Consider the following 72089-nt stretch of genomic DNA (forward strand, 5'->3'; position numbering starts at 1 on the left):
AGATGACAATTTTATCCCTTATCAGCTTTAACCCCTTCCCGATCATCTCAAAAATATGTTCACGCGTTCAACATTCATTGCCAAACACTTATTGTACTAAATTTCTGGTTACTAGTAATTTTTCTAAACTTCAGCTGTAAGATTCCACAATAATTCATTACCTTATTGTTGCACCTAAATAATAATACGATTCCAATGCGAATGGAGGACTATTGCTTGCAAAAAATTTGCTTCACGCTATATTGTTGGCTGTATAGCCGCTTTCATATAAGTGTCAATATGATTATTTAATAGCCATACCTCGTATTTAACATTTTAAGTACCTCATATAATTTTCCCATCATTACCACGATTACAGCGAATTTCCGTATCTTTCCCTTTTTTTTTTTGTTTTTGTGTTCAAGCGTTAATAAGTACTTTAGCCGGCTTTTCCAAATTCTCACATTCGCCTGGGGAATCACTCTCATTGACTGCTTGCACTGATATGTGAGATAAACACTGCATCATGCGTCATATTGTGCGCTAGTTGTTGGAGCACCTTGGCGATCAGGTTGCCACATACATACGTACGTATGCACGTCATAAGCCGGTTGGAGTCACTCACATATTCGCTTCGTTTGGAGCGCAATGATTTGAGAAAGCAATGTCAACCTTCCGAACCTGATTTGAGCGTAAACAAAAATAATCTCAGTTTCTTAGTTGGCTTATCAACAACAACAACAAACAGCAAGAACATCTTCCAATACACTCAAACCAGTTTTTGAACAGTCTTCTCGTACACGAATGACTGCTGGAGGTTATCTTTGCCGGCTTCCCATTCGAGTGCTTCTCTGTTTACGTTTTACTATGTATTTAAAAATGTTTGGCTACAGCTACAATACATACTGACATTAAACATCTGTTGTTTTGCACTTGTTTTAAGTTTTTTTATTATTTTTTTTTTTTTAATTTGATTTTTTTAGGTTTGATTTTTTATTTTTTTGTGATTTTTTGATTTTTTTTACTGGGTTCACTTTTTCATTTTTATTTGTCATCATTTGTCATAAAAAACGTTGGCTGTTGTTCGTTTAGGCTTTTTGTTATTTCTTTTGTTTTCTAAATTTTTCAATACTGGCCTGAGCTTAGCTCAAAGCAAAGATACGCTTGGATAGTCAGTCGCTGTGCAACACTTTTCGGTGAAGGTAGTCAAGTCAAAACGAAACGGCTGCTAGAGAGTAGGGTGACTTGGTCACTTCAAACGTTTTAAATAAAAAAATTCCATATTTAATTTAAATAAAAATTTAATAATTAAACTTGATTTTGGTGGTGCTTTATGCTTTAAAATCCATAGAATTGTTCGGGTTTTTACTTGCTTAGGAAAACTTTGTGTTCAACGAAATGAAACGTCTAATTTTCCTAACGCTGTGCACTGTGCTGCTGAACTTGAGTGCATTGGTGCGCGCCGAGGGCCAAGGGTAAGTTATTAGCAAAAAAAAAAAAACAAATTTTCAAACCAATTACAATGGATATCATAACAAATAATTTGAATTACAATATCAACGAAATCCTTGAAAGTTTTTATTTCCAAAAAAAAAAAAAAAATATGTATAAAAAAATAAGCGAATGTTGTGAAATTATGGCAAACATACATAGACACTTGCGCCTACATGATTCAGTCTCTTTATCTTTTCTCAACATACACAATATTTTTAATGATACATTTTTTCCTTAAAGTTTTTATAAAAATCTACTTCGTTATGTGATAAAAACCTAATAAATCAAGATTCGAGACTTTGTACAAGTTTCCCAAAAAAAAAATTTGAAACAATTACCATCAAAATTTTCAACTTTTGAATCAGAATCTTAAGAGGGCAAGGCTGTTTCATAATCCAATTGATTTGTGTGCAAAAAAGGTGAAGGCGTGCAGTCGCAAATAATAATTTTATTTATGATCAATCGATCCATAAGTCTTGGATACGCTCGGGAGTTTGTCATTGCCAGCCAATGGGCGACCACTATTAGAAAAAGCCTTTCGTACCCTTTGGTGTTTCATGTCCACTGTGGGTTTCGAAATTGGACCTGACCGAATGGTAGTCATGCCGCGCAACGGATTAGGAGAATAATATTTCCCAGATAAGAATTTACTTACGATCTGCACAGATAAACTCTCAGAAATTTTTTTAATTCGGTTTACCCTTCTAGGTGTTTCAACGAGAGTCTTAAATAGTATTTTTCACCACGCTCTTTGTCATTCACAATTCCTTTTTTGATAATATTTTCAATATAGTGCCCATATCTGTGCAAAAGTGGTCTAGCGAAGCTACGTGTAGTCGTCAGAAAAAAAATTAAATTCTTTCTGTCGAATTTCGTTGCCAACTAATCAAAAATAAAACGAAATTAAAAAACAATCTAACGAAATAAAAAAAAAATCTAATCACATATAAGAAATAATTAAATATATAAAAAACGATAAGTTAATGAAACTAAAATTCACTTAGAGATGAAAATAATTAAAAATATGTGTGCATTTAAAACTCAACAAAAGAAAATACTCGAGGATCAATCTCCGCCGTTTATTCCAGAAAGTCATACTTTTTTATGAGCACATAAATAAATTTGTACTGCTCTGACTTGCGTTGTTTAATTTAAAATCAATTTAAGAGGTTTTATGCACTTGTAAGGCTGAAAAATCACGTTTTTTGAGAACGATTTTATTAAACAAATACAAGTTTTAATTATTCAAATAACGTCTGCTTTAAAGTTAATTATAGCACGTAAAGTTAGTGAAAATATTGAAGTGTATGGCTCCTGCAGATGATGTCCCAAGCGTCCTCCAAAAAAAAGAGTTCTGCAATGGACAAAATATCTCCGGTTTGAATTATTTAAAATCGAAAAACCAATTAGATTCCTTTTGTGGATAGATAAAGCTAGATATTAATCGAAGGAATAGTCAAAATTTTAATTTTTGATAAAATGGCGGCTATAGGAAAAAAATCGAATTTTCTACACAAATTTTCGCGAAAAATTGCCTAAAAAAATAGAAAAAAATCATCAGATTTCGTATTCCTTCGATTAATAACTGGAGAATATATCTGAGAATGTTGTGTTAAAATTTCAAGCCGAGCGGTTCAGCCGATTGAGAAATCGTGTCGACCAACTTCGAAAACACGCGTTTAAAGTTCGAAAAGCACTTTGCATTGCGTAAAAATTCTCTGAGACGCCTTTTGAAATTTGCACGTAACTTTGCTGTGTGCATTCTTAAATATATGTAGATTAAGAAAATAAAATAAAGACAAAATCGATTTTTTTGAAAAATCTAACTGTATATAGCCCCTTAAGCGGCTGCCGAGAGATAAAACCTTCTGACTTAGGCCCGTAATTGGATCCTTTGTAATACCTTACGCATTACTCAAATAGATACCCGCTAGGCTGGGTGTATGTGTCTCACAATTAGCCCACATTTGGACGCGTGCGCAGGTGCTACCCAGTGAGGCATACCGATGGAAGTCTGTTAGTTGCTTGAGTTGCATACAAAAGAGTCGCTTCTGGTCCATACCGAGGGAAAGACGATCAAAAACTTTCCCCTCAAAAGTGGACTTTAGTACACAACCGCATTAGGTTTGATTATAATAAGAAACAAAGTAAAAAAAATTAGAAAAAAGTTGTATAAATACGAAATTTAGTCACTATAGGGAATTTTATTTTTTGGTATAGAGTCTGTCAGAATAAAATATCGTCGGTTAATTTAAAAATTTTTATATTATAAATTTTTTTTTTAGTTTTTTTTAGAACGAAATACACTTTTTAAAAGTTTTTTGGGAAAAAGTATGTTTGTTGAAATTAAAAAAAAATTTAATATAAAAAAAAATTAAATATTTTGTTGAAATATTTTGAACAAAAAAAAATTAAATATTTTGTTAAATTTATTTGAAAAAAATTAAATTTTTTGTTGAAATTAAAAAAAATTTTATTCTTTTGTTGAATTTTTTTGAAAAAAATTAAATTTTTTTGTGGAAATTTAAAAAAAAAATTGCATTCTTTTGTTGAGATTTTTTGGAAAAAATTTAAATTTTTTCTTAAAATTTTTTTAAAAATAATTTTTTTTTTCCATTTTTGAAAAACACTACTGCATATTTTTGTTATTTTTATTAGAGAAGATACTATGCTCAGAAAGCCCTACAAGTTACATAATGGGATCCCATAACTTTTCGAGTTATAGGTATTCAATTACGTAAGGTATGAATATTTTAAAAAGATTGCCACCTAACTTTTAACCAGAAAATATAAATTAATTTACCGATCAAAATTTAATATTCGAAAATAGGTATGAAAAGAAGTGTACTTGTATAACATTTTCAATAAAGACATATTTTTAGTGGCGTTGCCACCTAATTATTATCGAAATTAAAGGCAAAGTATCGGTATCAAACAAAAGGTATTTAAATATAATTTTATTCAGGGGGTATTTTTTAATGGGACAGCCACTTAGTTACGCAGTGCGACAAAATGGAACAAAAACAAAAAAGGCACTAAGCATTGTAAAAGAAAGAGCTATACCTGTAGAATATTGAACCACCTGCCGTTTTGTCCCTAAATTTCACATTTCTTTTTTTTGCACAAAGCATTGAGGTTTTCCAAATTTGGTCTCAAGTAAATTAAAATTATTTGGAAAATCATGTGGAAAACCCCATTTACCATTAATACTGCGTTTACGTGTTCATAGTAAAATTTAATAGCGGATATTTTTGGAAACGTGTCAATATTTTAAATTTATACTTATTTTTTTAATAATTTTGATACTTATTTTTAAAAATCTGAAAAATATGATGTTTGGAGGGTCGATGGAGGTTTAAACTATTCCACTAAAATATTTCCCAAAAAATTTCAGTAGGGGTCTTTCCAGAAAAAAACACTATTCAAATATTTTTAACACTATTAAACAAATCCTACTCATTTTCGAGCCTTTTTTGGGCTGCTGTACAGTGTTATTATTGAGAAAATATCAATTAATTGAAAAACGTAATTAAATATTAAGAACTCCAATGTGGAAAAACTGACAGCGCTCAGCGCAATTATTATAATAGAAGCGACATTCTATCAAGTCGTAACTACAAAAAAATACTATTGATCTTTAATATTTTCGACTAGTTGCTCCTGGCTTTTTACACTCGAACAACAAATATACCGTTGGCGTCACTGTATATCAGAACACAGAACTGGTCGCATTAAAAGTTGGTTTGGTAGGACCGGATTTCGAAAAATTCCAAACAGGCAAAGTAGAACAGTTCGAAGTACCAGTATTGCCAACGACAGCTTTTAGAAGTGCGTGGAGCTCAAAATATATAGCAGGTACTATTTTTTTCACGCCGTAATTACAAAAAAAGTATTATTGATGCAACCATTTTGACCGGTTACGCGAAATGAAAATCCGTTTTTGTTTCCAATTTAATTTGAACGAATTACAAATTCAAATTCAAAGATCACTTAATTCATGCTTCCCAATGCCAATTATTTGGCACAAGATCGAGCTCTCAAATAAAGAGGTATTTATCTAAAATGTCAACGCTTTATCGGCAAATAATACTATCATCATATTTTCAAACTTGGAAGGTGGAAGCTGCAAATGCATAAAAAAATAATAGCTTTGGAATTTCCCATATCCCCCATTACTCTGTGCACTGTTAATAAGCAAATAGGCATTGGCACTATTAGATTGATCAGATATAATAAAAAAGTCATAATTGCTAATTGCTGTACAATTTTTGTTTAGTTTGCCATTTCCGAGAGTTCAGATTTGAAAGATGTGATGTTTTGTTTGTCTACGATTTGTTTTGTTAAAACATTGTTGAACTATTTTGGGTATTCCCAAAGCATTAATGGGTGAACTCGCATTTTTTGCGTTTGTTTATTTTTTTATTTTTTCTACGATGCTTCACACAAAATCTCATCCCAGTCGTGTTTGATTTTTTAAGTGCCCATGAAAAAGCAATAATTATTGTTATTATTGAGCTGTTTATTTCGTGTTTTTCAATTTTTTCAATAGCGCGCTTTGTGCACGATTTTTTTTAATTCTTTGAAATACGGTATTTGTATGTAAATATCAACAGACTTATATGCACATATTTTAGCACATTTATATGTATGCTAATGATGACGTTTTCATTGATAGTTTCTTTTCAAAATACGCGTATGAAGGTTTACCCACAAAAACAAAAAAAAAAAACTGAAATTGAAATGCGTGAGAGTAACTTAGTTTGCGTTTGTAAAATTATGATTATGATTACCTTATGCCTTACTTTTGCTTTCGTAAATTTTAAAACGCTGAACGCAACGCTTTTTAAACTTATTTCTATTTTTGTATTTAATTTTTTAGTTGTTTCTTTTTTTTTTCAAGAGAAATACTTGAACAAAAAGTCGGCTTTTTTGCAGAATTTCAACAAACCAGTGGAAACATTTCAAACTTGTTTGCTAATGAATATTAATTAATTAACGGTACACTTTTTACGACTTTTTTCGCTTTTTCTTGCCTAAGGAACATAAGCGGGGGCATCTGCATGCATGACACGTGCTGTATTGCCTCTGCGCATAGTCGAAAAAAAGTTGTAATTTCGCTAATTAAAAGCATTTGAATTTTAATTTAGACATCTTAAATGAATAATAAAGATTATTTTATTTCATTTAAGCTTTGCACAAATTGCAGAGCTGTGTAAATTGGCAGTCTACAATCACTTCAGTTTGGTTAGAGCTGAACCGGGAGCAGAGACCCAGCCGTTTAACAGAAACGAGTTTTCAGACTTTTGATGATTACAATTTCGTGTTAGAGGATTTCGTTTCTTGAGAGACTAGCGTAGACTTCTTGAGTGATGTCAACCTTGAAATCCAGCGCAGCATCACTTTCGCTCACTGTTGCTACTTAGAACGGCCGACGTAGTGGAGAGCAAAAAGGACTCTCGGTGCCTAAAAAGCACTATTTTACTAGACAGAAGAAAGTTTTAGAGGCGGAAAGATTTTGAGGAAAATCTGCATACCTATACAGAAGTTGCGTACCTAGGCGCAAAATACTAGCGCCCCATTTTCTGAAGTATAATTAAGCTTCAATATCGAGTTTTTAAAAAACGCGTACACTTTTTACATTCTGCTAATGTCAGAACGTTACCTACCGTTTACATTTTTATTAATTACGAACTGACAACGTTTAGAAATTATCAAATTCTAAGTACCAACTAAGGCACAAATTCTAAGTACCAACGAAAAGACGAGGTCGAAGTGCAAAAATCCAATAAATGTAAGTCCCACCTTTAAGTCTTTAAGTCTTTAAGTCGGTCTTAATCACCAGGCAGGTACGTTTTATTGTGAATAAATTCGAATATCTGCATGAATTTGCATGGAGTACGCCCAGAAAAGAGGAGGTGCAAAATTAATCATTCTAATGGAAAATGTATGACTTTTTGAAACTTTTGTAAACGGCGTCGTATGCCAATCGAATTTGAAATATATATGCAAAAAGGCAAGCAATGGAGTGCGTAAAGGTTAAAATAAAGAGTTACATCATTTTTCTTTTTAGTAAAAAAGTTATTCAAAAACAAAATTGGATGATCACTTGCAAACATAAGAAGCGAAGGGGTTTGCTCATTTAAAGGTGGCGGAACTTCTCCGCTTGTTATCTGCTGAAGTAATATTAAATGCCTTTCAGAAACACCTAAAGTCCCACTATATTTTGAGAGCACATCCTTTTTAGGTCATTGGCCAAGATCTCTCAACGGCAGATGATTTCTATTTAAAAAAATTTAATGGGGAAAATGCACTCCGATATTTGGCATTATCTTTTTAGGGGCAACCGCCGTATAACAAATGCGTGACATTTTCTTACACAGAGAATTTCACTTAATTTTTTTCATTTTTAGTTTACATTGCGACCCGTTACAAAAAAAAATATTAATATAATAACTAACCAGCAATTTGTTTTGAATTTGTAAAATGAGTTACATACAACACTTACGTTGTGATTCTGCTTAGTCCATTAAGTCTTTGGGTTTTTTGCGTTTCAATTTTCTTCTCCAATTAGTTGGATTACCAAGAATAGAGGCCGCCGTATTGACTCGATTTTTTAATTTTTCACCGTGGGATTTTGCTGTCTTTTTTATTGTGTCTGCTACCGAGTTAATATTTAGGTCGTACTTGAGATCGGAGCTACGGATAAACCACGGAGCAACGATAATTCTATTCTGCAGCCTGTGCAAAAGTTGAATGTTACTTTGGCTAGAGCAGCCCCATAACTATGTGCCGTAGGACCATATAGGCTGCAAAATATGTGTGTGTATATTGTATAATTATTTTATTATCGGTGGACAATGCTGATTCCTTTCCCATAAGCCAATCTATCAGTTTCTATACCTTAATTGCATATCTTTTTCTTTTCTTGGGTGTTCCAATTTAGCTTGGCGCCTAAGACATCCTCAGGTATATGTAAAGAGCAAATAAAAAGTTTTCCAATAACAGGTGTTATTTTGAATAGCCCGCTATTTCGGTAGATGTCACTTTTGAAGCAGTCAGCTGTAATTTTTTGATATTTGCCAAGTAGAAACTACGCCATTAATAAAAATGGAACGCACACGCTTAAACAATGCATTGAAATTATTAAAATTCACTATAAAAATTGTGAAAATTTGGCAGTTTATCTTCATGATCACCTTGTCGGACCGCAATACAGAAATAGGTGAAAAAATTCGATTTGTTAGAACAAGTAGTGGTGTGAAGAATAAAACCCGAGCCGTCGCTCAAGAAAGGGGCGAACAGGTTTGTCCATTCCTCGTCGTTCTTTGGAATTAGGCATTCGATAAACGCCTTATACCGTATTTTGCATAAAGATTTGAGTCTTAAGGCTTACAAAGTCCAGTGAACACAATAGCTCAAGCCGGCCGATCATCAACACAGTCGTGTCTTTGCTGATTGGGTCGTTGAAATGCATGAAAATGATCTGGAATTCCATCGAAAAATCATCTTAAGTGATAAGACCCATTTCCACCTCGGTGGCTTTGTCAACAATCAAAATTGTCGGATCTGGCTCTCAGAAAATCCAAGAGTTATTGTTGAAAAGCCCCTCTATCCTCAACGTGTGACTGTTTGGTACGGTTTATAGTCCGGCGGAGTCATTGGAACTTACTTTTTCGGAAATGAAGCTGGAGCAACAATTACGGTGAATGGATTGCGCTATCGAGAGTTGATTAACGATTTTTTATGGCCGGAATTGCATGGTATTGATCTGGACAACGTTTATGTTCAACAAGACGGCGCTACGTGCCACACAAGCAACGAAACCTTTGATCTTTTATGAAAATAACACCTCTTACTGGAAAACCCTTTATAATAAAAGGCAAATTGCGCTTCCTTGGGGAACCTCTATTCTGAAGTCGCGGTTGGATAAATGAGAACGTATGATAATGAAGTACGGCCTGCGTATTTATTCTCTTTAGTAGCCCTTTGTGACATCTTTTGTCGAACGCCTTGGAGACATCAAGGAATAGCGCAGAGCAAGTTTTTCTTTCTTCAAAAGCGTTTTCAATTACTCTAACTATCTTATTAACTTCATCAATAGTAAAATGTTTCATGCAGGGTCCAAATTGGTGCGTCGGTATAATTTTTTCATTTCCTAATAGGTCTATTTATAAGTTCGTGCGGTTTTACAACAGATGGCGTAACTTGATTATTATTCCATCGATCCACATTTCCAAACATTCATTGGAGAGCTACTGTCGTAAGGCACAAACGTCAGTATAAGTTTTTTATTTGAAGCGTAAACAACAATATTTTTACCACACTTGAAAATGTCGAATTTCGTGCCAAATAATGTGTTTTTGCGGGGAATTCTTCTTCATTATTTTAATATGAAGAAAAAAGCAGCCGAAAGTCATCGTATCTTGGTGGAATTTTATGGTGAGCATGCTCTATCTGAGCGAACGTGCCAGAAGTGGTTTGCACGCTTTAAAAGTGGTGATTTTGGCTTGGAAGACGAAGAACGCGAGGGTGCGCCGCCAAAGTTCATGGATACCGAATTGGAGGAATTGCTCGATCAAGATCCGGCTCAAACGCAAGAAGAGGTTGCAAAAACTTTGGGAGTTGATCAATCAACCATTTCCAAACGTTTAAAAGCCATGGGAATGATCCGAAAGGTAGGCCATTGGGTGCCGTATGAATTGAAGCCAAGAGACGTTGAACGCCGTTTTATGGCATGCGAACAACTGCTTCAACGGCACAAAAGAAAGGGTTTTTTGCATCGAATTGTGACTGGCGATGAAAAGTGGGTCCATTACGACAATCCAAAACGTCGGGCAACGTATGGATACCCTGGCCATGCTTCAACATCGACGTCGGCGCAGAATATTCATGGCCTGAAGGTTATGCTGTGTATCTGGTGGGACCAGCTGGGTGTTGTGTATTATGAGCTACTGAAACCGAATGAAACGATTACGGGGGATGTCTACCGACGACAATTGATGCGTTTGAGCCGAGCACTGCGAGAAAAACGGCCGCAATACGCCGATAGACACGACAAAGTTATTTTGCAACATGACAATGCTCGGCCACATGTTGCACAAGTGGTCAAAACATACTTAGAAACGCTCAAATGGGATGTCCTACCCCACCCGCCGTATAGTCCAGACCTTGCGCCATCCGATTACTATCTCTTCCGATCGATGCAACATGGCCTGGCTGACCAGCACTTCCGTAATTACGATGAAGTCAAAAAATGGATCGATTCGTGGATTGCGGCAAAACCGACCGAATTTTTCACAAAGGGAATCCGTGAATTGCCAGAAAGATGGGAAAAAGTAGTAGTAAGCGATGGACAATATTTTGAATATTAAATTTGTAACCATTTTACGTCAATAAAGTTTCAAATTTCGAAAAAAAACCGCACGAACTTATTCATAGTCCTATTATTATTATGTTGAACTTTTTGATTAATAAGTTTTCCACCATTTTCGATAGCATTGGAAGAAGTGGGATATGCCTGTATGATGCTGCGGCTTTGCCTGGCTTATTAAACATAATGGCTTCCGCATTTTTGAAATATATTGAAAAATAATATGGCTTAAATGTGGTGTTGATGATATTCGTCAATACGGCAATTATTTTGTTCGGGAGCTGTTTCAGTATTTGTGTAGTAATAAGTTCGTAGCCTGATGATTTTTTTATATTTAGTTTTGAAATTTCTTTTATTATTTCATGCTGTATTACCGGAGGGATATTATTAATAGCATTGCAACCGCGGAAAAAATGCGAAGCATTGTCAGAAAAAGGAATCTTCAAAAATCAACGAAAGCGAGCAACTTAAACTTGCACTTTGTTAGACCAAAGTTTTATGGACTATAAAACTGCGTACCCATTTTTTTTAATTTCTGAGTAAAATTTTTTCGAATTTTCATAATTCTTCTACAAAGTTATAATCTTGGATTATTATGGTATTTGTTATAAAGGGTGGTTAAGTTTCAAGGGCTGGTGTTGATTTTGAATAAAATACAACTTTTTTAGGAAATTATTATCATTTATCTTTATTATGATAACATTGGCCGCCGCGACACCTCCAAATTTTCGATGACGCTGAGGCATAATTGAGGTTCTATGCCGTTAATGTGCCGAATTATCTCATCCTTTAGCTCTTGAATTTTCGCTGGCTTATCGACGTACACCTTTTCTTTCAAATAACTCCAAAAAAAGAAGTCCAACGCTGTCGTTGATGTTTAGGTGTGATTCACATTCAACATCGGCCCTTCAAATTTAACCACCCAAAATGATAATTGAAATTAAAAATGAAAAACACAAATAGTCACATCTTGTCAGTTTGGGATGTCTTTATAATAATTTCGGGCAAGCCTCGAGTCATAGCGGCATAACATACAAGTGCCCATTCGTTATTAAGTTTAAATGGCATGGCAACACGGCATTTGGGAATTATAATGGCAAGTATATATAGATACATTTACTTGTTGTGTTGCCGAGGTAATTTGCAAATGCCATGATGACAGTTCATTTGCATTCTATCTGAGTTCCTCCACTGACCAAAATGATTCTCCTTTATATTTTATTTTAAATTTTGATCACTCTAAATATGTGCATCTATTCTACATACAAAGCAGCGCCAACTTTCAGATTAAAACTCAATAAAATTATTTGCAAATTAAATCGAAAATATATGTAATATAATTTAATGAGTGAAAATTCGGCTTATCTCAACCATTAATTTCGAATCGTACTATGCACTTAACCTATTGCAGCGTTACTGATAAAGTGAGCATCAATTTGATTCAAACAAACAGCAATGACAGCCACTGCAAATATGTATGTACACAAAACTATATATAAAAGTGTACATACATTTCTAATATTTTTATCTCCGTTCATTTCACTTTCTAATTTCTCAATTCCTCTTTCATTGTAGCCGTTATTCACTAACTGCCCCTGGCACTTTGCACTCCAACAACTTATATACCGTTGGTGTCGCCGTTTATCAGAACACAGAACCGGTCACATTGAAAGTTGGTTTGGTAGGACCGGAGTTCGAAAAAATCCAAACAGTTGAATTGCAACCCGATGAGTCAAAGTCAGTGCAGTTCGAAGTACCAGTACTGCCGAAGGGCAAATACAATCTGACTGCCGAAGGAGTATCGGGGCTGATTTTCAAAAATACAACAGAACTTAACTACGCAAACTTCCATGCAATCACCAAAATACAAACTGACAAGGGTAAATATAAACCTGGTGATAAGGTGAATTTCCGCGTGCTCTTTTTGGATGAAAATTTGAAACCGGGTGTAGCGGATAAAGATTCAGTCATATGGTTTGAGGTGAGTACGTATTTGGGTGTCAAGCATACTGAGCTTGGAAATGTGTTGAGGGATTTTTGAAGTGAAAACTTATTTAGAATCGTTGGGAGTGATTTGAGACTCGATGAAACGAAAAAGCGACACCAAAAAGAAGAAGAAAAAAGATATACGTATATATATGTATGTATAGAAAGTGCTTCATTACCAGGCACACAGAAGGATGGCATAAGCAAATTTAAATTTGTGAATTTATATATGTATGTATATATGCGGATATATGTATATATGTTGTGTGTATGTACATATGTGCCTCGCCACAGCAAAACATACGGTAAAATTTCTCAAGAAATCCAGCGCGCATTCATAGGCACAGCATTGCATGTACAGTAGGGCGGGTCGATTTAAAAATCGCTCATTGCTCTATGAAAATCGTATTCTAGGGATCAAAATAAGAAACTTTGCCGAAGGAACCATACCTCTACACGTTCTCTCTTCTCCTTCGCTGTAAAACAGCCAACCCCAACTTTCTTGAGCTTTTAAGCCATAATTAAACTTAGCTTAAGCGACCAATCTGGCAGGCTTGAACTCAGTTCAAAAATTCACCATAGAATCTAAAAGCAGGATCTCATTAATTTATTTCACCTATTACTTTCACAGGATGGAAAACGCAATATTTTAAAGGAATACAAAGATTTCGAGCTCAAAAATGGTGTTTTCACGGGTGAATTCCAAATATCCGAGTTTGCGGTGCTTGGAAATTGGCGTTTGATTGTAAAAAATGGCCGCTCTTACAATGACGAAGTCTACTTCGATGTTATCAAATATGTCCTGCCTAAATACCAAACAAAACTCGACGCTACGGATGCCGTATCTGTACGGGACGGCGATGTGAATATAGTCGTGAAAGCAAAGTATGTCACTTTTTACTTAATTTCTAGTCTCATTTTCTCATGAAATTTTCTTTTCTCAGTTACACCTACGGTAAGCCCGTCGAAGGCAAGGTTATCGCAACACTGGGTTACAACGAATACTACTCTCAAGTGGACGACGAGAAAATTAGGAGCGCACCCACACTAATTAAGACTGCCGATATGGTCAATGGCAAGGCAAAACTGCTTATGAACGTAAAAAAGTTTAAAGATCACTTAACGAGCGAGATGTACGGTACGTCCTTGACAATCACTACGACGGTGGAAGAGGCATACACGGGCATTAAATTGAATGCAACCAAAGACATAAGCGTCTACCCTTACCGTTACCTTATAACCTGTGTAAGCTATGATACCTGTTACACATACCATGCGGACAAGGAGGCTGACGTGTTGATCCAAGTGCAACTGGTGGACGGCACAGTGGTGACGGATACAAAAAATCCAATCAAACTTACCTTCAAGGAAACCTTATCAGAGAGAAACGTTTGGCCGAGAGTAGAATCCACTCCGGACCAAACGACAACACCGAAACCCACAATTGAAGGAAAAATGTATACTTTCGAAAGTCATCTCAATGGCACAGGTTTCGCGAAGTTCACTATTAAGTTGCCACCTTTGGAGGAAATCAAAGACTATCAGCACTACTATGAAGTAACTGCTGATTACATTGATGAAAATCGCTCAGTCGCCAGCACATTCGAATATCGCGAACCAAAGAAAATAAATCCGCCGCCTGATGCGAAACCGCCGACCGAGTGGTTCAAATTGCAAGTCAATTTTCCATCGAACACTTATCGGTAGGTATTTGTTTGATAGCAGGAAAGGCCTTGTTGGTTTGAAGACACAATCGATTATAAATATTAGCATTTTACATTCAACATTTCATTTTGGTTGAATTGATAGCTTCCTTTTTAATTCAATTGCCACTCTTTTGTTTCCACTTCTGAATCTTTAATTCTTCTTCTCCAGCTTTAATTCTTCTGACATCATAACACTAACAGTCAACTCGAGTGAGCCCTTGTCGTATCTCATTTTCGATGTCATTGGTCGTGGTAATATTTTAGACCACCAACGTATTGCGCTTCCGGAAAGTACCAAAATTTACAACATCTCACTTCCGCACAGGTTCGAATACGTGCCTTACGCCAGGATTTATGTTTATTACGTGGACGAGCACGGTGAATTCCATTATGCAGAGGCATCTTTTGCAGTAGACACAGAATTACAAAATCAGGTTTGAGTTGCATTTTACTTACTATCCAGATCTATACAATAGCATGCTTCCTAAATCATTCTACACTTTAGATTGACATTACCGCACCCACTGAAGTGAAACCGGGCGAGACTGTGCCGTTGCACATTAAGACAGTTCCACACTCGTTTGTCGGTCTCACAGCTGTCGACCAGAGTGTGCTGCTGCTTGGAGGCAGTAACGACATCACCTCCGACGAGTTTCGCTGGCGTATCGGCGGCTATGACACGAGTACCCCATGGCAGGGTGGCAGTTCATATTATCCCGGTGAAAGTTCTGGTGTGGTAACGCTGACTAATGCAGACTACTTCTACAATTGGACTTTACCGGTTTATCGTAAGTTCAACTTTTCAAATAAATTTCAAACAAATAAATTAAAACACACGAAATTTTCACTAATTTCACAGCCCCAGCAATGCCAGTCAGTACTCAAAGGGGCGTGCTTTCTAGCGCCTTTGGTGGAGTTGGTGGTGGTGTCGCTTTTAAAGCAGACGTAGAACACAGTTATGCATCTCCAGCCGCAGAACAAGAAAAAGTGCGAAAAGACTTTCGAGAAGTTTGGCTTTTCACGAACATCGAAGAGTGAGTTTTACACTCAAATATCGCATAATCGTATAACAAATCTTACTTTTTTTCATAATTATTAAGCACACAAACGGAGGAGTTTGACTGGTCTACAACGATACCAGAAACCATTACATCCTGGGTGCTCACAGCTTTTTCAGTAAATTCCGAAAAGGGCCTTGGCGTAACGCAGGAATCTACAAAGATCAAAACATTCCAGCCATTTTTCTTAGCGCCACACCATCCCTACTCCGTGAAACGAGGTAATTCACAATAGATGAGCTTACCTATAAAAAAATTATGCTTAAATATCACATTTCAGGTGAGGTTGTCAACATAAAAGTTGCGGTGTTCAACTATCAGGACAAAGCCTTAGACGTCGCGGTCACACTCGACAACACCGACGGCGAATACGATTTCACCGACGTCTCGAACGAAGTCATCAATGAGCCGAAGCGTGTAAAAAACGTGCGCGTAGCAGCTCAATCTTCGGCCGGTGTTTCATTTATGATACGCCCAAAAGTAATTGGCGACATACTTTTAAAATACACCGCCACATCGCCAATTGCTGGTGATGCGCTGCATAAGGCGCTTAAAGTTGTACCCGAGGGTGTAACAGAGTACGCCAACCGTGCCTATTTTGTTAACCTGAAGGATGTGCCGGAGTTTAAAGAAACCTTCGACTTGGTTTTGCCCGCAGATGTAGTGCCCGACTCACAGCACATTGAAGTGTCAGCTGTTGGCGATATTTTGGGTCCACTTTTGAATAATTTAGATAACTTGGTGCGTCTACCAACTGGCTGCGCAGAGCAAACGACTTCATCATTTGTGCCAAACTACGTGGTTTTGGAGTACTTGAATGTAAAAGTGCAATTTTTTACTCTACGAAAATTTGTTGTAATTCAATTTTCTTTCCTTCTACAGCATACCAACAAATTGACACCGGCATTGCAATCACAACTGCAAAGCAATCTACTGTCTGGTTATCAGCACATCTTGAATTTCCGTCTGGACGATGGTTCGTTTAGTTCCTTCGGCAGAGCCAAAGAAACAGACAGACCCATAAATGGTTCAACTTGGCTAACGGCGTATATCGTTCGTTCACTTTACAATGCTAAAACTCACCTCAAGATCGACGAAAATGTGCTGAAAGACGGTTTGAAATATCTAATCAGTCAACAAGCAGATAATGGCAGCTTCGTAGAGGGTAATGATTTCTTCTTTGGCTCATATAGAAAACCATTGTCGCTTACGGCCAGTGTGCTACTCACGCTAGTAGAGACAGGGGTAAGTAAGCTCACTCAATTTGCCGCAGCTTTTCTTCAAATATTTCTTATAGGAACTCGCTAAGCCTTATGAATCCCAAATCGAAAAGGGTTTCAAGTACATTTTCGAGAATTTGGGCCAGGTAGAAGATCTACATGTGAAGGCTATCACAGCTTATGCTCTTAGCAAGATTGCCAATCCTGCCGCAGCCACACAACTTGAACAGCTCCAAGCGCTCGCTAAGACTGAAAATGATCGCAAATGGTGGACAAATCAGAAGGAGAACCATGCAAAACTTTGGTGGCGTTGGACTTATAGTAATGATGTGGAGATCACTTCTTATGTTTTGCTTACAATGTTCGAGAGTGGCAAGGCAACTGTGGACGATGTGTTGCCCATTATAAAATGGTTGGTGGGACAACGCAATAGTTATGGTGGCTTCGCTTCCACACAGGACACTGTGCTGGGTCTCCAAGCATTAATTAAATTTGCAAACTTTTCCGGCTATGAGGCAGCCACCATGGAATTGAATGTGCTTGGAAAAGGGGAGAAGGAGAAAAGCGACATCATTCATTTAACGGAGGATAATAGCTTACTGACACAAACTGTAGAGGTAAGTAAACCAGAAGGAAAGCATTTCATTAAATCAATAAGAGTTTGAGGAATATCTTCTTTTATATGACATAAACAGTGGCGGTCATAACTGTATTATTTTATTATTTTTTTTCTAATTATTTACGATGTTTTTCGAGTAAAAATATTCTGTATTTAAAACAAAAAAAAATTCCATTAAACATCCAATACCGTCAGCAGAAAAAATTGTTAAAAACCTTCCCGATTTTTGAAACACTTGCAACTTGAACTTTATTATACGAAAATTCAATGATCTGTAAAACCACATACCCGAAATTTGTCTAAAAATTCAGATTAGATTTATTAATTATTTTAGATGAAAGTTTTTTGAATTTTTCTATATTTTTTACAAAGTTTTAAAATTTGATTTAAAAGATTTTAAACATAAATAAAAAATAAAAAATACATAAAAAGTCTAACTCGAAAAATAAAGTAATTATTAAATAAAATCCCCAAATATCCAGCTATGCCCGCCAGTATAGCTATATTGGTTTTATCTACTTAGATATTCGGGCAGGTTCTGTAATTCACTACCGATTTAAATTTGCTGGCAACTGCATTGAAATTCACACTGAAGCGAATTACAGCACCTGCCCGATTGATAGATTGATTCTAAAACTTCCATTACCTCTGCCGCAGTTACCACAAAAAACACTTTCGGTGGACTTGAACGCCAAAGGCAAGGGCGCTGCTTTGGTACAAATCGCCTTCCAGTACAACGTCTATGAGAAGGAGAAGCAGCCTGCCTTCAAAATCGACAACGTCCTCAACAAAGAGGCACCTGCCTTCAAATTGGACACACAGGTGTGCGTACAATACATCGGCGAAGCTGAAGCATCTAATATGGCACTGCTAGAGATCTCACTACCGTCCGGTTATGTAGCAGATGAGGAGAGCTTCAAACAAATTGAAGCTGTACCGCGTGTTAGAGTACGTTTTTTGAATAAAGAAGAAACAAATTCCATGCTAAATTCTACCCACTAAATTTTTCTCACAGCAAGTAGAAGGCAAACAATCCAACACATTGATCGTCGTGTACTTTGAAAGTCTCAGTAAGAATAACGTGGCGTGCGTGCCGGTTGAGGCGCTCAAAGTGTATCCAGTGGCGCAGCAGAAACCGGCTTCCATTGTCTTGTATGATTACTACGATACGACGCAGAAAGTTACCGAATACTATACAGTGGCCTCGAAATTATGTGAAATCTGTGAGGAAGATGAGGAGTGTAAGAAGGCGTGTGCAACTACTGCGTAAAATTATTGCATGAGTAATTTCGCATAGGGACATTTTTTAATAAATTGTAAATATTTGTATAAAATAAAAAAGTATACTAAAAATTATAATACTCGTCCTATTTTTCGATTTTTATAATGTTGTAAATACTTGTACGCTATACTAAACTGTGGAATGAGCGAGTCTGTACGAGTACACTGAAAATCGCGAAACATTATTGTGGATGTTGTAGAGTTTGGGTTAGGTTAGGTGGAAATGGTTGTCCATAGAGAGGGGCAACGAAATCAAAAATTCGTCCTTTGTAATACCTTTGTAAAAGAGATAAAATATTATTCCACCTCATCCTTCGTACAACTGACCCAAAAAGGGATCGGAATAATGCCGAGTGTCACAGCATGAATACCTCGCGGCCAATGTACTGTAAGGATGCCTACGAAATTCGAGAGCTGAAATTTTGTTAACCTCAGGAGATCCCTCGAGCGCCTCCGATCCACAGATGGCCAGATAGATTTCGCGACCTAACTAGTTTGTGTACTTGCCCTGGGTTCGCTACGTTGATGCAAAATTCATCTTTCCAGGAGCATACCGCAAGTAATCAACGGGATCCCAATCCTATCGTTTTGTTGAGCAACTATGTCACAAGTCCATTGTCTAGCCCTGCTCGCAGTTTCTTGCAATGTTGTTATGACCAGGTACCCAGATTAGCCTTATATCGAAGAATTCGGATGCGATCCCAACCAGTCTTGCTGTAGAGAGTAAAACAGAACATAGGAACAAAAAAAACAATGCTTGTCTGAACAGACGAGTCGCCGGAATGGATCAATCGAACTAGTTGTGAATTTGACTAATAGTTAGACTAATTTTTAAATCAGGATATATTTTGATTTTCAGCCTGCAAATATTACTGGCATAGAAATTTGGCTCAAAACCATTTTGAGGGTCCTATTCGGCTCATGTTTTAAACAGATGGTGCATATTCAAAGACGAAAATTGATATGCTAAGTGAAACATTCTTTGCATATTTAAAAAATTTGCAGTTATGATTTATTTGCTCAAATTCATTAATTGCATACACGAGAAGAAATATTTTCGTTTAAAAATTAACCCTCTATATAACACTCGCCTCGAGATATTACATCATATTATAATTAAGGTCTGTTTTGGGACAGACAGAGCAACATCTACGTGATGGTGATTAGAGTTTGAGAGAGAAAGAAATCATCCAAACGGCGATTTATATCTGATGTAAGAAAATCGCACAGCACAGGTAGTATACAAGGTGAAGTCCAAAATAAACAATACTGAGCTAAATAGAAACGACAGGAGCTTTGTTTTCATAACTTCGAGTTTATTTATTCTGCCTCTGCCCTCGATACACTGTTTTGCGCGATCTAAAAGCTTTTCGAAAGGGTTTTGCAGGTCATTAACCGGAATGTTCTTCAGGATGTCGGAACAAGCCTTTTGGATGGCCCCTACGGAGGCAAACATTTTCCTTTTATGGCCAAATGCAATTTTCCGAATAGGTAGAAGTAACAGGCACCATTTCAGGCGAATAAGTGAGTGATTGATGGTTAAAATGTGATTTCTAGTCAAATAATCAGTCACAAGAGTGGATCGATGAGATGGTGCATTATCATGCAATAAGCGCTAACTTCCTCCTTCGCGGTATTCAGGGAGAATTCCACGATTGCGTTTGTTGCAGCTCCAAAACGCCAAGATAGAAAATTGCATTGAGGGTTTGGCCCATTGGCATGGACTCCTTGAGGACAATTCCCTCGGAATCGTAAAGTCAAATGAACATCAACTTGATTTTTGACTTCAATTCGGGGTCTTCAATTCGGCACTTTGACGCTTAGTTTCAGGTTCATGTTGGAAACACCATGTTTCATCTCCAATTACAATGTTGTGAAAGAAGTTCACATCTTTTCTCGTCTCTTTAATGAAGTCTTTCGAATGTTGACTTCTGAGAAATTTTAGGTCCTCAGTTAACTTCTGCGGAATGAAACGTGCACAGACCTATCGTAAGCCCAAATGATCAGTCAAAATACGATAAATCGATGTTTTAGAGATATTCAACTCCAATTTCATGGATTTTAACGATGACTTCGGATCATTTCCGATAAATTTATGAACAGTTTCGATGGAGTTTTCGGTGATTACTGATTTTGGGCGGCCCGTATGTTCATTGTCATTTATTTCCTCACAACCATCTCTGAAACGTGTAAACCCCTAATAAACTCTGGCACGAGATAGGCAATTATCGCCATAAACTCTTTTAATCAATTCAAATGTTTCGCTAAACGTTTTACCGATTTTAAAACAAAACTTGATATTAGCTCTTTGTTCGAGACTCATTTTGGTAGCAATGGTTCAAGCAAACTGACACTTTAGTCGCAAAAAATTTGCTTCCACTGAACCGAATGTCACTAAGCTTTTACTAAAAGTCAGCTAGGGATTTAACTTCCAACGCACTTACTCATTAAAAAGATGATAAGTCTTGTGTATTTTGGACTTCACCTTGTACATAGTAGGCATGAAGAGATCATTTCTAACCGCATGCAACAAGCTCTCCGTATAATAAACAAATGGTGCGCCGACAAAAGGCTCTCTATTAACCCATTGAAAACTGCACTAGCGTCGTTCAGTAGGAAAAAGAACATCAACATTAAATGCCACTGTCCTAAATGAATCGACTCTTCAACTCTCCACAAAAGCGAACTACCTTGGCATCAACCTTGATAAAACGCACACTTAAAACTCTCATCTTGAGAAAGTTAACCCAAAAGCTACAAGATCATTATTTGCCTGCATTTCTAGCATGGTAGTCTTTAGTTAAGCAACGAAATTTGGTAAATGAACCAATAAACCAACTAATTGACTGTGCCGGTATAACAGGATTTATTGACGCATTAGCTCTGCATTTATACGTACCACTGCCTCCGATTTGAATTCAAAAGGAAGCACATTTGAGCGCTTAAAGATTAAAAGACATCTCCGATCAAAAAGTGGAGATATGAAAGGACATTTAAAGATCTTAGAATACTTCCGACATCCTATTCTTCAAGTTCGTATTAATGAACGTACGGCCTGGAAAAATAATTTTATCACCTTAAAACCCGGATCCCAGTTATGGTATACTGATGGATCGAAAGAAGATGGTAGAGCAGCATCCAAACAAATGGTAACAAAATTAGCTACCAGGCTAATATGAGTCCCTTTACGCCCTAGAGAAGAGTGATAGCCCCGTAATCAAAATTTAACTAACCTACAGGAAAACACTAATCGGAAGGTCTACTGATTCTAACAAAGTAAAGTTATTCAAGAAAGTATTGAGAAAAGAGTTCATCCAGTTCACCAGTTAACTAGAACAAAAATGGAACTATGTGCACGTCAGAAAAACGTTTTGTAATGCACTGTTGCACTGATAGCGGTCGCCCCTCGACAGGCAATGGCAAACCTCCGAGTGTATTTCTGCCATGAAAAAGCTCCTCATAAAAAAACAAAAATATCTGCCGTTCGGAGTCGGCTTGAAACTGTAGGTCCCTCCATTTGTGGAACAACATCAAGGCGCACACCACAAATAGGAGGAGGAGCTCGGCCAAACACCCAAAAAGGGTGTACGCGCCAGTTATATATATATATATATAATGCACTGTTGTGGATAAAGCCTCAACCTTTTCAGATCCGGAAACCCATACCTTAAATTCCACCCATTTTTGGGTGTTTGACTGAGCATCTCCTCCTATTTGTTCCCATGTTTTCTACAAAGGGAAGGACCTACAGTTTTATGCCGTCTCCGAACGGCAGGTGGGTTTTTATGAGGAGTTTCCTCATGGAACAAATGCTCTCTGAGGCTTGCCATTGTCAGCCGGGAAGCGATCGATATGAGAATAAACTTTTTTTATCCATTGTTGAGTCATGCTCGGGATTTCAAATCAGTGCACTTTCGCATGGTAGTCACTCACCAACAGCTTCGTCTTCGACGACCGAATGGACTAGCTTAGACTTCGCTAAAGAGTGCCTTGGTCTATACAGTGACTCCAAAATGTCTTCACCGTGATTAGCCCCCTTCGTGGCAACACCCATTTAAATTCTTAACCTTTGATAACAAACAACTGGAAGATACTTTACTTACACCGTACAGCATTGCAATAATATTTGAATTTCTTATCTTTCCATAATAGAGAAGAAGAGCGTAAGAGTTGGTAGGGAGCGCGCGAGTGAGTCTCAGTTGATTAAAAGCAGAATTATCGCGCTTGATAGAATTTGATCGAACCGGCTTAGCGACTTGAGACAAACTCAAAATTAATTTCACTCGAAAGTAAAGACTTTCTCGCATCTCTTAATGAGTTACAACAAGGATTGGTACTAATTTCATAGGTGATTTTGCAATCGAGTTTAGTCGCAGCCGAGCTGTGTTTTGGTGCGCGTTGCTGTTACGCGTTTATCATTTTAGTAGTTGTGAATAATTGGATTTAACTTTATTCTGAAGAAGGCAGTAGAGTGTTTGTTAAGTGACCGGTTTTTACTTTTTGTTTTCTTTTGTTTTGCTTTGCGTGGCTTTCTCGTTCGGCGTCATGCGGCAACGTTTGATGCTTCTATTATTAGCCATCTTGCAAATCGTCTTGACGGCAAATGCAAATGGGTGAGTTTATTTTTCAATTTTTTTATATGAATTGCGGGTTATTAGGGAATTCTGCAACTAAATATTATTACAGTTTTCCTTAAATATTATAATAATTAGTGAAGTTGCTGCACTTAATCGAGTTTTTTTTTATTAAATGAACCTTAGACGCATCGCTGATAAATTATTTGATTCCAAATTTATGTCTTTAATAAATTGATTTTGTTTTTTTTTTTCTAAGGAAATATTATATATAAAAAAAGTGATATGAGCGGTTTTTATTGAATAAAATTATGCATTTCATTTGAGAAGATAATGCTATTAAAAAATTGTATATTCTGCACCGAAATTAAGTAAATTTAGATTATTTCTTTGTTTCTATTCTTTGTCTAAATACCAAAATAACAAAAAAGCATATCAGCCACTGACTAAGGTGCAGCTTATCTATCGTCTAAATGCACTTTAACACAGTCACAGTATGATTTCTATAATGCGAACCTCCAGCCAACCAAAATTTGACGGCACTCCTCAAACAAGGTTTTTTAATCTGATAGTCAAAATTTCAGTTTCATAGCAACGAACATTTTAAGGCAAGTTTTGGGTGGTTTAATGAATTTAAAATCAAATGTGAAGAAAAATTATTTAATGTTGTGGCACGAGCCGAATTCATACAAGGTTTTATTACGAGAGCAGCTGATTTGTGTTTCTTTAGTACTTTTTGCAATTTTAAATTTTTAAATGTCAAATTTACCTGCTTCTTTATTGTTGCTTTGTTTGTTTGAAAATATTCTGATTCAAATTTTGACATTTTAAATACGACATTTTAAAAATAAAATCCATGTGAATGTTGTTGTTGCTCCAGTTTAGTCTTGTATAGGTTCATCTTGATGAGGCAGTTGTTGTGAGATATTCAGAAACTGCATGCGAAGAATTTACCTACAAAATTCAATTGAGTTAAAAATATGTTTAAAGCAGATGAAAGCCGACTATTTTTTTAATCCCCGCTCATCAAGCTAAATCAACAGTTAAAACAGTTAAACTTTTGAGCGTAATGTAACAAAGACCTTCTTCGTCTTCTTCAATTGCGCGATTTTGGCCGAGTTTAACAAAGTTCGCCAGTTGTTTCTTTCTCGTGCTAACCGCCGCCAGTTGGACACATCAAGTGGAGAAGGGCCCACCTGATCTTTCCAACGCAGAGGAGCCCTTCCCCTTCCTCTGCTACCACCAGGTGTTACTGCATCGCATAATTTCAGAGCCAGGGCTTTTTTATCCATTCGGGCGACATGATCCAACCAACGAGGCCACTGGATCTGTATGCGCTGCAGTATGTCTTTGTCGTCGTAAAGCACATATCATCGCCTGAGATATCCAACGAGCAAAGGTCCAAAAATCTTCCGCCGAATCTTTCTCTCAAACATTCCAAGCGTCACTTCATCGGATGTTGTCATCGTCCACGCTTCTGCACCATACGTTAGGACAGGCATGATGAGAGCATTATAATGGTTAGTTTTGTTCGTCTAGAGAGGAATTCGCTACTCATTTGCCTACTTAGTCAAAAGTAGCACTTCTTGATAAGAGAGATTATCCGTTGGGCTTCGAGGCTGACATTCCATCCCAAAGATTCTAGCGTAGGGGCTGCTTATCAACGTTGTCGTTGCTCTTTCTCAGCGTGTGGCCGATTCACTTCAATTTTCTTTGCCGTATTTCGGTTGCTACGTTCACCTGAGAGGCGTTCTTCAACAAATTGACATTGGTTATTGTTCGCGGCCAGAAAGTTCACATGATGTGCCGAGGGCAGTGGTTATTGAATGTTTGCAGTCGTTTCATGAACACCTTAGTTACTGTCCAGGTGATGCAGCTATACAGAAGCACTGACTTAACACTGGAGTTGGATTTGCGCAACTTTGTGCGAAGACCGATGTTACTGTTTTGCCACATTGAAGAGAGGAATAACAAAGGCATTGAGAAATGTAGATGCAAACTTCTACCTTAGACTACTGACGACTGGTGGGTAGATACTAATCTTCATTATGCTTTATTACAATCGAGTGGGAGTAAAATTATGGAACTCAGTTGATACAGGAAAGGAAATAACAGAAGCGCAGACCCATCAAAAGAAGAAGTTTGTGATTGAATAGGCGGTGAAGAAATTTAACGATGCGCCTCCTTACCGAAGTTACAAAACACCTTTTTTTAGTTCAACCGAAAACATTCAAGAATATTTAAAAACATTATTTTATTTATACGAAATAATAAACCCTAAATATTTACAATTTAAGAAATTACGATTTTCGGGAACATCGATAAATCGTAAATGTCGTTAGTTCTAATCAACTCACGCAATATTTGGTTCGGATTAAAGAGGTTATACTGTAATATTCTTCCGCCTATGCCAAGCATTGACCTACCGGCTTTTTATGCTAATTATACTCGTTACTCTAACACACAAGCATAACTAAAACATAACCAATCTCCCTCTACTACACTACACTTCTCTCTAGCAGCCGCTACACAGTTGTCGCTCCCGGCACAATACATGCAGACAGAAAATACAATGTTGCTGTCGCTCTTCACCAAGCCACTGAACCGGCTACGCTGAAGATCACTCTTGCGGGCCCACAGTACAATGACGCTAAAACCGTAGAGCTGCAACCGCATGAAGTGAAGCAGATTATCTTCGATGTGCCCATTCTACGCGAGGGCGATTTCAATATCACTGCCGAGGGTGTAGCTGGCGTGATCTTCAAGAATTCGACCAAACTCAATCGCAACGTCTTTCAGACACACACAAAGATACAAACAGATAAAGGAAAGTATAAGCCTGGCGATTTGGTTAACTTTCGTGTAATTTTTTTGGATGAAAATCTGAGGCCAAGTGGTCCGTCGTCTAAAAGTGTGATCTGGTTTGAGGTAAGAGTTATTATAAAAGAACTCTATATTCTTTAACAATTTGAGCTAATTTACTATTCATCCCTTTTGTTAGGATGGCAAGCGCAATCGCATCAAGGAATTTAAAAACATTACTGTCACCAACGGCGTTTACACGGGCAAATTTCAGATTTCCGAATATCCCGTTTTGGGTAAATGGCGCTTGGCCGTCGATAACGGTGGTTGGCGTAGAGCGATCGTTAGCTTCGATGTGGAAAAATATGTTTTGCCCAAATATAAGGTCAGCGTTGATGCCACCTCGCAAGTGTCGGTGAAGGATGGAGATATGCAGGTGGTGATGAGAGCAAAGTGAGTACACACATGCACACATATATTCACACATACATACATACATTTGTTGGCAGTGCACTTTTAATAAAACAATAGGAATTGACTTAACACATTTTAGCTGTCAAGCTAAAAGCAATTGAGCTTAGATAAAGCAATTAATTTACGTTGCATTTAATTCACAAATGTACCTTAAAGCTCCATATCAATACTGGAGGATTCAAAGAATTAAAAAGCTTTCAGAAACTCAGTCCTACAACAAGACGTGGTAAGGACAAATAAATGGTGTTATTATAAATCTATTGTAGAGAGACTTGCAGATTATTTTTAATACCCGATGTGACTAGTACAACCAAATACCTTTCTAAGAATGAAATTTAGAGTAGATGGCAGGCAACGAACGCGTCTAAGATGCACTGCACTATTAGGCAGGAGCCTCATATATCCGAGCAACTCGGACTCACCCGCTAGCTTTCCTTTGGGCTTTCAAATGAAATGTCTAGATTTATGCAAGGCCTGTAAAGCCTAGAAACATGGAACTACTAACAGAGCAAAGACAGCAAACTGTTCTGAGATCTAGACATTAATGTCATTTATGAGTAAAGGGTGGCTAAGTTTCAAGGGCCGGTGTTGATTTTGAAGAAAATACAACGTTTTTAGGAAATTATTATCATTTCTCTTTACTATGATAATATGTATTGGTATGGCTCAATTACGTGTGGAGCAAAACATCGGCCAAATGGCCGCTGCAGCCTCGGCGGCACACCTCCATCCGATGGTCCAAATTTTCGATGACGCTGAGGCATAATTGAGGTGCTATGCCGTTAATGTGCCAAATTACCTCATCCTTTAGCTCTTGAATTGTTGCAGACTCATCGACGTGCACTTTTTTTTCAAATAACCTTAAATAAAGAAGTCCAACGGTGTCAAATCACATGATATTGGCGGCCAATTGACATCGCCGCAACGTAAGATTATTCGGCCATCAAATTTTTCGCGCAAGAGAGCCATTGTTTCGTTAGATGTGTGACAAGTGGCACCGTCCTGTTAAAACCACATATCGTCCACATTCATATCTTCCAATTCGGGCCATAAAAAGTTCGTTATCATCTCACGATAGCGAACACTATTCACAGTAACTGCCTGGCCGGCCTCATTTTGGAGAAAATACGGCCCAATGATGCCGCCGGTCCATAAACCGCACCAAACAGTCACTCTTTGTGGGTGAATTGGTTTTTCGACAATCACTCTTGGATTATCATTCGCCCAAATGCGCAACTCTGCTTATTGACGAATCGACTGAGGTGAAAATGTGCCTCATCACTGAAGATGATTTACTTCACGAAGTGCGCGATATGCATTTTGATTTGAACGCCCGTTTTCATAATAAGACTGAATAGCTTTAGTGCGTTGCTCGATTCTGTATCTTTCCATGGTTCAAATTGAATTAGTCTGAAATCGAAAAATATCAAATGAAATGCAGGAAAAAGCTTGACGTTTAGGTGTGGTTACATTCAACATCGGCCCTTCAAATTTAACCACGCTTTATAATCAGAACCAAACTAGTCAAGCAAAGGGAACTGGTATTAAAGTTCTCAATGCCTGCTCAGTCTCTCTTTTCTGCGTTCTCGGGCATATGATTATCAGTAAAATTTTGAAACCGATGTCTGAAATGTGGACAACTAAAACTGGTACTGTCGACCCGTTCCTGGCAAGCCCATCGAAAATTTCATTTTCTTCGATGTTCCTATGCCCTGGAAACCAGATAAGAGAAATCTTTCCCACATTTTCGAGACGTTTGGCCTCCTCCTTACAGGAGTTGACGAGAAGAGAACTTCAACATGACGATGGTGTAGCAGAAAATCAAATAATGAAGTCTCATACTCATGCCAGTTTCTCCATGTTAATTTCATAAGGCCCCAACTCCCCTCATAGCTTCGATAGGCCCCTCATAACTTAGATAGGCCTAAAAAATCATTCAGGATGTTTGAACTCCCATTAACACGAGAAGTGCAAGATGCTCATTATTCCGTTCACCTCGAGTAACATAAGAACGCAAGGTCATCGCGATCTGGAATATCGTCCGCTTATGTATTCTGATCTCATTATTAATTAATTAGCTAATATTAAGGCCCTAATCAATTTCCAATACCCAAAGACACCTTCGGGTTGCCTCATGAAGCCTAAGCCGTATTAATAAGGATAGAATCAACATTTGTAAGAAGTATTCATTTAAATCTAGCCAAGGCCAGATGTTCAGAAGAACAAGGTGACAATCTGTTTCAGTAGGTAAACTCATCCAGTAGTAATCGATGTAAACGAAGTCGATTGTAGCATAAGCAGCTTACATCGGTCCTACCAACTGGGTGTACAAGAAGCTATTTTTGTTGTTTGTGTGATTTTCACCCATCCATAGTAGGGTCGAGCTTTTTCGTGGCAGAAATGCACTTGGTGGCTTGCTATTACCTGCCGAGGGGCGACCGTTATTAGAAAAAAACGTTTTCTACCAATTTGATGCCTCATGCACGTCTCATTGGCCTCATCTACCGAATATCTTGGGTGGTTATGTCAGCCTTCGATCTTTTGAGTATTTCAAACATAAGGGCGGAAATATTTGGGCGATAACGACTAACTGACGTGGCTCTCTAGGTTTAAGCTACTTAGGTCGGTACCACCCTTTCACCGTATGTATCTCATTTCAGTTAATATCGCTGATATTTAGAGAATCTCGATGTCTTTATCCTTAGATTATTGGTATTGCACAGTTCTTTTTATAAATTCCGTTTCTTCAATTTTCTTCTGAATATTAAAAAACTCAAAGGCTTTACGGCTTTCAAAAATGTCTATGTTACTCCCCTTTCCTTTCAGCTACACTTACGGCAAACCAGTAAACGCTAAAGTTACGCTAATCCTCAGCTTAGATAGCTTTTATCATTTCAACAACAATGATAAGACCAGATCCACGCCTACACAAATAATTAGGACCACCGATATGGTAAATGGTAAGGCCAAATTTGATCTCAGCGTCAAACAGTACAAAGAGAGTTTCCTGGACTTCAGAACTGCACCACTTGATATAACCGCAACGGTTGAGGAAAATTTCACCGGTGTCAAAATCAATGGCTCCACACGTGCTACACTCCATAGAGACCGTTACCACATTAGTTGCACGAGTTACATAGAATGCAACAACTTCAAAGCGGACGAGGAAGTGGAAATGTCATTCCGTGTACTGCTCGTCGATGGCACTACTTTGAAGGATACAAATACACCCGTGCGATTGCGTTTCATCGAAGCACTTGACAAGTATTATTACAAAGATGATGCACTACCCGAACCCAAAATAGAGCATCAAGTGCTGGAGTTCGAGAGTAAATTGAATGTCAACAGTACAGCGGTTTTCAAGGTGAAGTTGCCAGATCAGGAAGTATTCAAAGGCTACGCGCATTACTTTAAAGTGCAAGCATTGTTTAAGGATGAGATACACAATGTGACCAGTTCCTACCAGAAGCGAGCGCCAAACGTTACAGATCCGAAAGAAACAAAGGAGCCTGAGAAGCCTAAGTCGTACTTTACGACGCATTTGGAGTACCCGAAAGGACGGCACGCGTGAGTAATATTGTAAAGTATATAGCTGCATATAGAGAAATGAATGTACCTCCTCTGTCTGGTTTTCAGTTTCAACGCCGACGAGCAAATCATTGTGACTATCAACTCCAGTGCGCCTTTGAGCTATTTTGATTACAACATTGTTGGTCGTGGCAATATCTTAGTCAGTGAGCGCGTTTTTGTGCCCAACAAGGCTAAAACCTATGATCTGACCTTGACACCAACATTTATGTGGATGCCATATGCGCGATTTTACGCCTATTTCATTGATGAACTGGGGGAATTTCATTACGACGAGACGATTTTCAATATCAAAGTTGAAATGCAAAACAAGGTTGGGTGTTGGCGCGCGTCTCCCCTCGCTCGCTTTTTCATATTCTATTGCCTTTTCACTCTTTTTTCAGTTGGAAATCTCTGCGCCAGCTCAAGTGAAACCTGGGGCAGACGTCGCTCTTCACATCAAAACTACTCCCAATTCCTTCGTTGGCTTGCTCGCCGTTGATCAGAGTGTTCTTCTCTTGGGTCGCAACAACGATGTCTCACAGAATGATTTCAATTGGCGTCTGAGTTCGTATTCAACTTTTACACCTTGGCAAGGTGGCTACTCGCGTTATCCGGGTGGACATACTGGCGTTGTGACATTAACCAATGCCAATTACTTCTACAACTACACGGCGCCCCATACATCTATCGGTGACTGTAATATTTAAAAACCAAAATTTTAAACTGTATTGGATTACAGTAATTTTTTTTGTTTTTTGTAAACTCTTTAGTGGACAACCGTTTTCAAGATCTCACCGCTCTACGCGTACCAGAAGGCTCTGTATCACTCGTAGCTAAGCCAGCTTCCGCGTCCCCTGTGGCCCAAAGCTCAACTGCAAACAAGGATATTGCGGTGCGAACAGATTTTTCAGAGACATGGATTTTTGCCGATATTGAACAGTAAGCTCAGGCTTAAGATCTTGGCTTGAAAAACTATTTTAATAATTTTTCTCTTAAGCACGGAAACAGCAGAATTCACATGGACTAAGAAAATCCCTGACACCATAACTTCATGGGTCGTGTCTGGTTTCGCGCTACACGCGGAGCAAGGACTTGGTGTAACTACCCATACAACCGACATTGTGACATTTCAGCCATTCTTTATATCAATCAGATTGCCGTACTCAGTGAAGAGAGGTGAGCCAAGTCTTGAAATTATTAAGCATAATTTAGACGTTTAGAAATTACAGCAGAGCTTTCAAAAAACGGGGAAGTAAGCGCACAGAAAATTATGATAAATTAAAAAGAAAATAATTAAAGACCGTTTATAGCTGACTTTATTATGCCGTTAACACACTTTTTGCCTCTTAAACTCCTGTTAGGTACTAGAACCATTGTATTTAATTTCCAGTTAATGTGCACTTTAAAGTTTGTAGTTAAACTTAAGTTAAAGGGAAATTTAGTAAGGAGATCAAAATAAATAACGGCTAGCTTTGTTCACCAGCATTACTTCGGCCCTAAAAATAGTTGCGCGAATAGCAGACTTTTACTCCAGTCTTACCATAGTTTCGGAATCATCAAATTCATTTTATGAAGTGATTGAGAAAACGAAAATAGTAAAAGTGCATTTTGAAGTCAGGAATAATTTATCGGCTCGGTTAGTGAAGTTTACTTTATCGGTTAGATAAGAGAATGGCGTTAAAGGTTCTTATAAAAGAAAGCAAACGACAAATTTTAACTAAAAAATAATGACAATTTGTTCCAGAAAGGTTTCATGGTTCACGGCATTTGTTTTTTGCATATGATATCCGGGATTATTCGCAACCGCTGCGAGCTAAATTTTAGCCGTATGGCGTCAATGGCTTCCTTAGCAGTCATATCAGAGTTATCGATACTGACAGTTCGCATGCAGCTAAACCAAAACGACATAAAGTCGGAGAGCACTAAGAGCCAGATAACTGCCTGAGTCAATTATATACTACTAACGAAGCTCTGTATACTCAACCTCCAAGCAACCTTCATTTATTGGTTATACAATAAACAGATACGAAATTATTATTATTTTTTTTTTACCTCTACAACCTGATTTTCGACTTAGTCAGCTATTGCTGGCGCTCAAAAAAGTTTATTTTGTTAACCATTTTTCCCCCCAAAGGTGAGGTCATTAACATACCAGCTCTAGTCTTCAATTACCTTGACAAGGATCTGGACGTTGAAATAACACTCGACAATACAGATGGCGAGTACGAGTTCACCGAAATCTCCAATGAGGTCATCAGCGAACCCAAACGCGTAAAAATCGTGCGTGTGCCCGCACAGTCCTCAGCAGGGGTGACATTTATGTTGCGTCCCAAAATAATTGGCAACATTATGTTGAAGTATACAGCCATATCGCCACTTGCAGGAGATGCTATACATAAAATGCTAAAAGTAGTACCCGAGGGTGTGACAGAGTTTGCCAATCGCGCTTTCTTTGTAAATCTAAAAGAAGCACCAGAGTTTCAACAAAAATTCGACTTGGTACTACCGGCAGATGTTGTGCCCGACTCAGAGCATATTGAAGTTTCTGTGATTGGTGACTTACTAGGACCACTTCTTAATAATCTCGATCGGTTATTGCGCATGCCAAGTGGCTGTGCTGAACAAACTATGTCGACGTTGATGCCAAACTATTTGGTTTTGAAATATCTGAAGGTTTGTATTTTGCAACCATTAACGTCAACTTTAAGCTAAGGAATCAATGTTACTTTTCTGCTTTTTGTCCTACAGAACATCAACAAGTTAACGCCAGCTTTGGAAACCAGAATTCTACAGCACCTGGAAACGGGCTATCAACGCATGCTGGGCTTTAGTTTGAATGATGGCTCCTTTATTGCATTCCGTGCCAAGGATCAGCATGAGAATGGTTCGGTTTGGCTTACGGCATATGTCGCGCGTTCGCTACATCAACTGCAAGAATTCATAAAAGTAGATGATGCAGCATTAGACAAGACCTTAGACTATCTGGCTAAACGCCAAGCGGCCAATGGGAGCTTTGTAGAGATAAACCAATTTCTCTTCGGTGCAGAGCGTCAGCATGGTGTACCGTTAACGGCACATGTGCTGTTGGCCTTCCTGGAAAATAAGGTAGCACTTTGTCCAGAAAAATTGTAAAAAATATACCAAATATTACTTTTTTATTTCCAAAACACCCAGCAATTCGCTACGAAGTATCAAACTAACATCGACAATGCGTTCAAATTTATTCTGGAGAACATCGAGAAGACTGATAGCATTTACGCCAAAGCACTAACGGCTTTTAGCCTGCAGAGGGCCAATCATCCCTTGGCTGCAAAACATCTTAGCTTATTACAGTCAGCTGCGAAATCGACTGAAGATCGCAGGTGGTGGTCGGCTGTTGAATATCAACCAAGGCAGTGGTGGCGTTGGACTCCTAACGGTGATGTAGAGATCACTTCGTATGTGCTCTTGACCTTACTTGACAAAAATGTTGGAAGCATTGAAGATTTGCTGCCCATTGTTAAGTGGTTGGTGGCACAACGTAATAGCTATGGTGGTTTCATTTCTACCCAAGACACTGTGGTGGGATTGCACGCCTTAATTGAGTTCGCGGAGAAGGCGCAGTATGAACCAGGCTTAATGGATATTGAAGTGATGGCGAAGGGTGGTGCAGAGCGAACGGAGAGTATAAAGGTGACCGAGGATAATGGGCTGCTCCTACAAAGTGTGGAGGTGAGTAAAGAAATAGCGGGGCAACTAAATTATAGGGAGAAATCAATAGTTTTATTATTGCCGTATCCGAAAACATAATATTTGTAATGTATGAAAGCGAATGACTAAGCACCAAATGCTGCGATTCTCACAGAGTTTTTTTTATTTTGAAGCTGATCACTCACGACAGGTTTCCTTCTACAATCAAAATTAATCAAATTAAGTTAAGTTTTAACTAATTATTTCTCTTTTTGTGATTTCATTCATAATTCATACTGCAACAAAAACCATGTAAAGCAGAGATTTGAACTTTGTATAAAATTTTCAAATAGGTCAACAATAAGAGTTTTTTTGGCGGTGATCACCTACTCCACATTTTTTTTTACATCGAAGAAAACAATCAACACCGTCAAAATTTTCTGCCACTTCAAATTGACCTTAATCGTGTGGCTACCAAACCCGAACACAGAGAAAGTGCGCAACAGTCTCCTTCTCTGAAAGGTCCCCACAGTTTCTGTGAATGGGGATTAGTTCGCAAACCGAGGTTTTCTGTGAGTATGCCGATCGTCTAATGGCTGGTAAACACAGCTTCTAGTTCGGAAATTGAATTACGTGGAGTCCCCATGACCTCCTGCGTCCTTCGTCAATTGTACTCGCTCCCACGTTCTCTAAGAATGCTGCATTCCAGCAGTATCGCAAAGACTTCAGCCTGAAAAACATTAGCAGTATTCGGCAATTTTAAGGAAATAGATAAATTAACTGATTTAGAGAAAATTTCTGCTCCGACTCCCGATTCCATCTTGGAGGTGTTAATGAAGACAACAGTGCCAGCTTCGGTGCAGGTTTTCCCCAGATGCTCCAGTTTGGGGATAGAGAGTAGAGTTAGTACTAGTAATAAAAAATTTAGTTATAAAACACAATAAACTGACTTTTAAATATTTTCGAAGCAACAGCTATTTACCCTTACTTAAGAACCAGACTCAACTATTTATTCCAATTTTATTTATTTTGCCATAGCTACCGCAAAAAACTCTTTCAGTGGATTTCACTGCTAAAGGTAAAGGCGCCGCCTTAGTACAAATCGCCTATCAATACAATGTCGTCGAGAAGGATCCCAAACCAAGTTTCAACATCCAAACCGTTATCAAAAAGGATACGCCAGTCTTAAAGTTGGAAATGGAAGTGTGTGTTGAATATGTCGGCGAGGGAGAAGCTTCCAACATGGCGCTTTTGGAAGTCACACTTCCTTCCGGATTTGTGGCCGATGTGGATACTTTCGAGTATATTGAGTCGGTGCCACACGTTAGAGTAAGAAAATGCACTTAAATTATGATAACGAAGTAACCTATTGTCTATTTTCTTAAATTTATTTAAATTCATTTGCAGCAAGTGGAGAGCCAAAAATCGGACACCTTAATTGTCGTCTACTTTGAAAGTTTATCGAAAGGTGCACCGCAGTGCTTGCCAATCGAGGCTTTGCGTCAATATGCCGTCGCACGCCAGAAACCGGCTTCAATTGTGCTGTATGACTACTATGACACGTTGAAGAGAGCGACAGCCTACTACGAAGTTACTTCGAAGATGTGCGATATTTGTGAAGATGATGAGGAATGCAAGAAAGCCTGTCAGTGATGTGTTTTTCAAATAGAAATCCATGTACGCGCATCAAAATATGTAGTTGCTAGGGCACCGTTTCCTCTTGGTTTTTTAAATATTGCAATAAATGAACTGGAGAAACATTTCGATCTTTTTGATTTTTTTATTGGAAAAAACAATCATAACAAATTCCATATTATCCCACAGGCATTTAAAAGGCAACGAAAAGTCAGCGAACTGCCGCGAAAAGTAAACAGATGTAATTAAGAAAACAAGAATTTAATGATTATGCCACCCCTTTTTGTGTCTGAACTTTTACTAGGTCTAAGTCCACACTAATACAGTCCAATCGGTTCATTAACTACATTGGCTGTGGTCTCGGTTACAAATATAATAAACGCATAAATCAGAAAAGACGAATATTAAATTTTTTTAACGGCAAGGTAAACAATTTCTCTTTTTAATAGTCCTTTTTTTTGTTTATATACAGGGTGTCCGGTGACTAGGGTTTTGAAGGTTTAAGTTTCACCCTAACCGCTGAGCCTCAGAGCTTGCAGGGTCCTGCCTTAGCTCTATTATTCGAATGGTTTATTCATTCACGATGTCGCAGTGGACGGGTGATCAACGTGCGTTCGCAATCGAAGCGTAAATTAAGGCCAATGATTCGTGGGCAACTTTTCATTGAAGTTTTTTTTCACGATACAATATTCGAAGTTTACGTGATGCCTCAAGTAAAGATTTTATTCGTTCATGGATGCGAAAGGTCCTGGCAACACGGTCGATGGCAAACAATTCACGGCCGGAGCCCACCCGAACATGGAGAGCAAATGAAAATAATTGAACTCGTCGCTAAAAGTTTACACGATAATTCGCATCAGTCCGTGCGCAAGAGAGCGGCAGCCCCCGGACTTCTAAAAACGATTGTTCTCGAAATACAGAGGAAGGATTTTAGATTGAAATTCAAATCTTCTTTAAGCCGCTGATGCCGAATTATTACAATTTGCATACAAATTTCTGCCAACCAATGTTGGATCTATTTTGTGCGGTAAACACTTTGGTGTGATGAAGCCCACTTTAAATGGAAGTGTAAATAGGCCAAATTTCGGCTACTGGTCACCTTAAAGACCGGACCCACTATTAAAGTATCAGTAACAACTTCATAGTCCCAAAATGGCAGTTTAATGTGCATTATCAAGCAGTAGAGTAATTGAACCATATTTTTTTTTAAATCGTCGATAGCAAGCAATTCCTGTGGACGGTGTCTCTTAACGGCGCATGCTGAACGATTTTTGTTTACCAATAATGAGAGAGCAATCTTCCTTTAGTATGCACACATGATTTCAGCAAGGCCACCGCACACGGCCAGAGAGACCAGGGGGTACTGCGTAATTTCTTTCCTAACAAACTGATAAGCCCTTTCGGTCGCTCAGATCACCCGATCTTACCCTTATGGACTTTATTCTGTGGCGGCACCTCAAAAGTGGATTAAACCCTATAACCACCTCAGCACTAAAAAAATATCGTTCACGAAGTTAATGGCATCCCGACGTGGCTTCTTGAGCGCAAAGAGTACGGAGGCCAGATTCCAAGAGTGTTTCGAATGTAACGAAACAAAAAATTGATACTTGTCTTCCACGATAAGTGATTGAAATAAACTTTTATTAGTAGTAATTGTACCACCCGTCACCCTGTAATTATTGAAGTGCTCCTTTATACGAAATAAATTTAGCTTCAATATCGGCAATGTAAATGCACTTACATATATATAATAGTAAATCATTTCAGTCACTTGCACGGAAAATACCAACGCAGGAGAAACAGTCGGTGCCCTATCCGAATGAGTTAGTGAATGACCACCATTCGGGAGTGCATAGGTTCGAATCTCCGTGCATGAAACACCAAAATGATAGAAAAAGTTTTACCAATAGCGGTCGCCCATCGATAGGTATTCGTAAGAGCACACCGCTGATTGTATTTCTGCCATGAAAAAGTTGCTCATCAAAACCATCTGCCTTTCGGAATGGGCTTAAAACTGTAGGTCCCTCCTTTTGTGGAAAAACATGGAGACGCACGCCACAAATATGAGGAGCAGCTCGGCCAAACACCTAGCAGAAGTGTTCCCGGTAATTATTTATCTATTTGTTTATTTCGGAGAAAATCAGTCACTTTAAAAATCTCAGTAGCATACTTTTCATAAATAGTTATAAAAAATGTATATGCATTATAAGGCAATTCCAATACTTTCTGAATTAATAGAAGAGTGGCAACTCCATTGAAAAAAAAAACATTCTAAACACAACTTGCGTGATATCCGCATCCTATTACCTAATTCAACTCTACAATTATTTAACATTTTTGCTTTTGGAATTAGGTGGCAACCCGATAAGTACATAATTCGAATTATAACCCTCAACTAAGCTTCAATTGGATTTTGTTAATAATTACAATGTTTACAATTACAATTAAATGGCAACACCATTTAAAAATGTACCTACTTGGATTAAAGCTATATTTACCCTAGAATTGATATACACATGTTTTATCTCTTTTTTCAATTAATATATTTTTTCAATTAATATATTTTTTGGTAATCAGTCTCTTAGTTTCAAAATAACAGATGGCAACGTCAACCAAATATATTTTTATTGAAGATCATTTAAACACCTTTCTTTCGATATCCATATTTTAGCATTCCAAAGAAATCTACCATAAGTTGTTATTTTTGCAATAAAAATCAGGTGGCAACACCAGCCAAAAATATTTTTTTCTTACGGCTTCTTTACATTTAATACCTTTATCTTAATACTCAAGTGAAATTTGTGATAAGTTGCTATTTTTGTAAAAAAATTCAGATGGCAACCCTATCAAGAAACTGTTTTTAGAACAGATATTTCCTAAAAATATTTGTTTTGATATCTTTGCTGTGTTGATTAGGCATATTTTTTAAAAAATCACTGTTTTTTAAATACCAACAAGTGGCAACACGACGTGAAAATAAGTGTTATACACAAACATCAACATCCTATAGGCTTTCGAAAGGTGTATAAAAGTTCAAAATCAGAACAATCCATATACGAGTACGTATGTAGAGATGTTATTTAATTTGTATGTCTGCTTTCCAAAATTTATCTATGCATCATAAATACATCTCCTGCTGTCAGTTTCGTGGTTCTTTGATTTTTATTGCATTTTAGTATTTATAACTCAATTTTAATTGTGTGCTGCTTCATCAGTTCATTACTTTTGCAAATTAACATTTCTGCCATTTACGGCGTTTCTTCACGCCAACAACAGGCTTTCCCGCGTATACATATATATATATACAAATATGCGGTGATTGTGCTCATAGGGCGTACATACATACATACATATAAATATTATAATATAACGCGAAATTAACAAAATGAAATTAGACGTTCGTGGTTGAAGGCATTAAAATCTAAGCACAGCACTTAAGATAATTTAATTGAATCCAACTATACAACCAAATGTAGCACAAACACATATTTATCAAGTTATAAACAAGTTAATAAGATATAAACACGAAGAGTCCAAAAATTTAAATTCACAGGAGAGCTATTTAAACATCAAAATTAATGAAAATTCGTACTGAAAACACATAAATACAATCAAAATTAGTATTTTACTTATAGGCATTGCAGTTTGCTCAGAGCACTCGATCTTCGAAAACTTAACTGATCATTTGTCTGTATACTGAAATCTTTTAAATTCCAACGCTTACAAATACCATCGTTTCTTGAACCAGCGGCCTACTTTTAGTTGAGAGGGAGAGGCCAAACATTGGGTTTATTATTCTTCACTTTCTCATGGCATATATAAATATATGGTCTATAATTTTCTTTAACTCCGATTGAAGCATAGAGCGAGAACGAGAGTAATGAAATCATTTCGATTGTGAGAGCAAGTTTTTGAAAAACTTCCGGGTTTTATTAAAATTTCATAAGTCCGCTTCTACTGTGCGTCGCCAGGAGTTTTCTGGTCTTCCACGGTTTCTAACACCTTGCGGATTCGAGCACAGAACAGCCCTGCATAATTCGCGGACATCTTTCGTGCAAGTATGGGGTATCCACCCAAATCGTGTGCGTTTGATGATTTGTTCGTCTGGGAGTTCGTTGGTCGATTTAAGGAACTCCTGTTTAAAAACAACGCGAGGCCACCATATTTTCAAAATTTTGCGTAAGCAGGCGTTGACTGATGTGCGACCAGAATTCGCAGTCACATAACAACACCGATCTCTCTTCTGAGTTAAAAATTCGGACCTAAGTTTTGACTGATATGAAATTGGAAACCCATATTTTGTACAACTGAGAAAACTCTACATGAAATTCCTTGTGGGAAAATGTAATAAATCAGCGAAAATGTCAAAACTTCATGCACTGACTTAAGGCACTGTTCTTTATAAATAACATATACGAGTTCTGGTAAAAGTCACACATACAAGCACCATTTAGATCGATTCCTGAATGCTCTTATCTCATCTGCTCTTGCTCCAAATGGTACCACTGGTAACGTCTGCCAGTTGAAAGTCGACAAAAGAAGGATCCTGACACCCACAAGATTTGATCGTTCAACCGAACAATCTCTGAGGGTTCTGTTAGCAGCCTCGAGTGATTTCCGGAATACACCTTAGTGAATTCTTCATATATTAGTTTTTTAAAGGCGCTTTATTTTATCAGTTCTATTGCATTTGTAAAATTTTGGGATGCCGCTATGCCCTTAAAAGCCATTTCCATATCTATTTTTCTTTGAACTCGTACTTTTGAAAAGACGATTTTACTGAGGAATGTTTCTAGTGCACCACCAGTTATAGACAAATAATTTCTCTCAAATACAGTCACTCATGCCTTATTTGATACAGATTTTTTGCAAAGTGTTTTATACTTCAACTATTTTGCGACAACAGAAAAATAGAGTGTGCAGATATTTTATTTAACTTGTTTTATTTTATTTCCCAACATAAAATACCAAAAAGTGTACCCTCATTTTATTGCAACGCAAAAAAAAAAAAAACCAAAGACATGCAGAGCATTCACGCCGCAGTTTAAAAGATAATTTTAAAATTTTTAAGGTATTTAGTACTTTGTTGGGTAGCCTTTATTATCAGTTACTGCTTAAAGTCTACGTGGCATGGAGTCAACCAATTTTTTTTTTTTTTTGTATTTTGGACTAACTTGGTTCTACTCTTCAAGTATTGCGATTTTCAGATCAGATTTATTATGGACGCAATATATTCTTATATTTCTCTTCAAAACCGACCACAAAATTTTGTTGACGTATTTCGTATCTGTATTAAATAAGGTGCGTTCGTATTCTACTTAAGGTGGTGGCTAACTGCTTTGAGGAGAAGGGATCATGTAACGGCATAGTGGATACTTTGGGAACAGGAACCACTCGAGCTAGCAGAAAATACTAATTTAAATGCAGTGAGTCTTTAGAAATTTGCAAAGCACCAAGTGAAGGCTGCTAGGGTTTTATTTTTCAATAAACACAATTTTGAAAATAAACAAATGGTGGGCACAAACCGTCCCTTACATCTGCTTTCATAGAGTATCTCCTACTTAGGATTGTGAAAATTTGACTTTTTATCCATAATCTGCCACCTCAAGGAACCCAGAACTCCAAACTTTAAAAGTATTCATCCCAAGGTTGGTCAGCAATATACATTCTGAGTTTGAACCAACCCAATCAGAAATAGAGTTTTTCGGAATTTGCATAAATTTGCTCGTGTATGTTAGCACCAGTAGCGGCCGTCGCATCAGAATGGGTTGGTGCGTGGTTATTATTCGGAAGTGCTCGGACACAAAACACAAATTAATGATACAAAAAGTTGTTTCTAAGAGCAATCACCCTTTGGCAGGCAATTACAAACCACCGAGTATATGTCTGCCATGAAAAAGTATACAGAGTCCGGCACTCGAAGTGTAACCAACTTCAGACCAGGTATCAGATGTCTCTTAGTTGGCTAAATAACAGCCCAGAGTATTGTTTACAAGTGCGCGGAAGCATTTTGCCAAGAGTAAATTCGAAAAAAGAAAATCAGTAATGGATTTCAAACGTAATAGTTTGATTGCAATATATTTAGCTCGTGAGCTCGAGCACCTTAAACTAAATAAATTTTTTGTTTTTCACACCATTACTCGTTGCAATGATACTGGTAGCATCGCGAAACGTCATGGAGGTGGTCATCAAAAGACTGCAACGTCACGTGAAATGGTTCAAAAAGTGAAAAAGTGACTTGAGCGAAATCCCCGATGTAGTGGCAAGCAAATGGCGAAACTGAAAATATCTGACCGTAACATCCGCCGCATTCTGAAAAATGATCTCAAAGTCAAGCCTTACAAGATCCAAAGGGCGCATGATCTCACACCAAAGCAGCAACAAGTCAGATTTGAGAGAGCTTCGCTTGCCCGAAATCGGTCAATTTCCTCACATTGTGTTTTCTGACGAGAAAATTTTGCAAATCGAGCAATTCGTAAGCTCCCAAAACTATAGGGTTTATTTGACCGACCGTGCATACGAGAATTTGAGTCATCGATTGACCACCAGGAGGCAGCAGCCGCTACAGGTAATGGTTTGGGCCGCTTTAACCACAGATGGGCACTCTCCAATCGTTTTCATTGAGCCTGGCGTCAAGGTTAATGCGACATATTATCGAGAAAGTATTCTGGAGGTTGCTTTGAAGCCGTGGGCAGACAAACATTTCGGTGGCAGACCATGGACGTTTCACAGGACTCGGCCCCGTCTCACAAAGCTCGAGTGAACCAAGAATGATTAAAAAACAACGTTCCGAACTTCATAACGTCCATTCCATAAAATAAAAAAATAAATAAAAAATAATTGGCGCGTACACTTCTGTTAGGTGTTTGGCCGAGCTCCTCCTCCTATTTGTGGTGTGCATCTTGATGTTGTTCCACAAATGGAGGGACCTACAGTTTCAAGCCGACTCCGAACGGCATATATTTTTATGAGGAGTTTCTTCATGGCAGAAATACACTCGGAGGCTGTCATTGCCTGCCGAGGGGCGACCGCTATCAGAAAAATGTTTTTATTAATTTTGCTTTCACCGAGATTCGAACCAACGACCTCTCTGTGAATTCCGAATGGTAATCACGCACCAACCCATTCGGCTACGGCGGCCGCCAACGTCCATACTATGGCTCTCAAATTTACCAGACACTAATCCGATGGATTATTCTCTTTCGGCCATTATGGAAAGCAAGATCCGAACTAAAAGGTTCATCAGTCTTGAGGCGCTGAAAAAAGCTACTGTCCGCGAGTGGACCAAAATACCTCCAAGTCACATTCGGTCAGCTTGCGATTCGTTTCTGGACTGTCTCAAGGTCATAGTCAAAGCAAAAGTTGGTCACATCCAGAAAAATAAACTGATTCTTAATTTTGTATTATTTTCACACCTTTTTTACTTTAAATTGAATATTAGTAATTTTTCATACTAAATTGATGGCCTTTTTAATGGATTACACTTCGAGTGCTGGGCCCTGTACAAGTATATTCCTTGGAATTTTCGCTATTGGCCTTCTCTCACAAAACTTTGTTGCGATTAGGTAAAATACATATCAGAAAAATATTATGAGAGCCCAGCGACTAAAATTTTTTAATTTTATTGCACTATGCAATTAAGCCTAAAATGTCCTTTCATACTATAAAGAGATTTACTTTCGTTGAAGAAATTTATTTTTATTTTTTAATTAAGTTTCTAATCTCCCGTGGGCAAAGTGTTAAATATTAAAGCAGCAAATATCAGTTATTTTTATTCCAAGCTTTGTATTTTACAGTGAAGAGAACTGGCACACAGCTTCCATATATTTTTAACACTATGGACAGTTTAAAAAATGCATTATTTCACAAAAGGGCACTATTGTAAAGCAAACAGAAAAAACGAAACACATTTTTAAATTTACTTTCATGAAAAATATATTTCCACAGCCACCTTTGCTTTACTTGCGGCTTGTTACCCATTACTTTGTTACCCCGTAACTTAAATTCTTCGCTCAGCTTTAATTAAAAATTCACACAAATCATAAAAGTCATTGAGTTCGCGTCAACACCTCGCGGCCGTGCTTCACACATTTGCATACATACGTACGTTATATTGTAAGTGCACACACATGCACATACACACACAAGTATTTAATCTTTACAAATTATACAAATTTAATATTCAAGTCACATTTTCAAAACAAAAATTATATTCACACTCCCTGGCACGCCTCCCCAATTCAAGTCTTTCATACGCGCATTCTAAAGCAATTTATTATGCTCTGAATATTTAAGCATTTTTCATTTTGCCCCAAACTCATTACGTTTTTGATTACAGTAAAGTGTTGGGTTAGCCACACCCTCTTTTCTGAGATTATCATTATTTGAAAAATTGGACACCCGTGGAGCACATTGTTGCGAGTGCGAGTGTTTGGGCGGGGAGCAGAAATAAAACTTGTGCCGACAGCGATAATTGCATGGGTTTTAAATTGGTTCAGTCGCGTGTTGCATGCGACATATTTGTAGCGGAACACATACATACATACGTGTATGTAGCTGAAGGTGCAAATGCGTTTTAACGAGGGTAGCTGATGAAAGGTTAAAACAAGGTATGATTAATTAAAAAAAGCAATAATAGGCAGGCATGGGGAAAACCTTGATTCGTTTAAAAATTTAAACCGTTATATACTCATACATACGCGCATGCCTTTAGCAGTGAGAAAAACATATAAAATTGCAAGAGTGAAAGTGCAAAAGGCGGTGATTTTTATATGAACATAAAACTGATACTCTGATGGCTAAAGACGTATAATTTGAGAAAATGCTTATATAGGGTTTTTCAATAGGTGCTCTCGATTTTTAGTAAAACTACAGCTGTGAAGCTTGGTGGATATACCTACTTAGCCTCGACATTTAACGATGGAGAGCTACGTGATTCAAGAACGCGTTGAATTTTCTTTTAAAATAAGTAATACTGTGCAACTGGGGATGGGACCAAAGTAAGGCACATGCGAAAGAAACAATCTCATCAGGTATGCACCTATGTAGAAAGAGAAGATCTTATCATCACCCAAAACCGGCGTCTGTATACATTAAAAATACTATTAAAAATACGCATCAACGATCAATCAATAAAAGCAATCAAGGAGTGCAACTGTAGAATATCCCACAGATTTGGCGCTATTCTCGTTCACTTACACAAAGGAGGCGGTAATAGGAACTGAGGCGACATCAGGTGTGAGAATACCCGCTGAAGTAGCGGAAGGTTCAGCTAAAGAAGCAGCCAGCAATCAATACCAGGATTAAAATACCAAAAGACGTAGCAGTAAAGACAGCTGAAGAGGTGGCCGAAAGCGAGGTCTTTGCAAACGTATAGCTGCTACCTCACGGAAATGAAAAAATCGGAAGTTAAAACCGCCAAAAATGTACAGGTATGATACATAAGAGGGACAAACACGTTGTTAAACATATTTTACCGGAGGAGGAATGTAAATTAAGTGGAATAAATACTAAAATTCGAGCTCCAAGCACAACTCTTAATCTCTGAAGGGAATACAATAGAGCTTTCATATCGCAGTGCTAAATCCCTCACGATATTAAAAGTAAAGTGAAATGCCCACTTAATAACAGTTTTGACCTCGTAAGCAAGTAAAATTGCAAATCGCAAGTAAGTAAAAACCACTGGAGATGCATTAGATGAGCAATGAGCTCTGCTGATTTTCAATAGTGATCGATATAGGATGATGATAACAGCCTTATTCCTGCCTAGGAAGGATGGTATGAATTCTGCACATATCTAATTCCGACAGGATATAATACTTGTCATACTACACAGGAAATAGTGAATTGGTTGGATAAAAAGTTCTTTAGTTTTGTCACCTCGCTAATCTTCACTGACCAACGAGATTGAGTGACTTATCCCCGCTCGAGCGCTGTTAAGAGAAAGCCGCTGAGACCTTGGTGACTGCAGAAATTTTCTTTTCTTATTTTCGTTTGTATTTTGATATTTTAATTTCTATTAACTATAAGTCCTAACAACAATAAACATAACATAAATATAATAAATTAATAAGTAGTTTTAAAGGTAATTGAATATTGGAAAGTTTTCTGCGCAACCGTTGAGGTCGTCTACTACTTAAATCTCCGTAAAATATGTTACCGTTCATCGGTCCCAACAGTACTGCAGTTGAGTATATTTATTAATTTATAGTACCTGATTGGTGAAATTATGTGTCAATTCTGATGAGGTTGGACACATGAATCGCAGTCCAAAGTTCGCTCAACAGCCCACATCTAGGTCCAATATACAATGGTTCCACCCATATGATCCGCGGCTGCTTTCTGATATAAAACTTGGCTTACTAAGTACAGAACAATAGGGAGAATCGGCTCTATCAGGGAAGCGATAAGTGAATTTGCGAAATGGTGGTATAAAATTACTTACATATTTCCTGACAAATTTTTAAGTTTTGGTAATGGTGACCAGGTCGATAAGTAAAAGGTTTCGAGCAAACCAAAGGAAAGATTAAGGGTATTATAATTTTGTTCACATAATAAATACTCTTATGTAAAGAATCAAGATATATTTAGTCGTGGTATATAACCAAAGCACTCAGAATGAAGAGAGAATCCGATTTAAAATTGATGGTGCTCTTATAAATGGTGGAAAATTCCTAAAGTTTTGGCACAAATCACGAATTTAAGAAAAAAAATTTACACTAGTAAAAGCTCAAAAAATGGACAGCGTCACACAGTGGGTACAGTTTCCAGTAAATGCGGGCGCCCCCCAAAACTTGGTACATGCATTGCTCCCCATATTATTTAGATCCGACATAAATATTATAGTATAAAAACCGCGCCCAAGTTTTTATGTTAAGACTGAACTTCCTCCCACCAGTTCCAATCTGAATTTCCATCAGTTCCATCTTTTGACGAGCAGAGCACAGGTTCCCAAGAGAACTCTAGTATTCTCTTTTGGTAATGAAAACATCTCGAGGGTCCTCTGCCCCTCTGATGTCAAAAACTATACTCTCACTTTCTATGATTTTTTTGAATTCCAAAAATTACAACTTGAATTTTACTCAAATGTGTGGGGGTATGCAAATGTCGGTCTGGACCGAGTTAAGCTTATGTTTTACTGTAGTTGTAAGGCCCTAAGTATAGCTGCTGATGCTTTCCATTTCTATATTTGTAACTATCCGCTCTACCATTTCGATTACCGTTACTTATATTTTTTTCTCCCCTCCCCAATATCATTACCAACACCCCTTATATTTCAATTACCAATATCGATACCCCTACTCCTATTATTTTCATTACCATTCCACCGACCAATACCATGGCTATTGTTCTTACAATAAAAACCACAACAATAAAAAACCCAACATTAGTGCCCGTTTATAGACCGTTATGTATGCTGGATACCGCAGGAAAACTTTTTGAGAAACTGATAAAGCATAGGCTTAGCGAAGCCGTAGAGAACAGTGGCAGCCTCTCTGAGGCACCATGGTCTTAGAAGTGGCAGATCTACCCTAGGAGCCATCCAAGATGTAATCTACCAGTGTAGAACATGCCCAGGCAGGTAATCGATACTACAAACGCTTAGTATTACTAGCCACACTGGATATTAGAAATGCTTTCATCAGTTTAAGTTGGGACGACATAATTGAAGTCTTAAAGGTAAAATTCAAGATCTCGAATAATCTATTGAAGATTATTCGTAGCTATCTACAGGGTTTGATTGAAAAGTATGAGCCTTATTTTTTTAAGCAGTTTTATTTAACCTTTTGGCTTATAAAACTAATACTCTTCAAAATAGGACCCTTGAGCGTCAATACACCGCTGGTAGCGGTCCTTCCACTGCAGGAAACATTTTTAAACCCATCCGCCGGAATCGCGTTCAATTCGGCTGTCACAGTTTTTTGGATCGCCTCGATGGAGTCGAAACGCCTCCCCTTCAGCTTTCTTTTCAGGCGCGGGAACAAGAAGAAGTCCGGGGGGGACCGGTCTGGGCTGTAGGGAGGGTAGGGAAGCACCGGAACCCCCATCTTGGCCAAACGCGGTGTGCGCCGCTTTGCCGTGATGAAGGGTTCAATTGTTGACGAGGTCGGGCCAAACCCGGGCGACGCGGCTTTTCAGCCGAAGGAGCACATGCCACGTTTACAGTGCTTCCTGGAGGTACAAACTCCTTGTGAACAATGCCTCGAGAGTCGAAAAAGATGATCGAGTAACGTTTCTCCAACGATCGTTGCATTTTCGCCACTGCAAAATCCTAACACACTTTAAAAAAGCTTTCACGCGCGGAGCGATGTTGACTGCAGAGCTGTTGCCAGCGAACTGGGACCGGTTTCTAGTGGAAGGGGAAGATCCAACGATCATTTTCCCCCACCAGCCGATTCGGTTGATCGCTTGGCAGACGCTCCGCGCGGGAAGGCTCATTACTTTTCAATCAAACCCTGTAAGCAATCGTGTGCTCTTATACGAAACGCCAGAAGGGTGTAATACTAAACAAATAACAGCAGATGCGGCCCAAGGGTCAATACTCGGACTTGAACTCTGGAATATAAGCTGAAAGCGATGAAATCCTTCGAATAGAGATGCTTGAGGGTGTGCATTTAGTGGGATACGCAGATGACATTGCAGCTATAATTATCGCCCAAAACACTTCAAAGCCAACTAAAGTTAAATCAGGTGATGATCCGAGTTCAGACATGGCTAGAAGATCATGGATTAAAGCTGGCCACAGAGAAAACAGAGCTAATAATTATAACGAACAGACGTATCCCATTAGAAATAGACATACAAGTACTCGCTGCCACTTTATCCACAAAAAGAGTGGTCAAGTACCTAGGAGTGCAATTAGACACAAGGCTAACTTACTGGGTGCACATACATCATGCTGCCGCAAGAGCTGCCAAAGTAAGCGGCATTTTAAGTAAGCTCATGGCAAACCTTGGAGGTCCAACGCAGAACAAGCGAAAACTTTTAATGGACACTCGATTCTCTTATATATAATATATAATTGGCGCGTACACCCTTTTTGGGTGTTTGACCGAGCTCCTCCTCCTATTTGTGGTGTGCGTGTTGATGTTGTTCCACAAATGGACCTACAAGCCGACTTCGAACGGCAGATATTTTTATGAGGAGCTTTTTCATGGCAGAAATACACTCGGAGGTTTGGCATTGCCTGCCGAGGGGCGACCGCTTTTAGAAAAATGTTTTTCTTAATTTTGGTGTTTCACCGAGATTCGAACCGACGTTCTCTCTGTGAATTGCGAATGGTAGTCAAACACAAACCTATTCGGCTGCTGCGGCCTCTTTTATACGGATGCGAAATATGGGCAGATTCGCTAAGGGTGCAATGCCGGCGAAAAACTCTGCAATCTGTGCAACGCACCTGCGCTCTCAGAGTGGCTTCGTCATACAGAACAGTATCTGAAGCAGCGGTGTTAGTTATCAGCGGAACCATCCGTATAGATATTCTAGCACAAGAGCGCAATCGACGATGGGAGGCAAAAAACACAGGAAAGAAAGCACGGCGAGGTTAACTATTACCTCATACAGTTTTTATCCGGACATGGGTCCTTTCGCAAGTATTTGTGGCGAATGGTAAAAGCGAGCCAACCAAACTGCATATATGGAGATACTGAGTATGATGATGCGGAGCACACCCTCTTTAAATGCGAGAGGTGGAACGTAGAGAGAACAGGTCTGCAACGAGCTATTGGTGTGTTTACACCTGAAGAAATTATCGAGAAAATTATAATAGAGAGAGGAAAATGGAATGCCGTCGCAAATTTTGTGGAGGATATTATCCGAAAAAAGAAGCGTGAAATGGAAAGTTATGCTGAAGAGCATTGAGCATAGGTTTCTCAAAACAGGCGACCCTGGACGCAGGGTGAGTAAGTAAGTGTCCTTCTTAGGACGCCGTCTTGGCCCTCTACCTCGAAGCAATGCGGTCCCGGGGTGGAGGGAAAAATCCAAGAGAAGAGGAGAGATATTTTTAGTGGAATCACCACACACGTAGGTAGCGACGGTTACTATATGGTGCGAAGGCATTTTTAACCCAACCTCACCGCCAAAACAAAACCAAAAAAAAAAAACAAAAAGAAACTATTACTATAACAATTACCACTATCGTTACTTTTAGCATTATTCGTACTATGACAATTACAACTACCATTAATATAGTACTATATTTAACAAATTTTCAATCATTAACATTGCCGTTACCATTACCATGACTTTAAAACGTATTACTTTTATGTGTAATGTAAATTATCTAGCTGAAACAGAAAGTAATCCTATGAAATTCCTCAGCTTGCAGCCACAAATTTCTTCTTTAACTTTGATTCATCTCGCTTTTCTAGCCCATATTTCAGTTAGATAGCAACAACCACCCACCCATCTCTTACCGCATGGTTGATGTTTCCATTTGAGTAAAAAATCGAAACACTTGAAAACACAGCTTCGCTAATTTGTCTTATGCTTTCGCGCTTAACTCCGCCAGCCACTCGTCGCGTCTGTCAGCTTCTGCTCACTCACTATCAAAGTGCACTTACGCGAAAAAAAACATCCATTGTAAGTTGGCGGTAAATAATTAATTTGTCTGACATTCAACAGCGTCACCGTCGCTTTTCAAGCCTTAAAAATGCAACACTGCCATTTCCGTTGAAGGCCAATTTTTTTGCCCGCCTTCCACAATAGCAAGGCAATATTTTTTCGCTTGTTTTCCTCGCCGATCGTTTTTCTTCCGTATTTTTTCTCGCCAACTATGCTGAATAATATTTAATGCTCACTTCCGGCAAAAAAGTGACTTCTGCCAGTGAACAGAAGAGGGCAAGCATGGCATGCGGAAGAGGTGCTCCACCACCGCCAATTCAATTTTTGCTGTCGACAACAACAAGTCTACACAGATGCATACATATATCTGTACATATCTACTTTGGCGGCGTGCCGGCGCGGTGCATTTGCAAAAACACAAACAACAGCTGCGGCAGCATCCTTTCGCCAACCTTTCCACTTTCAGCACTTTGAGTGTCCCTGTATGTGTGATTGTATTGGATTTGTGTGCTGCAGCCACCGCAGCGTACTTAAAATAAACGAGCATACTTCTTGGCGCTCCGCAATTTAGTAGCGGGTATATACAAACATACATACACATGTACATATTTTTATCACTTTCTGAGGTACCCACAAGCGCACACACACACACACACACACACAAATATGCTTTTAAGCTTTAGCGCGTTTTACATACATAGCTAAGTTACAAGCTGGCTTCTCTCACCGCACCAATTTGGCTTGACTCCACCTGCTCCTCACTCCCACTGCTTCTGCTTTAACACTTAACTCCTTTTACCCTCTACACTCCACTCCCGACACTTCAAGGCTTTCGTTTGGTTTCTGGTTAACGTTCAAGTGACTTGTGCATAAATAAGTACCTTTACGTTGTACTTGTGCGGCAATGAGTATGAAGACACGGAGCATACACGCGTGCGAATGCATAGGCATACGCTGTGTGTATGTAGTGTTTAAGTAGTGTAGTAAAATGAAGAAGCGTTCGTGGTAAATGCAAGATGGCGAGGATGGGCCTCTTGGCGTGTTTACCACTTTTGCCGCGATTTAACACTTTTGCCTTTAACTGAAACATTTGTTTTCCCCTTGAGCGTTTATTTGATCTCTGCTTTTGTGACATTCCCGTGATTTTCGGTGGAGATTCGGTTCAGATTCAGGAGTCATTAAATGTGGCAGAGGGTGTGGTAAATTAAGCTTTAAGGAGTGTATCCTGAAGATTTCAACAACAAAAAGAGTTTTTATTATGCAAGTCCATGAAATAGCACGGAATCCAAATATTTCGGGAATTGTCAAAAATTCTTATTAAAATTGTAAACTTGGGTATCGTAAGAAGTAAACTAAAACATTTTGAAAAGGTTTTATAATTTCGAGACCTATTCAACAGTGACAATCTGGTTAAAGTGAAATTTTTGGTTGGTTAGTTGGTTGGTTAAAGTGGTGATTCTTCCAGAATCCAAGTAGCACTTCCGCAGCATTTTGTTGCCACATACTCGTTACCAACTTGCTTTCCAGTTATTTATGGCATGACTATATCCAGTCTGTGCGGTTAAAGAACCTTATTAGGTTGTTGACATCTAAGCCAGACAGTTGTTCGAGACCCTCGAACAGCGGCCTGCCCAGGATTAACATTCTGTTCTTCCATAGGGCAGGGCATTCACAGAGGAAGGGGAAGATTGCTTCCTCCTTTTCCGGCTGCTTACAACTATGACAGTATATGTTGTGCGGGATGCCCATTTTGACTGCTTGCTCTCCGACAGACCAAAAGCCAGTTATGACTGCCGTTAGTCTCCAGGCGTCCCGTCATTCCATGCTTAACAACGTTGACAATTGTTTGAGGTTGTAGGTGGGCCATAACGTTCAGCTAATTTTGCATTCTACCAATCGCGATTCGGAGGTATTTTTGGGAAATTATATTCCTGATTGCACCTAATGGTGTGAATACCGATTCTGCAAGAGCGTTATTCATGGCAGATCCCCCTCTTGTCAGTTCATCTGCTTTTTCGTTACCTTCAATGTTCCGATATGCCGGGGCCCAGATTAAGGTAAGTTTATGGTTTTCACTCAAGGTAGTGAGGCTATTCCTACTTTGTTCGACCACTTCAGAGGTTGTTGTAGCCGAACCCAGTGCCTGGATTGCAGCTTGACTATCCGAAAGAATCGCGATATTGTCCTTAAAAGAGAAATCTGCGATTAGTAGCCTACAGGCTTTCCCAATTGCCAGTACGTCTCACCTGAGACGTATCCCTTATTACAATCTTCTTCAGATGGAAAGAGAGTAGCAAAATTCCTATTGAATGTTACCGTCGGGACGATGTAGTCAGTCTTCACCGAGGTTAACTGAGTCTGTCGCAATAATATACGAGCATGACCATAAGTTTTTTCTTTCCAGCAACCCGCTTCATTTTTATACTTTGTTTGGGAAACAATCTTCTTTTTTTTTTAATTTTTGTGAAAAGTTGCTTTCTTATAATTTTTCATTATGGTAGCCGCCGTAGCCGAATGCGTTGGTGCGTGACTACCTTTCGGGAGTGCGTAGGTTCGAAACAGCAAAATGATAGAAAAAGTTTTTTCTAACAGCCGTCGCCCTTCGGCAGGAAATGACAAACCTTCGAGTGTATTTCTGCCATGAAAAAGCCCCTCATAAAAAACCATTTGCCGTTTGGAGTCGGCTTAAAACTGTAGGTCCCTCCATTTGTGAAACAACATGAAGGAAGATCCACCACAAATAGAAGGAGAAGCTCTGCCAAACACCCAAAAAAGGCTGCAAGCGAAAAAGGGTACAGATGTAGATAATTCTGTCAAAAAATTACCGGTAATTGTTCGACAAAACGCAAAATACTTGTTTAATTATCAAAATTTATTTTGTCGCTTTCGAAATAGGTTATATCCGAAGCAATACACATATGCCCCATACGATTAGTTTAGTCATCAAAGCACCTTTTAAACGCGTTTGATGAGATCTGCTTCAGCTTCTTCAGCGAATTCTCGCTATCGACTCAAAGCGGCGTCTGCGGAGTGGCAATTTAAGTTTTGGGAAAAGGGAAAAAATCACAGGGGCTAAATCCGGTGGTTGTTCGATGATATTTGTCGAGTTTTTGGTAAAAAAAGTGTTCACAATATGAACCTTGTGAGACGGTGCCTTATCATCGTGCAAGATCCATGAGTTTTCTTTCCACAAATCGGGCCGTTTCCTACGCACGTTCTCTCTCAAACTTCCCATAGCTTCCAAATAATATTCTTTATTTACCGTAGAACCATTTGGAATGAATTCCAAGTGTACAACACTATGATATTCAAAGAAAACGAGTAGCATGACTTTCACTTTTGACCAACTTTGACGTGGTTTTTTAGGTTTCGGCTCATGTGGATAGCGCCATTCAGCCACCTGTTGACTGGTTTGCATGTCAAACTCATATAGCCATGTCTCATCACCAGTTATGATGCACTGGATAAACGTTGCGTGCGAATTCACTTGCTCAAGCATGTCTTCAGCCACCTTCTTCCGTTGAATTTTTTGAAAGAAATTCAACTCTCTTGGAACGAGTTGAGCAGCCACGCGTCTCTTGCCCAATTAATAGTGTAAAATGTGGCGAACTGTAGAACGCGCTAAGGTCATAAGCTACCTCCCTCAAACTTAAATGATGGTTTTCCAGCACCATTTCCTTACTTCGTCGACGTTCTCATCCGCTGAAGACGTTAATGTGCGACCAGATCGGGGCAAATCTTCCACGACTTCTTGGCCCTCAGAAAAAGCCTTATAAAGAGTTTGATTGAAAAGTAATGAGCCTTCCCGCGCGGAAAGTCTGCCAAGCGATCAACCGAATCGGCTGGTGGGGGAAAATGATCGTTGGACCTTCCACTAGAAACCGGTCCCAGTTCGCTGGCAACAGCGGTGCAGTCAACATCGCTCCGCGCGTGAAAGCTGTTTTAAAGTGTGTTAGGATTTTGCAGTGGCGAAAATGCAGCGATCGAACGAACTAAGCAAAACGAGTACCGAAACCATTGGGCTACTCAAAGAGGCTTACGGGGACCAATCTCTGTCCAGTGCTCAGGTAAAACGGTGGCACAAGTCGTTCAAGGAAGGCCGGGAGGACGTCGAAGACGAACAGCGATCTCGAAGGCCTTCGACGACGCAAACAGACGAAGATGTGAACCGGGTTCGTGAATTTCTGAACATTGACCGTCGTGCTCGTCTACGTGAGATCAGTGAAGAGTTAAATTTAACTTATTACAATGTGCGGGAAATCGGGAACAAAAGCAATTGCGTGTGGAAAAGAGTCGTCTGCATTGGCCAAGATGGGGGTCCGGTGCTTCCCCACCCTCCCTACAGCCCAGACCTGTCCCCTCCGGACTTTTTCTTGTTCCCGCGCCTGAAAAGAAAGCTGAAGGGGAAGCGTTTCGACTCCATCGAGGCGATCCAAAAAACTGTGACAGTCGAATTGAACGCGATTCGGGCGGATGAGTTTAAAAAATGTTTCCTGCAGTGGAAGGACCGCTACCAGCGGTGTATTGACGCTCAAGGGTCCTATTTGGAAGAATATTAGTTGTATAAGCCGAAAGGTTAAATAAAACTGCTTAAAAAAATGAGGCTATTACTTTTCAATCAAACACATTACTACTGATAGACTCATGTTTTTGATAAAGCACACTCGCCATAAACTTTCTGCAACATTTTCAATAATTCGGCATACGAAATCCCGTCCAAAACACCAAATTTGGGGCAAATTCTTTGTTCGATATTTGGAAATCGCAGAGCACACCGGCGGTTGACTGACCAGTGAGACCGATCGTTATTGGAAATAAATTGTCTGTTATAAGACATGTGGCCCAACAAGTTCTTAAAGAAATTCAAACTTACTTTTTATGGAGAAACAGCAACACGTTTCACTAAAGTGCAAAGCACAAGCATTCAACTTCGATGCCACGTAACCGGAATTTTAAATACTCTCAAGCACACAATACAGCTCGCTATTGCAACCGAATGCATTGTAAATAAAAATCGTTTAAACATAACAATGCACATTTCAAAGGCTTCATCAAACTCTCCACACTGCGCCCGAAAGCTTTCAACACTTTTAATGTCGTCTCGTTAATTCTATTGCCACACTAAAGTGAGAATTTCGAATGAAAAAATCGCAGGGCACTAAAGGAAATCTACTCATTTACTACCACAACGATTGTTTGTATCGAATTTCTTTTCAGAAAACAAGAGTTCAATTGCACAACTCCGTGCATACTTAGTTAGCTATTCCCTTGGTTGTGGCTGTGGCACGAAGCGAGTTAAATTAACTGCAAACTTAAGAGACACGAAAGGTTTGACAAAGCGAATAGGAAAACGAAGTGCACAGCTTCACCTTTAACTTCGCTGTTAACTTTGGCGCCGCAATGCACTAACATACATACATACATACACACACACAAGCACAGGTACCGAAAATGGCATACGTGTGCAGCAAAAGAACGCTGAGAAAGCCACATGAGAAACAAAGTCGCCAGATGATGCGATAAAAGCAAACATGAAAATCGAAAATGCCAGCTTTCCTCGGAATTAGGGTCACAAGCGCCACGAAAAACACTACATATACATGCACACACACACATACATGTACACACCCATACCAGTTCGCAGTAGTCTTTCCACTCAAAGAAGGCGCCGCATTAACAAAGTGGCCACAATACCCGGCTTTTGTTGCTGCCAATGGTGGAGGTGCAACGCCGCAAAGTCGGCAACACAAACACAAACAATCCAGCTGGCTGGTGGCAAGCGGTTAATAGCTGACGTTGCATGGTTGCACTGGGGTAGTAGCATTCAAACGGTGCCAATAAAAGCGAGAACGTGCCACGGCGAAAAACAATGGCAAATTACCAGCGTTTACAATCTACATGCACACATACACACACACATGCAACGGCTTTGAAGTTTACACACCTAGTCACACGCGCACTCACCTAGCGGCACGCGTACGTAAATACAGGAATACATACACATACAAAAGGTACTCACGACTAGCACAACTGCATTGGCAGGGCGCGAAATTTTCCTTCGCTTGCTACTTTCCACCGGAGATCCGCAAAGCGTTGACAAAGTTACCACAACCCAAATGAGTTTATTCTGTTTAGTAGTTGGCCATGCACTTGGCTGCTTGCCGCAGCAGCGTGTTGCATGCTGCAGCACTCTTTTTGCAACATCCATGGATTCCCTCCCAAATGCATACAGACGTACGTTCTTCTCTTTTTGTTGTTTTCTTGCTGATCTCCTCTTCTTAACGAATATTTAAATGTTAATTTACGCATTTGCGGTAAAACTTGGCAAACAAACTTTGGATTGTTATTCATAATTTTGTGGCACTGAAATATTAATGCGTTTCGTTTGTTCATTTCCTTTGCCTCTGGCGCATCACTTGAAAGGTTAGTTACTTCTTTAACGGGGTTCAGCAGAATATTTTGGAAGTTGGAGGCAGAGATTGAAGTTATATTTGATTCTAACTGCAGCCGACTACTTTTTTTATTATTTTAATTTTTAATTCTATGCAAGTAGTAAATAATTTATAAATCTCCAAGAATAAATTTGATAACTTTAGATACCAGGGAATCATTCGTTAAAATTCGACACTCTAAACAAATGTAATTTATTGGCTTTAAAAAATTATACTAAAATCAGCAAAGTTATGTGACGCACTCATCTGGTGCTACCCGCTCGAATAAGTGACGCGACTGTGTTGCAAGTGTGGTCGGAACAGAACAAAATTGACGCTTGCATTTAAAAGAAAAATTATGAGGATTTTCTACAAAATACCTCAAATCTACTAATTACAAAATTTTTTGCTCCTTTCTTAAAAGAAATAAAATATTACTGAAGACCCCTTAACGACCTTTTTGAAAGAGGAGTAACTGATCCTATTGCACAACCTCAAATAAAGCAAAAAAAGTGTTCTTCCGTATTTTTTTAAAGAAATTCTCTTAAAATAACTTTTAAATACAAGGATGGAATTTTACACCTTTGGTACACATAACCATAACACATTTATTCAAAAACACCCACTCAGTAAAGACAATTTGTCACGCACACAAAGATCTCACAGTAATTTAATTAAAATTTGGTATTTCCCTTTCTTTAAATAGACATTTTAGTGCTTTTTATATCCAAAACTATTCAACACTGCAGCTGGGAGAGAGAAATTTAACAGCTCGAAGAAGAAGAAAAAACTTGGAAAAAAAATGTAAATAAAGCGAAGAAGTGTATGATATACAAATAACGAACGAATTATCACCAATAATAAAAAAGAAAGTAAAGACAAATAGAACTGAGTGAATTATGAACTTCTTTTTTTATATATAATATATAAATGAATGTTTGTCTGTATGTCAGCGATGAACTCAAAAACTACTGGACCGCTTATTATAAAAATTGGTATATAATATATATGTATTTTTCCACGGAGAAGGTTTATAATATAGAATATGCTCATTGGTGCCGCTTGCGACCAGGTGGCGCAGCAGAGTAGCAACTTCTGCGCCATTCAACCGATTGTCATTAGTATGTATTTTTACACAGAAGAAACGAATATGACATGTTCATAGATTTCTGTTGATCAATATACGTAGATAAATATTCTTCCAAGATTTAGGAACAGTCAACAGTCAGCTTTGCGCCACTTATCGCCAAGCTTGCCAGAAACTAAATCTTCTTGAGAGTGATGCACATTGGGACACTGGACTAGGTGATGCATCGAATACTGCTCAACCACAGCAAATACGCACGCCATTTTCCATAATATTGACAACCTGCTTCCTATCTAATCCAAAAGATCTTTGGGAAAAATACAAGAACTACATGAGTGAAGATATTCTACCTCGTTTGCGCGCTGTGAATCGAAATCTGGACATTCAATTCACACCAAACGTGTATAATGAGGCATTGATTTTGATTGAAGACATATGTTTGACAATCGCTGGCAAAGCACTGGTGCAACTGGGAATGCCTGCTTCAAACCGACCTGCAAACAACCTTTTCGATGGTGATTTGCAACGAGAAACGCACTATGATTCTGGTTCCAGAACAACGCATTGCGTTTGACAGAATTATGCGTGCAATCACAGAACAAAGCTATGTACTACAAATTTTCCATAGATGCGCCCGGTAGTACAGGCAAAACTTTTCTTCTTTCACTAATTTTGACAGCCATACGATCACAAAATAATATTGCACTGACTATTGCATAATCTGGAATTGCGGCAACTCTTTTGCATGGTGGCCCAACAGCACATTCCGCATTGAAACTGCCGTTGAATTGCAAAACATTGAGGCACAAACATGCAACATCAGCAAAAACTCTGGAATGGGAAAAGTACTCCAAACGTGTCAAATTATCATATGGGACGAATTTGCAATGTCTCACAAGAAAGCATTGGAAAGGCTTGATCGTACACTGCGAGGTTTGAGAGGAAACAGCCGGATCTTCGGTGGCGCAGTCATTTTATTGTCTGGTGATTTCCGAGAAACACTGCCCATTATACCACGTTCAACACCCGCTGATGAACTTAATGCATGCCTTAAATCATCAGTTCTATGGCGTCATTTACCGAAATAGACTTTGAAAACTAACATGCGTGTACAACTACAACGGGATGCATCGGCTGCAAATTTTGCAAAACAATTATTGGATTTTGAAAATGGGTCAATGGAAATTGATGAATTTACACAATGTATCACCCTGCCAGCAAACTTCTGCAAGATCACAGAAAGCATCGAGAAATTTGTGGAAAAAGTTTTCCCAAACATTGCACAAAACTACAAAAATCATCAGTGGCTCAGTACGCGTGCTATATTAGCAGCCAAAAACATCGATGCCAATACCATCAACTTCACCATTCAACATGGAGTACCCAGTGAAACGACAACATATAAGTCCATCGCTACTGTGGAGAATCAAGACGAGGTTGCCAACTATCCAACTAAATTCTTGAATTCGCTTGATTTGCCAGGCATGCCGACGCACGTTCTTACATTGAAAATTAGCGTACCCATCTTCTTCTTCTAAACATAAATCCACCACGACTTTGCAAGGGAACCAGACTCTCAGTCAAGAAAATGATGAACAATGTTATCGAGGAAAATTCAAAGGTGAAGACGTACTGTTGCCACGTATCCCAATAATCGCGACAGATATGCCATTCGAATTCAAACGTTTACAGTTCCCGATGCAACTCGCCTTCGCAATGACTATTAACAAAGCACAAGGACAGTCGTTACAAGTGTGTGGATTAAATTTGGAGAATCCATGCTTCTCACATGGACAGCTCTACGTGGCTTGCTCACGTGTCGGAAAACTTCTGATTTATTCGTCTACGCACCAGATGGAGAAACAAGAAATATAGCGTATCCCACAGCACTTCTATAAACATCGAATTGAAACTAAACTTTGTAATGTCACATTTTTTTCGAAATACACAAAATCAATAAAATGGTTTAGAATGATTTGAATATTTGTGAACTGATTTTTCTTTAAAGTTATTTTTCTTAAATTTATTTTAGTTGTTGGTGTAGCAGTGCGCGCCGGGTACAGCTAGTTTAAAATAAAAAGTGACATACTGTAACTTTCTTAAAACTTAAAATATTTTTTGAGAGGTGCATTATTTTACTCGGACAGTTCTAAAGTACCGTTACTTACAGAAAAGTAAGTGTCACACCGTCTCGTCTCTGCTTTAGCCCTGAAATTTATAAGCCACGCTGTTCCAACTCCTTGTGCGCATGGATCTCGGCATAAATGCTCCATTCATGGCATTTGTTTTTTAAAGATAATCACTTTGGTCCTTGGTGAAGAACTTCGGTCGGTATCTCGTGAAAAACTTTAGTGATGTTCGCTTCCAATGTCTTATCGAAGTTGGTTTATCCACAAAGCATTTAAACTTTTCATACCACCACAAATAAAAGCCCAATGGTGTGATATCATACGACCTTGGTGGCCGGTCCACTGGTTCGAGATGAGAGATAAATTGCTCACCGAAACGGTGACGCAGTAAATCCATTGTTTCACGGATGTATTGACTGTGGACATCACGGGCTTCAATTTTCGGAATCAAAAAAGCGTTTTTCAGGGAGCGACTGCATTCGCCATTCATTGTTACATTGGCGCCAGCCTCGTCTTTGAGGAAATATGCGCTGATGATTCCTCCTGCCCATAGACCTCACCAAACGGTTGCTTTCAATAAATGTAGAGGCTCTTCTTCGGATTGCTCTTCAGCCTAAGTTTCGAAATTTTGTTTATTGACGTTGCCATTAAACCAAAATTGAGCTCATTGCTGAACACTATTGCCCCTATTATGAGTTGGATTCGATCTTCGATATTCGCTGGTCAAAAGTCGTGAGTACCAAACAGCAATTAGAAAGGCTGGTTGCATTAATGGAAGAGAATCCACAATTCGCAAAAGGGATTTGCACAAAAGTTCAAGCAGCAAAAAAATGGAAGGAATTTACAACGGAGCTGAATTGCTTGGGACCACCAGTTAAAACGGCAGCAAAATGGATTAAGGTTAATATTTTTTTTTTTTTTGTTTGTGTAGAAATACATTTTTATTTTCCCTTGGCAGGTATGGGCTGACGAATGACGAATATTTGAATAAAGAAAATTTATAACAAAAATAAAAAAGAAACTATGGCGTAAAGGTTTTTATTTAATACTTTTTACTTTTTTCCATAATATTCTAAGAATTTCATTTCTTATGTTCTTTGCTTCTCCAGCATCATCGTTGAGGGTCTCATCTGGAGAACTCTTGCCTGCAACAAACATCTAAATCGGTTTTTCAAGACTCCAATTGTTCTCTCAATGATATTTCTCGCTTTAGCATGTTGTTTGTTGTACGTCCTTTGTGGAGACCCTTCCTCAGAGTTTCTGAACGGCGTCATTAAATATGGTTTTAGAGCATATCCAGCATCACCTGAGACAGACAAAAATTATTAAAAGCGGAATTTATTATATACCGAGGAGCCAAGTATTGCGACGGCCATTGAGATGTTGCTCCTCTAAATGCGCTTTCAATTGCGACATGGTGAAAGCCATGGAATCATGAGTAGCTCCTGCATTTTTCGCATTTATATACCTAAGTTATTTTCATTGTATGATCACAGACCTAAAATTTCCATTATTCGTATTTAGAATTTATGACTCACATTTAGATATATGCCAATGTCTACTTGCAATCATAGCATTAATATTGTAGAATCCCTTCCTGTTGAACTTCTTTCCTGGGAGCGACAATTTTAATATGCGTGCGTCAATACAGCCAATTATTCCTGGAATCCGGTATTTGCTATAAAAAAGTGCTTTTGTTTGTTGCAGATCAGCCTCTGTACTACTACATTGTATCCATCTTTGGCAAATATAATTTTCCAGAACTTCTATTACTTCCCGTTGTACTCATTTTCGCAAAACATGCTTGTTTTTACTTTAAATAAAAAATAGTTTAAAAAAACTAAAAAACACGCTTTTATTGCTAATCGAACTAAAAAGTAGAAAATAAATTTTAATGACAAAGAGACCTATAATGAAGTAATAGCAAATCGAACGATCAGTCATAGTCAACTACCTCAGAACAGAATTATAACAAAAATTAAGATACAAATATAATAATTCAAATTAGAGTTAAAAGCGTGGTATGCTTGATATAGTAAATATTACAATCATTCTATTGGCAACTAACTAAAATTTATTTTCTACTTTTTAGTTCGATTAGCAAAAAAGCGTGTTTTTTAGTTTCTTTAAACTATTTTTTTTTATTAAGAATGAAAATTATTGTTATCATTGCAGTCAGTGAATAAATGATTCAATATATTCGTGTTATATTTAATTCCTTTCTTATCGACTGTGAGTCTAGAGCAATGCAGTAGTCGGCCGTGATAAAGAAGTAATCGGGATGAAGAACTTATTTCGTGGAGGGAGCCTGAGAAACTGATTTACAAGAATAAATAAAGATTTTTCATTTTACAACCAAATTCACCTTACTTTTTGTCCACATTAAAAAAAAGAAAATATTAATCCTGGCAATCCTAATAAGAATAATGGAAAACTTTTATCAAATTATTGCATTGTCATCGGTCCTTGATAGGTGTGCAAAATTTCAAGTCGATCAGATTGTTAGAAGCCAGTGAAAATTAAGCTCAAAGATTCCGTTACATACATACATACATACATACATACATACATACATACATACAACCCGACCTAATAAAAGTGTGTTAAAAATGTTGTTAACAAAGAATTTCAATACAATCGCTTTTTCTTCAATTTTGATTTGTTGTATCGCTTATCTATTGTAAATGCGTCGAGCCATCGAAATTCACAATAGTCCTATTCTTCAGCGAATGAGCACCATAATAACAAATAAAACTTCGTTCGATCAGCACTTTCGCAGCACTGAGCGCGCGATTTTCACACTTTTCACAGAGAGTCGATTTTTCTTAATACAATTGTACGATTGCAAACATTTTTGAGGCGTAGGACTTTTCATGATGAAATGTCAAGGAATACTGAAAAAAACTGTCAAAAAACCCTATCGGAAAAAGTACCTACAATCTGATCACCCTTTACTGACGGGGGGAAGTCCATGTAAAAGCCTCAAAATCGATTATTTTTTAAACATATTTTTAAAGGTGATAAAATAATTATATTATTTTGAGGTCTTAACACAACTTTATTTAACCTTTCGAGAGTATAAAAAATTTTTTTTTTCATTTTTCCCCAATTTCTCCTCCAAATTGTCGGCTGCCTACGGCGCGAGTTCTCAAACTGCTCTATTTATTACTCTTAATCTATCGATCTGAAACCACAAAATGAAACTGGTTTTTTTTATAACATATTAACGGAAAGGGTGACCCTATAAAATTAAAAAAGAAGTGTAAAATTAATTATAAAATAAGCCTTTGGAAAAAAAGTCAGAATTTAGGGCTATTTTATTGATATTTTTAACCCCCAAAAAGTAATTTATCAACGCGAAATATCAGACATTTTTGGTTTATCCTTCCGATAGTAATGTACAGAAAGGCCTCACCAAATTTCAAACAAATCGGTCGATAACTTTTTGAGCTAGAACACGAGCAGTTTTAAAAAATACAGTTTCGAGATAAATGGGCTTAAAGGTTGAGGTACAGCAGCGCGAGTTACATACTCTCTTACTTCTAAGAGTAAGATCATTTTTAAGAAAACTTCCGTTGTTAAGTTTAAAGATTACTGTAGTTGTAAGTAAGTTTGTAAGTTTGTAGCATAAAAAATTGAAATATCAGCTCTTAAGTTTTTAGTTTTAGTAGACACTTCTGTTTAAACAGTTGATTTTAGTGACTAATAAAGACAATTAATAAAAAAAAGGAATATTTAAAACATATTCCGTTTGTTGGTTTTAGTGCCTAATAAAGACAATTAAAAGTTAAAAAGGAATATTTAAAACATATTCCGTTTGTCGCGCGGACCGCTCTCTACATAGTTAATGGGCTATAGAAGCTATAATATTAGGAATTTCCGCATGAAAGTTTCAAAAATCGATTTTTTCAAAATTTTACATGGACTTCCCCCCTTAACTTAATGCTTGATCAGCATACTTGGTTTAAGGTTGGGTACTATCCATCCAACTCATCACTCACGCAACTGGCAGTCAAAAGGCAACGGGACCCTCTCCTTTGCGCGCTGTTAGGCATCGGCGGTGATAAAATTTTTAAGATTAGTTTTAAAATTATTGCAAAAAATGTGTATTTAAGGTAATTAAAACAGGAGAGAAATTAAGTTAAATAAAATGGCATAAAACTAAAGGCACTAAACTGGTATAAAATCAAAAACTAAATTATATAAAAACTTTCATACAATACGCCTTATTTCGTGTGATAATATCAAATCAGTTTTTATTTATAAGAATAAACGCAAATAGGTCTGCTTACAAGTATGTATGTATATATATAATTGGCGCGTACACCCTTTTTGGGTGTTTGGCCGAGCTCCTCCTCCTATTTGTGGTGTGCGTGTTGATGTTGTTCCACAAATGGAGGGACCTACAGTCAAGGCGACTCCGAACGGCAGATATTTTTATGAGGAGCTTTTTTAGGGCAGAAATACACTCGGAGGTTTGCCATTGCCTGTTTTCATGTGTTTTATTAATTTTGCTTTCACCGAGATTCGATCCGACGTTCTCTCTGTGAATTCCGAATAGTAATCACGCACCAACCCATTCGGCTACAGCGGCCGCTTGTAGTAGAAGCTTGAAAAGGCACTCCGCCTTTCGATAGAAGGTCTAACTAAACAAAATAAAGTTGCCTTGTAAATAAAATATAAATTATTTCAACAAAAACAATAAAATATTAAACAACGTAATTCAGCTCTCCCCAAAAAGATTTTGTGGTAAGTCACATGAAGGTACGTATCTTCCACAACTTAATCCCTGCGGAAAATATTTTGCCAGTATTATTTATTTTATGTTAAGCATCATTTATCGAAGAGGCTCTACAAAGTAAATACTTGTTAAGATATCGGTAATAAAAATGATTGCTTTTGTTGTTTTAAGTGCGGTTATATATTTGCAATCTGAGCTTGCGGTTAATATTTTCGGCATGCGCAAATCCCTTTGTGACATTTTACGATTACCATAAAGAGATGTGTCTAGAAATCATAAATCTAAATCTCTGTACGTATCCACTTGAATAAAATATTCTCCATTCAATTCAAAAATATTATGACAAGCTTATAAATCCCCTACACCTCATTTATTGTACGCTTAATGATGCCTTAAATTGCCGCTCATAAATTACCAATATCTCAACGCCTGTATCGATTTGTAAATCCGATAATAAACACAGCATGAAATTTGCAAACGCCCACCGCAGCAGTGGATGAAAGAGCAAAGGAACACAAGGAACAGAAAATAAAAAATGAAAATAAGATTTGCTTTTAGGCCCATCCAAGGGTAAAGGCATTAAAAGCCTAGAAAATGGTGCTATTATGGCTTTAATGCGAGCGTGAGAAGTGGAGAAGGGACACAGCAGAATTACACGCAGGAAGACCGACAAAAGGAAGGAAGAAAAATATTTTATGATTACAGCACACACAAATAGGTGGCGGTGGGATCATGAAGGGTAAGTAAATTTGTATTTGAATAAAAAAAAATCACGCACTTCAACGCCAAGTCAACTTCTCAACTTAATAGCTGAATGAATGGCCTGTGAATGGCCACCCTTTTCCACAAAAACCAACTGGTTTATTTGCGTAAATCCTCAAAAATGGTTAAAACAATGAAAAATGCAGTACCGAAAATCCTGCAAAGCGCATAACTCATTCAAGCGTATTAACTAAAACAAATACTGACTGACTGTCGGTTTCCTTATACACCGCTATGTGCGTGTTTGTGTGTGTGTGTGTGTGTGTGTGTAGTTGAGAAACAAACTGGGTTAAATACTTAAGTAAACAAGCGGCGAACAATAAAGGCAAACCCACTTTCCTGTGGCGGTCAGCAAAGCCAAGTTGCAGTGAAACCCAAGATTTAAAAAACAATAAGAAGTAGAAACAAAAGTTGATGCTAGTTTGAGTGGGAAGCGGCAGGGCAAAGGAAAAGTCCGATTGTGGCTCGTAGTCAAGTGTTCACTGCCAAAACTCTTTATTTGTTTGATTATTCCAAAAGAAGATAAATTTCAATGTAAATAGTTGCGGAAATGTGGTTGCTACAATAATAGCAACAACAATCCTCGTACTGATGCTCTACAATAATATGGCAAGTGCTGAGGAGCATTAACATAAGCATAAATAGCCAGCAAATAAATAAACAAATAAGTAAGTAACACTGAACTCGAGCAATGCAAACAAGCAGAAAGAGTAAAACAATGCAAATGAAGTGAACGGGTTGAAAATACAAAGAGCAAATCACTTGGAATGCAAACGAAGATGTAGCATATTTCTAGGGGCGAAGAGAAGGAATTGCAGTAAAGCAGTAAAAGGAATGGACAATTTTACAGAAATTGACGAGTTAATATGCCACAGTAAATATCCAAAAATAATCACCTAACCTTTGTGCAGCTTAAGCGACTTATGAGCTTAAGAAATTGCAATAGTCAACGGGGATCAGTGTGCCTAAGTTGGCAATGGCATAATCCTGAGTAATTTGATGCACTTTTTACTGAAATACCTGATGTCGTTTGTTGAACGTATTCTCAGTTATTTTCAAACTACATGGAGTTGTTGATGAAACGACTTATCGACGACAAGGAGTATTTGAAGATCTTCTTTAGTTTCTGCTTGGAGAAGTTGCTTAGAGTCCAGTGTTGATTGGAAGTCAAAGCTAAATACTTACAGATATAGCAGAACTTGCGGTTTTATCGAGTTTTCAGCTGCAGTACTGAAAGTTTTGCAAGAATACATTTTAGCGATCACTGTCCCATTATAATGGCTATCATTCAGAAAATATTCTTTTTTGAACTTGAGCCGCCATAGTCGGACCAAATCTTCCACTTGCTTGGGGAGGCTGTCCATGTTAACCACATATCTTCTAAGAAGTCAAGGTTTTGTGATCGCAGCTTTCAGTCTGAAAATTTCCCTCTTGACCTACTTAGAAGGCCTTTTCCTTTAAACTAATCATGCTTCAGTTAAATAAGCTTCTTATTTATACAGAAGGTCCATCTAAAACGCAAATTCGCTTAGAGCTTAACGCCCCTTGTAATGTCTTTTGCTCTAAAAATAGTCGCTTTTGTTCTTGTTATAAGATATTCTGGTCTTAACTGTAGTACTTGATTCAAATCTGTTTCCCAATTTTGAGAACCTGTGGTCTAATCCTTCAAAGATGGCCTACTCCCCGCATCAACTCAGCGAGCGCTGGGCTAGTGCGCAAACGTGCGTTTGTCGCGAGCTCCTTCTTGTCGCAGGTAGATCGGGGCACTGGAGGGCACTTCTGAGGCTAGCAAAACCGCAGCTCTCGAATCGGGTAGGTATCCTTATCGGACATAGTCCATTAGGTGTCCATGCGGTGAGACTTGGGATTGCTTCAAGTTCTTTCTTGCTTCAAGCTGTCTGGAAGAAGATAAATATTAAACATCACACCTGCGGTTATTGCGGATTTAAGCATCACACACCTAGTGAAATTCATCAGTAGCTTGAAGCGGTTAATACGAAAGTAATTGGTTGTCATACTCTAATCCAAAACCCTTTCTTACTCTTTCCCCCTGTGTGATTATTTTTCCCTCCCCTGTATGGTACCGAATTTTGATTATTTGCCCAAGTGGGCCCTTCGCGTGGGCAGCCATTTATCTTAACCCAATTTTGCACATGACTATCCTGTTCCATCTCGCAAATTGTGTGAATTGAAAAGAAGAAGCTTACTTCTTAAGCCCGAATTAGGCAGAGCGATCTCACTGCTTCGGATTCACTAAGGAAAACTTGGTTGCCGATCGATCCATAAGCGCTCGCCTACGGCCTGGAGGTCAGTAGAGTGAGATGTTTATTATTTAACCCGACTGTTGAGCTCATCGTCGATTTAAAATCTCGGGTTTTGGAGTTTGATTACTGATCTTCTGATATAAATTGTTGGCAATGCCAGCAGCAATAGTCCTGATTACCTATCTGAAAAAAAATGGATGAAAAATAGATGCCTTTGGCGCTCCTTCGCCGTTACGTCACTATGTTTTAAAGGTTTTCTAAACCAGTAGTACTTCTGCTGGGAAGATCCTAACAACCGCTTGTAAATGATGGAAGAGAGCGCTATTTAGTGCAAGACTCATTTCCTACGCAACTGTACCGCTTGCATGTTTTTTTCAGAAATCTAATGAAGAATTGAAATAAACCTGCTTCTTCGCTCAATCCCAATTAACTGCGAAGAGCCTGCTCAAATCGCTTGGACCGACTCTCTCAGCCCGTCTGCAGAACTGTTTGAGATTTTGCGGATGTGTAGTTTTAAAGTCAGTTGATTCAGGACCACAAGAACCGCTGAGCCTGTCCGAAAGCCTCCTGTAATATCTGCACAATTTCTGCACAAATAATGCACAAGTACTAAATAATTTCTTGTTGTTTTACTGCTTGGGAGTTCACTGTACACCAGACAAGTTTACAAGAATTTGAGAAGCGTAAAAAGCTACTAAACGCGCAATTTCGTGCACGACTTGCGGCCACTAAGAAATAAATGTAAATGTGCGTGTAACAGCAAGAGATAGCAAATGAAAAATCACGCACGATTAGCTCAGCAGATGCTGCGTTGTTATGTACCTCACCTATTACGCGTATTATCGCTCATAATATAATTTTTTTTTTTTAGTTTTCTCTTTACATTTTATACTTTAAACAAGAATTTAGGCATACCTAAAATAGTCAGAGTAATAAAAAAAGGAATTACTTCGATGATTGCGCAAGCAATTCGAATGTTTTAATTTCAAAATGTTGCCTACTTCTTGGCGCTAAAGTGTTTGCATTTCACTAAGAAGAAAACAGAAGAAAACTCGAACATAAAAATATGAATTTGCATAAATAAACAAAATATATGTGTGTGTGTGTATGTGCGTAATGATTTTCTTGCATACATTTAAGCTGTGAAACTTGAGCTGAACCTCAATTCTACTGCAAGTAAAATATTATACATTTTCCGTAGTAATTCATGCTAGAAAAGGGAAATATTCAAAATTTTATTAATGAAAACTTTGCTATGAAAAAACATTTCGAGTTTAAAGTAGAAAGTAAATTTTCACTCGCCTTTCAACAACTCCAAGCAGCTAAAGGGGCTAGACAAAACTTATGCGGCGCACAATTCCCTTAAGTAATTTCTGTATCAGAGCGCAAAATGAAAATTTTAAAAATTTCTATATTTTGCAGGAGTACACATCTAAAAAAAGGTGCCATTGACATAGCAGTCATACAATAAAATAATCTCTTTCGGCATTTTTGCGCACACAGAGCTATTTAATCAATGCAGATTTTGTGCTTCATAAAAAATGAAAGGAAAATATAGCCTCTCGGGTATTTAATAGCATTGGATTGCAAAAAAAAAACACTCGAGCCTTGATGCCATTCTTGCTGATTATTACATACATACATACACACAAACGTACATACACATGTAGAGTTCCCTACTGAGTCCGAATGAGTTCCTTGTTTTGCCCCTCCTTTCATGCAAATCAAGGGAGATCTCTGAATTTATTTTATTTACTTTTCGTTAATTTTATGACTATAAACTTGATTTGATGGCATGTAAAGGAGAATTTTAGCTTTAGAGGATAATAAATAAAAATTTAAAAAAAGTAAGTAATACAAGCGCCTTGATTTGGTGCTTGATTTCCTTTCGTAAGATACCAACACACGCGCTTTCGATTTGCATGAAAATCTCTTCCTGAATGTAGCGATTTCCATTTCCTGAATTTAGATGAAACTGCACCTAAATTTTAAAAATTTCTTGTCACGTACACTGCGTTGTAAAATTGTACACATAACACCGAGCTACAGGAGCCACTGCATACGATGTGCATCGACTTCGGCAATATCTGGGACGCTTTACGTTGGAAAGACGTACCAGACAAAATATGATATGCTGACTTGCTAAAGCACAATATGCAAGATTTCAGGGCAGAACTTTGCACTACGATGCCTTATCTAATCCAATTGAGCCTACGGCAGTACTTCGGCACGAGAAGGTATTTAGCGCAGCAATAGACGTGATGCCTGGAATAGATATTTTATGGCATCCAATACGCATGCAACTCCTGGAAGATCTAGCCAATGCGAACGACATAGTGGTTCCCAACAGCCAAACGGATGACTCGCTGTCGGGCGGAAGAGTTAAAGGGGGAGTATTCTGCGATAAACTCCACACCAAGCTCAAATTTAGGCTTCCGAACCCCTATAATTTTTTCCTAACAGAGGTAGTCGCAATTAAGGAAGCAGTGGATTGGTTGCTTACTACTGTAGTTATTTTAAAGGACTTAAATATTTACTCCGACAGCCAAGCGGCAATTAGGGCTGTGGTCTCTTTGTTTATGCGTTCGGAATTAGTTGGGGGTTGACTGACTTCTATCTATTTTGCATACAAATACTTCGATATTGCACTCATTTGGGTTCCCGGTTATAGCGACTTAGGGGGAAACTGCTGCGCTGGTTAAGTAGGGGTCTCTGGAAACGGTTTTATCGAAAAACTAGAGGATTGGTGCTCCATTTCTACTCGCTTGGGAAATATAGGTCTCACGTCAACTCATCGAGCGCTGGGCTAGTGTGTAAACGTGCAAAGTCGTGAGATCCTTCTGGCCACGGGTAGATCGGGGGCACTCGAGTGAACTTCTAAGGCTAACAAAGCCTTAGTTCTCGAGTTTAGTAAGTATCCTTACCGAACATTGTCCGTTAGTTGTCCATGCGTTAAGAATTGAGATTGCTTCAAATCCTTTCTGCAGAAGCTGTCTGGAGGATGAAGTAAAATCATCTCAGCTGCCCTGCTCTCGTGGGGCAAGGATTAAGACATTTGGACTCTCATTTTTTTGTAACACCTGCGGATATTGCGGGCTTAAATATCAGACACCTGGTAAATGGCCACTGTTGGGCGCCATCTTCTAATCCAAAGCTTCCTTTGTCTATCTGTGTGATTCTTTTTCTTCTTTTATCTCCTTTATCAACAGATGTCTGCTCACAATCTTGCGTATCTGGTGGCCGGAAAATTGGATTTCCAACGAAGAATTTATGAAACGGAGTAAGTAAAGCCCCAATCAGTATTGTAATTAGAACAAGAAAGTGGAGGAAGACCCAAAGGTACCGCAGTGTAATTTAGTCGTAATGCAAAATGTCGAACCCTGAGTTCTTGGCGCAGATCGCTTCAATCTGAATTCCAAGCAGTTGACAGCGCTCTATCATGGAACCAGCTGAAGACCTTAGGCAGAAATCAGCAACAATGGAAATCTTTTATTGTGACACCATGCGCCCTCGATATTTTTTTATAAAAATTTAGCTCAAACTGCAATAAAAACCATATAAAGCAAATTTTGAAACTTTATACAAAATTTTTCAGAATTTTTCGAAATCAAAACTTCACCAGAATTTTAAAAATTTCTCTGGGTATGCAATTTTATGTCCAATTGAATTTTAGTTTAACAAAGTGCAAGTTTCAAGTGACTGCAAAATACTGTTGATTTCGAACAATTTTTATATTTTGGTGAGGTGTTACGCCTATTCTGCCATGAAAAGTACCCACTCGATTTTTTTATATGGCAGAAAACGCCTAGTGAGAGACTACAGCTACTCCGTGTACTTCAAATCGTGCGCATAGGTGCAAATGCTTCTGTCCTGAAAGTACTCTATGCGGCTCAGAGGCAGAAGAATGCCTTCTTTGCTTTATAAAAAGTAAGTGGAATGACTTCGATTCGCTTGGTGTGCATAATTTGCGCCAATTAGCACGAGCCAGAAACGACTGTTGCGCTTAGTTGAGCTCAACCGAAATCAATTAGAGAGCGCACCACTCACACAGAAGAGGAACTGTTTCGCAACGAAATATTCTACCAAAATCAACACCTAATTGATTAGGAGTGCTCGTTAGATTTCCCATCAAAATAATTGCTTCAATTAGGTATTCAGCTAAAGTTAAATGAACGATAACCAAACTGAGCGAATTTCATTAATCAGTAGGAAATTGTTTAATTTGTTAATCATTGACACTTGCCACAGTTGTAGTCAGTTTGACAGCGTTTTATTTCACAATTATTCAAAAGTAAGTGGAAGTAACCAAAACCTGCATTTACATACACCATCAATCGCATTAAAAGCACTGTGCCAAGTCAAGTAAATATTTCGACGCTCACTTGTCACAAACTCAATGAATACTGGCCTCCCTCCTACCTCTCACTTACCGCCCTCCTAACACCTCTACACAATTTGATAAATTTACTTACTTTGTGCATAAAATTTGAAACATTCCGTGGTTAATCAGTGAGACGGAAAGCTAAAAGCAAAGCGGAAATTACTGTTGTTATTGTTACATTTTATTGTCGACATTGTGCAATATATCAAAAACATTTCAACTGTCAAAGCGGGAATATAATAAATGGAAATGTCCATTGGAATTTTTCGCTGAGGAGAGAGTATGATTTAGGTAC

At 38.3% G+C, this 72089-nt stretch overlaps 2 protein-coding genes across 3 annotated transcripts; both read left to right on the top strand.

The window, feature by feature from the left end:
* The first annotated feature begins 1150 nt into the window (after positions 1-1150).
* LOC128863166 (murinoglobulin-1-like) lies at positions 1151-18791 on the top strand. Its single transcript, XM_054102161.1, has 13 exons — positions 1151-1454; positions 12419-12824; positions 13461-13714; positions 13774-14532; positions 14705-14969; positions 15041-15323; positions 15395-15569; positions 15636-15814; positions 15874-16412; positions 16476-16838; positions 16891-17430; positions 18090-18380; positions 18448-18791. Exons 1-13 carry the CDS (start codon positions 1378-1380, stop codon positions 18700-18702), a joined length of 4386 nt encoding a protein of 1461 aa, XP_053958136.1. The 5' UTR covers positions 1151-1377; the 3' UTR covers positions 18703-18791.
* A 4304-nt stretch (positions 18792-23095) lies between these two features.
* Positions 23096-35569, top strand: LOC128863492 (pregnancy zone protein-like). Of its 2 annotated transcripts, none has more exons than XM_054102684.1 (13): positions 23096-23326; positions 25807-26215; positions 26289-26542; positions 29390-30130; positions 30200-30464; positions 30535-30829; positions 30904-31072; positions 31131-31309; positions 32268-32806; positions 32882-33238; positions 33308-33844; positions 34841-35131; positions 35210-35569. In XM_054102684.1, exons 1-13 carry the CDS (start codon positions 23259-23261, stop codon positions 35453-35455), a joined length of 4350 nt encoding a protein of 1449 aa, XP_053958659.1. In that variant the 5' UTR covers positions 23096-23258; the 3' UTR covers positions 35456-35569. The 2 variants fall into 2 exon arrangements, with proteins under 2 accessions (XP_053958659.1, XP_053958661.1); XM_054102686.1 differs by having other exon boundaries at positions 25810-26215.
* The last annotated feature ends 36520 nt before the right edge of the window (positions 35570-72089 follow it).

The sequence above is a fragment of the Anastrepha ludens genome, chromosome 5 (assembly GCF_028408465.1).
Source record: "Anastrepha ludens isolate Willacy chromosome 5, idAnaLude1.1, whole genome shotgun sequence".
Lineage (NCBI taxonomy): Eukaryota > Metazoa > Arthropoda > Insecta > Diptera > Tephritidae > Anastrepha > Anastrepha ludens.

Bases quoted from the DNA above. Each gene is read 5' to 3' on its own strand.
- LOC128863166 (XM_054102161.1), top strand. From the start codon at position 1,378: ATGAAACGTCTAATTTTCCTAACGCTGTGCACTGTGCTGCTGAACTTG. The intron at 12,825-13,460 runs GTGAGTACGTAT...TTACTTTCACAG, and splicing joins ATTCAGTCATATGGTTTGAG to GATGGAAAACGCAATATTTT. The intron at 15,815-15,873 runs GTAATTCACAAT...ATCACATTTCAG, and splicing joins TCCCTACTCCGTGAAACGAG to GTGAGGTTGTCAACATAAAA.
- LOC128863492 (XM_054102684.1), top strand. From the start codon at position 23,259: ATGCGGCAACGTTTGATGCTTCTATTATTAGCCATCTTGCAAATCGTC. The intron at 23,327-25,806 runs GTGAGTTTATTT...ACTTCTCTCTAG, and splicing joins TTGACGGCAAATGCAAATGG to CAGCCGCTACACAGTTGTCG. The intron at 30,830-30,903 runs GTAATATTTAAA...TAAACTCTTTAG, and splicing joins CCATACATCTATCGGTGACT to TGGACAACCGTTTTCAAGAT.